Source organism: Rhipicephalus sanguineus, chromosome 2 (genome assembly GCF_013339695.2).
Source record: "Rhipicephalus sanguineus isolate Rsan-2018 chromosome 2, BIME_Rsan_1.4, whole genome shotgun sequence".
Classification (NCBI taxonomy): domain Eukaryota; kingdom Metazoa; phylum Arthropoda; class Arachnida; order Ixodida; family Ixodidae; genus Rhipicephalus; species Rhipicephalus sanguineus.
The window spans coordinates 27,865,170-27,935,497 of record NC_051177.1 but is presented as its reverse complement, the minus strand read 5'-3'; the positions used below and the strand labels follow the sequence as shown (position 1 = coordinate 27,935,497).

The window sequence follows — 70,328 nt, the reverse complement described above, 5'->3', positions numbered from 1 at the left end:
AGTTGTTTTTGAATGCTTGAGTTCTATCTTATTGATTCATGAAAAAGTCCAACCAATTTACACTTGGGTATATCCTTATTATACGTATATGAGCCTCCTGCAAAAATCCCCGCTTGGATTGGCAATATGTCTGAAAAAATAAAAGTAACGCATTCGCGCCGTCATTACTGGTGTTGCCGCCGAAGTCAACACATCACGTGCACTTGGGTTTTCTTTCATGCCATTGCTATATATGTGAACTATCCTGCACGTAAGGCGTGCCTTACGTGCAGGATAGTTACTAAAAAGCTGAATTCTCGATATTCTGATAAAACGCTCCAATATACATGTGGTAGTAATTGCGATTTACACAGTTATCCGTTAGGTTTAAAGGGTCACACTTCTATAATATACAGAGGTGAAATTCACATTTTTCGTGGAGCCCGTGTCCCCGAAACCTTTGTCCAACAGAGCACAAATATATGGGCACCACAAGCGTCAAACTCACATGCCGTCATTCCAATTACCACTCCCACGTATAACGCGAGAACGGCCGCCGAAGTTCCAAACGCCACTGCAGAGAACTTCCTCATCAACCTGCGAAAAGGGGAAGGGGACCGTCGTCAGGTTGTTCAGCACAATCAGCTTGGCAATGATGTCGCGATTTACTTACGATTTCGCTGTGGGTAAAGAATGAAAGAGAACAGAATCCCACCTTCTGAAGTATTACGAAAGCAACTATAGCGTATACTTACATCTTTCAGTGTTCCGTTCAATTGTCTCTAAAAAAAAGCGATGTATAGGATAAATGAATTTATCATATTGTAGTCAACCAAGTGTCATACATTGTTCCAGCCTCTTCGATTGACTTGTTCGCACAAGGGTGCTATCGATTACCCCGAAATGAAATGTCAAAGAAATACTCGATCTCTCTTGCTTAATGGTGAATTCCATTCGCGGAGGCTCTCTGTGCGTGCGTGTGCGCGCGTGAGTGTGTGCGTTCATGGAGGCAAGCGTTCACGATTTTTCAAGCGAAGCTTGTGTTGCCTCACAAATGTCGTTAGCGTTGTAGGTATGACCGACAAAAAAAAATACTGGCGCCCGCAAACGTATACACAGAGAACATCTACCATAACGGGGGTGTACACAAATGCGGCCCTCGAAGGAGCGCCGGTCACTTGCGCATTTGTATGCGCCGTTTTCCATTAACTGATGCTCTCTCGATCGTGGGCTTGTCGGAGATCAGCCGTTTATGATACGGCAATCTGATCTTTTATCGAGGTTGTCGAGGTGACTTGTGATTTATAGTTGCCACGTTTAACTGTTGCCAGGATACAAACGCATGACCGTTGTTGTTGCCTGCAGCAACTGAAGTGTTGCGATGCTAAACAAGCGGATGAGGTTCCGATTCCCGGCATGGAGGAAGGAAACAGTTAGGAGGGAGCATTGTGCAATGCAATGCAATGGAAAGAAAGAAAGAAAGGCAGAAAGAAGTACGTCATGATCAGGCATTCACACGCCAAGGCCCCCAATTTACCGATGATGGAAGGGCTCCTGAAGTTCTTTTTTTTTTTCTATAGTTGCATACAGCGTATACTGCTACGTGTACATACATAGGTAACCTTCCTTATGTGAATATTCAACGCTCACCTGGATACACTGTCTCAGTACTTCGCAGATGCTCTTCACCTGAAACAATAACAGGAATAATTGATTTGGTTAGAAGTGGCAGCGGTGACCTATCTTGTATCCTTTGCAATAAGTGCTTCGAAGTTGCACGTACATTGAACGTATACGACGTGCTAATTAACGAATACGAATATTCACCTTGAACAAAAATTTTAATGTATATAGTGTACTTGGGAGGAATTAGGGACAAAATAACTAAGTAATTATTCTCAAGCTACCCGCCACGGTGGTCTAGTGGTAATGGTGCTCCACTGCTGATCCAAAGGTCGCGGGATCGAATCCCAGCCGCGGCGGCCGCATTTCGATGGAGGTGAAATGCTTGAGGCCCATGTACTTAGATTTAGGTGTACATTAAAGAACACCAGATGGTCAAAATTTCCGAAGCCCATCACTATGTGGCGTCCCTCATAATTATATGTGGTTTTGGGACGTAACACCCCAACAATTATTATAATTATTCGCAAGCTGAAGGTTATTCGAAGCAAATACGTGGGCATGTATATTATCATATAAAGTATGTGGAACGTTGTTGGTAAATAAGCATCTGTGCATACCTTCACGACCGATTGACGAACGTCTGCCTGTGGAGGTAAAAGACTCGAAAAATGAAGACGCTTATTTCAACGCGAGTCGTCGTGACAGATTGTACTACTATTGTATTAATTAAGTATGGTGCTACGAAACGTATTCAGTTTTAATCCCATGATATATCAACGATGCTGCATTTTGTAAGCAGTAGCGAACAATATCCACTGCCACTTTCAAGTCTATTGAAACTGGCCTTGTTCAGCCAGAAAAGTCTGGCTGTCCAAGCTATAGACACAGCGTGCTCTGCTATGTTATATTTGGTATGTTTAAACCGCACTCTAACTATAAATTCTTACACCGTGGTTTAAACCCGATATGTTTCATGTTTCAGCGTGCGCAGTTGACGACGTAGTATCCGAAAAGTATTCGAGAAATAATCGGACTGAAGCGTTTTCTAATAGTGACCACTCTGTTGGAGAACGTGTGTGTAATCTAATAGCGATTAATTCATTCGAGGAGGGCTGAATCGAATAGGGCAATATTTGATTCAACAATCGAATACTTCGAATATTCGAGCACCCTTACGCTAACGCTATATAGTGAACTAGAATATCCTAGTTCACTGTAACACGCACATTTACCGCACCATGCAGTGCTATATACCGCCGCTTTGAGACACCGTCAGCAGTGCGTAGAAACCACACAAATGACGCTAATGTTCTTTTTTTTGTTGAAGACTGTACCTAAATACATTGTGGTTCTTACATAATTACTTTGATAAAGAATGCTAAAATGTTCAAAATAATTATACTTCTTACCTGAGGTGGTCTGCATGGCGACGCCTAACTTTCTCTTGCTTCTTAATTCCTTCTCTTCCTTGCTTGCTCGCTTGCTTCTTGTTACAGGCGCCTACCCACTAAGGGGGATTGGCCAAGAAGCCGGCGGGTAATGTAAGTGTAAACACTAAGTCATAAAGGCAAGGTAAGGGGGAAAATTCACATTTTTAGAAATAGAACAGCGAAATTTTAGTCATACGGGACTAAAAGTTACGCGTCTACTTATTTACGCGTAACAAAATTACTAAAAGAAATTCGACTGTTTTATTCTCACCATTCCATAGTGAAAACAAAATCGCCAGGTATCTTCATTATGGTGACGATATTTTTTTTAGTTTGCTTTTTTTATCTCCCTCCGACTACTATCGCTTAATTAATGGCGGCCATTCCGCGGAGTAGGTTCCCTGGTTCCAGTGACATTAGGTTGAACCACCCCACAAGCTGGTGGGCCGGAACGACCAACGAGCTGGTGCACTGCAGTGAAGTTGAACAACTGGTGGAAGTGGCAATGACCAAAATTTCTTGGCCTGCAAAACCTATTTTTACCGCGTATGCTGCCACCTACAGGACGTGGGTCATCGCATCGTGTAGCTCGCCAGTCGTCCTCGCTATTGCCACGGATATTTTGATATTGGAGAATGAAAGCGATTTCTAGAAGTATACATTCACGTCTCTAATTAAAATACATTCATGGTCGACCAGATCCCCTATAAACTGTCGTAGAGTGAAAAAGAATATAATAAATGACAGAAAAGGCAATTTCGTGTGTTAGCCAAATCGCAACGCCCTCCATGTAGTCCAACAAAATTACGTCATGATTACGGATGTCAGATCACCCTTTTTAATCGAAGGACGCGCAGTCTCTTGCAATCGATTCGCACTTCGATGCACAGCTCGCATGATTTAGTGGCAAGGTTCGTCACGAGTTCCTCCCGAGTCAAGCCCCGATGTTGCTACCCAGAGTCTGAAAAAGAGACACTGTAGCATCGCAGCAACCTGCTTCATTTTCATATTAACTGCGAAGCCACTGTCCGGAATGACCGCATTATGTACGCCCACCATGCAAATAAAAACATTATGCGTTCAATACAGTCACGAATGGTACCCTTGAAGTTAATTTCACTATTATGCAGGAAGAAAAGTGATTGGTTCGTTTTCTGAAGTCAACACACGTGGATCTCGACTGTTCAGTCGCGAAGGGAGCTGCCCCACAGATATGGGCAGCGTTTCATGAAGGAACGGAAATTATCGATCTCTAGAGAAGGCGATGAACAAACCAATAAATGGCGTTCACAAATCCATCACTGATAATCTGAAGAATAGCCGCTCAGAATACCCTTTCAGACAACGCTCTTTTTTATTTATAAGGGCCAGCGCGGTTGAGTTATTAATGACGGGTATTTTTGATAGCCAAACGAGAGAAGCTTACCCGAACAGAGTAAAATGTTTTGCTCCGTGCAAATATCGTAAGTGAACTCGCTGTTCAGCGTTTGTTTTGTTTACGGGGAGCTAGTCGTAAACTGACAAATTTTGCACAAAAACAACCGGGGCCATGGCACCGTATACACTGTTGTCTTTTTGCGCTAAAGCTGAGATGAGACTCGTAATAAATACAAAAAAAATCAAAAGCTAGCTATCTTCCCCAGAAACAAAATTGAAAATATATGAAGAGAAAGCAAGTGGGACAATCTATCGCTTGCTCCGCGCGTTCGTGTTCAAACGGCATGTGGAACTTCGAAGTTCTGTAAGATTTGTGTTTAGATATCGGGGCTTAAGGAATCGGAGTGCCGCGCATCATTTGATTGATATGTCCCATTTTGCAGAAGACAACCTCTTTATGCTAACGATCAGTGCGCACGTCTGTGTCACGGAAGAACAACGACGTGAGCGTATAGTTATATGAGGAACGATATAAAAACGGCGATTTTGCCGCCCCGTACACGTATCGGCGGCCCCAAGGAAATCATTGTGCACAACAAACGTTCATGTTCAAACTCATGATGAATCGCTCGGACGTGTTCCTGAACAGCAGAAATCAATTACGTCACAGAGCCTGCGAGATACAAAAGCCGGGGATATAGCTTCACTCGTGACATTTCAGTTATAGGACTTGAAACTCGTTCTGCTTTCACTTTACGCGGTAAGTATTCTCGATGTGGACGGCACAACTAAGTGCAATGATTTTTCATTTTAAGATTTAGTATACACCAGAGCACGCCTGTCTCGCACCCAGGCTGCTGGCGAGCCGAGCGGATACTCTCGCACCCAGACGCCGGGCTGACCGGGGCTGCCAAGGCGCGCGCGGGCTGCACCAAGTAAACAGGGCAAGCTGCAGTTCTGAGGCTTTAAAGTGCGAAAAAGTACCCGTTCACGCCGCTTCAGCGTATAAGAGCTCGTGCGGGCACTACTGCGTCGTCTTTGGATGCCAAAGCAAGCTGCGCAACAAGAGGATATTAGCGTTTTCTGCGACGATTACGACGCGCCACGGAAAAAGTGCCGGTGCGGTGTTTTCAGCTTCGCCGTGAGTGGATAACTGTGATTCAAGCAAAAAAAACTAGGAGCCGAGCAAAATGCGCGAGTAAGTACACTATCAGCGTGTATTCTGCAGTGTGATGCCCCCTATTTCATTTTGCGAACCTAATTTGCGTGGCACGCAGCTGGGTTGAAGGCAGGCGTGAGCTTTGTGTGGGGGTGCACTTCATACCTTTGAGCGTTTCCTATGACGAAAATCTGGTGCAAGGTAGTGCTTTCAAGCACAAGCAATCAGCATGCTTTGCCACTTTCAACGTAGTATAAAGCTTTAGTGTTTTTTATGGCATCCGCGCCTTCGAGATTTCGTCTTCAAAACGTAATAAATGGCACGGTGCTCCTCAACAGCTGGCCAGAATTTCGTGCTTTCATTTCAGTGTTTGATGTCCCCAAACTTATTTGGACATGCGGCATCCAGCTGCACATAATACATATATTGGCACGTAAGTAAACAGTACTCGCGCCAGTGTCCTTTACGTCGCAGGCGTAGCTAACCGGCTTAACTAAGAGGAGCACAGTTTCGCTTGTAAAGCACCATCGTTACAAGAATAAAATAGCGCAGGTAGCTTCCAAAAGGGATCGCTGAACGATACTTCAGGTTATACTCTCTGATAGCACGGTTTTGTGAGCAAGACGCATTAGTGTAAGAGCGCCCGTGAAACAAAAATTACGTTCCGCGAAACTACCCGTAAAGCGTACTCTAATTATTACGTGATGCATGCTGAAATGATGAGCTTTCACAAAACTTTGTGCACAACTTGTAATATGGGGCAAAAAAACATCGTTTCACTCTTTCGCGAGCTGCACTGCAATTACGATTCACGCGTACTACAGCGAGAATGTTTTTTTAACAAATGTAACAGCGTACGTATCTGACGAGGTTGCTTCCGCAGCCCACTCAGTACGTACAGACGGAATCAGACTTGTCTAGAGCAGTCGAGCGGCCGGCTGCGGACTGCACAAGCGCCGCGTACCGGCAGTCGCTGAGTTCGAGATATGTTGGATACAAGCGCCAAAAGCCCGCATGTGGCATGTATACTTGCGGCCTAAATGCGATGTCAGCCTGTAACTTGTGACATAAGAGATAGTCAGTTATCTGGGTTACTTTCTATTCCTTTTTTTTTGCGTGCTGTCACTTGTGGAACCACCGCGGTTCGTGATAAGCGTGGATGCGCACCGGAATGCCTGCGCTGGCTTTGACAACCGCGCGTGATTGAACATAAAAAATGGCAATGATTTATCGGCGTTGCGGTGAGCGGTGACGTCAACGCCTATTAGCACATGAAGTGGCAGACGCAAACGACGACTGACGCAAAGAATGACGCTTTTTTTGCAATGGCTCCACGGCTAACTAAGGGAGAGCGGCGAGCGATCGCCATAATGGAACGCACAATGGCCCATAGAGTTATTTGTGATGCTTTTGAGTTTTGTGTTATGTTAAGCATCTTGCTGCATCATTACACACATCTTTGTTTCCAAAAATGCGCATTTTAGAGCATCTCAAGAGGACAAACTTTACTGAAACAATGAATAGCCTATTTGAAATTGTTGCAGAGCTTAGTAGTATTATCCCAAAGTTATATTCTGAAATTAGTGTTGTAATTCAGAAGTCCGTACTGTAAAATATCATTCGCTTTGTCTGTGTCCATAGATACTATAATTCTAAAAAAAGAAAAAAAGCTGCATGCTTTATTGTTGACATCTGCTTTCTAACTTATGGATCTTACATTTTAATCCACAAAACCGTATGAACATCGGAATGGTAAACACCACATAAACAGTTTCAGGCTTTTAATCTGCGTCCCCGAAAGTTATGCTTACCTTACTGATTCTGGCGTTTCATATTTTGGTCGATATGTTGCGTTAAGCGTCGTCAAGTTGCTGTGCTCTTTTGGTATGCCAGAAAGCAAGAAAAAAAATAATGACTTGAACGCTACCAATCGTTCGACTTCAATCAGATAGAAATGCATGAGGGGAAGCGTGCTTCATTTATCAGCTGCGGCGGCGGCTACACACACCGAAGCAGGCAAAGAATAAGCGCCGTTTCCGTCCACCTTCGCTCGTTAAAAATCGACAGGCCGATAACAGAAATGGTTCCGAGCACCGGTGCCGCATGCGGGCTTTTGGCGCTTGTATCCAACATATCTCGAACTCAGCGACTGCCGGTACGCAGCGCTTGTGCAGTCCGGAGCCGGCCGCTCGACTGCTCTAGACAAGTCTGATTCCCTCTGTACTGTATACATTGTGGACTTGCATGAGGAAGATGTTCTTGATGTTCCAATAAAATCATCGAAAATGTCCAGGCTAGAAAAGACTCGAAACACGCTCTCCGACGGGCTGAGTTTCGGAAGTTTCACGTTTGCTCTGTGTAGCGTCTGCTGGCGTGGCAGCCCGCGCGTGTTGTTTCGTCGTGTGTGCGATAGATGGCGCGACGCGTGATGCAAATATGGCGATGCGCATGGAATTCGCTGTGTTCTGGTCTATAGGGGCCTTCACTAGTACGTTTCTTGTCAGATCGTCAGATCAAACTATCATCTCGGATGAACATACGTAGTAATACGCTAAAATGAAGTAAGACAGTAATTAGCCACCATGTTAATTAGGTATGTTCAAGAGTCGGTGCTAAAAATTTCGCTACGTACTATGAAAATTGAAAAAAAAAATGGAGATGTGTAGTCACACGCTACGTTTCATTTCAACTGACCCTTTTCAAATTCAGTTGAAAATCGGCGCTTGTCTCGGTTCCTATTTGTATGCTGCGCTTTTTCTCGTGGTTTATGAGCCAACTTCATGTTAAATTGAGAGGTGCAAGATAGCCCGTCTTTCTTGTTTGAAGTGTGAAATTGCTAGCAGTGCATGGTGTTCTCATTAAAACGAAAGCCTTAGATGTCTAATGTGAACGTGGCGACGAACGAAAAGCCGTCTTGAATGCATAAAGGATCCTTTGCGTTTGACACTCACGGCTATAACATAAAATCTTGGCACATTATTTGCTGCCGTCAGTTCAGTGTTTGCACATATCTCTTTGCCTGTATTTGTATTTTATTTCTGGAGAGCGAGACTATGGCCTCACAGAAGGCATAGGATTATAGTCGCATGTCTTCCGTGATATTTCATTAAGGGCATAAACCAAACTCTCGGACGAACGAGCAATGGCCAACTCTCAATTCAGCGTACAGTCCGCAATAACTATAAAGCTGCCAGAGCTAGAGAAAATGAGTCGACAAAAACTGCGCATTCTTCTGTCATTTCCGGCAGAAACGTACATCTATAAAGCATAGCGAAGACAAAATTATTGGTACAATATTTTTCACGCGATCTCGTTTCCTTGCGATTGCTTGCCGCAGATGAACACAACTCAAACTGTGCTGAAAGTCTCGTTCATACCGGTGAGTGTATAAAGAAGTCTATATACAAAAAACTCTCTGCATTCCTGCGCAGCATGTTGCGCTGTTTTGAGGATATGGGCGAGCCAGAATAATGCATGCACATTTTGAGTTCAGAACGTGTATTGGTGTTGCCTTTTGCTTTTGTTGCTCACGCTTTTCAGCGATGCAACTAACAAAACAGGCCATCGCGAGTATTAAATATTAAACACGCTCCGAACCACCGGTATTTTACGCTCAGGTATGAAACTGAAGCCTTACAATCGATTACTTTCAACCTCATTTGCCAACCGCAACGGTTACTTACTGGTCTAGACTTTCTAGTATTCCACAGTAAATTAGAGCTAACCAGAGCCATACCATACGATGACTCTCACAAATCGTCGACATGTGTTACTGTCGCCGGCCGTGCACATCCTTCCTTCATTATCTAAATGAGTGCCCCATGACTGAATACCTCGTCTCGGGCATTGGGGGTAACCCCCATGGCCTCCCATACGAAGAGTCCCATTTCCCGATGCTCTTGTCAAATAAAAGAACTAGAGCCATACTGATACGCATCGAGCGCTTAATCAGCAGAGCGCTACCAGATTTTGCCCGACCAATACAGAACCCGGATGCCGACTGAGCCCAGTCTATCGTGCGGGCGCCCCCATGACTTTATCCCCACTCTGCCTTACCATTGCACAACCCTTGTGTCTGGCTTCTTTCTTATGTGCACGACTCCGTGTGTTACTCCACAGGGGCATGCCGCCACGTGGCCTTATGCATGAGCTGCATGGGCATTATTTGCCCGGAGCAAACTGCTATGCTGCCGTTGGGCGCCGTGGCTGGCGCGATCCCAGCGTCTGGGGAGGCCTGGTACCCCTACAGTGGGTAACTCAATGGCGTGCACCGCGTAGCGGTGCCGCTTTCCCGGCTGAAAGCCGTGGCTGGCTTTGGCTCCAGCGGCAAGGAGCGCGGCAGATCGAGTGTCTTCACAGGCACTTAGCATGCATCTTCTGGCATGCCTATCTAATTACTACTTTTCAGCTCATTAACTGCTCAGGCTGGCTCTAATCCTCCCAACACCGCAAACGGTGAATGCATCTCGTAAACCTCCTTGCGAGTCTCAAGAGCCACCCCAAGCTTCAGCATGCCTTGGGACGAATCATAACTCCTCTGATGACATCATTAATAACCGCACGCACATTGCATGTAACGCACATCGCGAGTATTAAATATTAAACACGCTCCGAACCACCGGTATTTTACGCTCAGGTATGAAACTGAAGCCTTACAATCGATTACTTTCAACCTAATTTGCCAACCGCAACGGTTACTTACTGGTCTAGACTTTCTAGTATTCCACAGTACATTAGAGCTAACCAGAGCCATACCATACGATGACTCTCACAAATCGTCAATGAGGCACTAAATTATCATCCGATCAATGAAATCAACCTATTTGTTAAAGAAGGCTATCGCGGCACCCATCTATCTACTTGTGCCACAACCAGAACTGATGATATTGCAGACAATGCTACTATTTCGAACTGGTTTAAAGAATCTTACGGTGCCGCAGTAATCAGAATGGTTGCACTTGCTATGCAGAGAACAGACGCATGCGCAGTGGTCATGTAAAGAAGAGATGTGAGGATGACTGTGAACGCAGTGGCCTCCGTATTTGACCGTCGCCTACCGCGGCGACAAGCTGGCAGTGGGCGGACCCATGGGTCAAGTGCTGGACGCCCTCACTAACAGCCTGAATATGACGTGAGTTGAGTTATTTCAATTCCTACCAATTGTCTCTATTTTTCTTTTAGCCAGCGAAAGCTGGTGAACCGGACCCAGACCGTAGAATGGGCAATAGATCCCTGCGTTTAGGCGGCCAAGGTTGGAGACAACACACCCGCTGTTGAAACTTTCCTACTCCTTCTTCCCTTCTCCCAGAATAAAACTTCCCAGCAAAGGTTATGAGAAATCGTTGAACAGGGAATGTCGCTTCGTAGAACGCTTCTACAAGAGGTCTTTCCTTTGTCGGGGGCAAGAGGGTTCGTATTCGTCAAGGCCTGACGAAGTCGTCTTGCCGAAACGCTGGCTCCAGCGACTCTCCAAGGAATTAAGTAAGGGGGAAAAGACACAAGCTCCCTTCTAATGCGTGCCTTCTTGTGTGACAGAAATGATGCTTCGATATAGACAGTATGACGTTATTCATGTACTGTTTAAGCAGATGACTATGTAGAGTCACATATTTTTGTGAAGTCCGAAAATAATCAGCAACACGGAAATGGCTGCAATTGAGCAAAAAATCAAATGTTTCACGCTTTTCAGCCGTGTGGAGTCACTGTTTAATCGCAAGCCATTTGCATGTGAGCGACAGCGTAAATGACACGTCCTTCATTCGGAGCAGGTTTGAAGCAACACTTCCGTCTGATGGCCAGGTAGGAATCCGGCTCCCAAACGGCTCTTGGACAGGAGCCGTCGGCAACGTTCAGAGAAGGGTAAGTCTGGGACAGCAGCTTGGACTCTTTCATGTCATCAGACGAAGTTTGTAATGAGCAGTTGACATTGCTCTCTCCGCACAGAATTAAAGAAAGAAGGTAAAATGAATGAGCCGGTGCACTATACGCCATATCGAAAATGTCCACTAGAAAGGCGAGACTATTACTTGATCCATTGTGCCACATTGTTACTTCAGATGTCGAATGTGAGACGAAATAAAAATCTGAGGTTTCAGGTGTTAGAACCACAATATAATATAATTATGAGGCACGTCGTAGAGAGGAACTCCGTAGTAATTTTGACGATACCCGGGGTTCCTTAACGTGCATTTGCATACACGCGCGTATTCGCATTCCAACTCCCTCAAAGTGAGACTGCCATTGCCGGGATTCGAGCCCGCGTCTTCGAGCTTAGCACCGCAACTCCTTAACCGCTAAGCTACCACGGCGAATACAGACGAAATACGACACATAGCTAAATAACTCCCAAATAATCACGAGATTATCTAGGAAGGAATTATTCACAGTTTGAAGCATCCCAACGCCTTCTTAAATGTGAGACGCAGGAGAGTTTACTAGTATACTGAAAGAAAGAGATATATATGTGAAGAAAGGCCGAATCGCCCTCCGAAATTAACTTTAAAACTTTTGAATAATAAATGCGATCTTTTTCAAGAATTCAAGGCAAGCTATTGCCTGTTAAAATTTGATACTTCTTTCACGGGACCGTACACGTGTAGTCAACCTCAACAGTGACGCGTTAGAGAAAACACCGTAGTGACGTCATTGAGAGCTGAACAGGACGATATCGCAAGTGTATAGAACACGTTCGGGTTGATAAGAGGCCAGCTGATAAATTTATCCCCATACTACCACAACGCCAAAACGGTATTCAACGGAGCTAGTTGGTTCATATAGCTAACACAAGAAGTTGACAGCGACGTCCTTGTCACGCCTCATATCTCTTCCAATCTAATCACACTTTCAGTGAGCAAGCTCAATAAATATAACCTTGATTACTTTCTATTCAAACAAACCAGTCATTTTCCTCGCGATAACTAGTAAATATAACTGGTATCATGTTTGCAATAAATAAAAGCTCAATTTTACACGAGGTGCATACTAAGTACGGCAAACACAAGGACGTCGCTTATTGGAATACCATGCATGAATTTCAGAAACAACTTAATGAATTTCTTTTACCTTGATGCTTAGTTCACTGTTGAGTAATAAACCACTTAAATCGCTTCTCCATGTACAGGAAGTGGACATGACCATCGTGGCCATGATCCAGTCTCACAGTCGCATGGCGGTCGGCCAGTACGGTCCTCCCATCATGTACGTGCAGTTGGGCATTCTCTCGGGCACCGGAGTGAGCACGTCCAACGTATTCGGATACATACTCACGTTCGACTGGAAGGTGAGCACTGGGGCCACTCACACACGTTCGCGAAGCTCCGAATTGTGAGTTTTTCCGCAAACCTGTAAACCATTTTGTTTCACGTTTGTCCACGCCGCTCACAGGAAGGCATTCATATGGACTATATTTCGTTATCACGGTATCATTTTTATTACCTTCATTCTTAGCTTTTAAAAGTTATTGCATTACTATCTTTTTTGCGCCTGTGCTCGTCTGTTCTTTTCTGTTGTCCTGTCTAGTTGCGCTGTTTACGGCGATGTTTATGTCCAAACACCAACGCGCCCAACATCCAACTCTTTTAAAATTGCTCTATTTCTTGCTGTACGGAGGACGTGCTATATGTCTCAACCTGCCCACAGCAACAGCTATAAAGCAAAACAAATGAAATAGCCTGTCGCGAAGTGTATACATGCATATTTAAACCAAAGCTTCTAAATTGCAGCGTTACGAAATTGCACAAAAAGCAAAGTTACTCAACAACGTTATGTGGCTGAGTAATCAGCGGCTATCTCAATTGTCCACGTTTACACGCCAGCCCTGTGTCGACCTCCGCCGTGCAAGCGCGAAGAACGCATGGTTCATTGGCAGCGAAACAAAAGAACCAGATGTGGCCGAGGAAATGAGCATTCAGACAAGATGGACACTCGCCTTAGCTCCCAAAATCGTTCGCAGTTAACACTGTGACTCTACACGAAATAAAGTGCTGGAATAACATGCTCAAAAAAAGTAACATGTGAGGTGCATGAGAACAAAGAGGTAACGCTTCACTAGCTGGGAAAAATGGCTAGGGAGATATAATGGAAAGTGGTGCATATGGCTTTGCCGTTCATTTTTTAAGCTGACTCGTCGTTTTCTCAACTTTCTTCCCAGCGCTTTATCGGCTCTTAACATAAACTTAACCACAGTGGTATCTTCTCTCCTACTTAACAACGCGTTTTCAGCGTACGCAGGTTTTACGATTGCGCTACCTGAAATTTCCCATTGTACATTGTAGAGAGAGAAAGCGAGAGGGGGGTATGAAATAAAGAAAAGGAAAGGTAGCGACTATAAGAAATATCCGGTCTGATACCCTACAATTGAAGAGGGTACCTGAAGGTAATCTTACTTAAATGTCAGCCGCCGTTTCTAGAGCTTTCGCCTTCTTTACTAGTAACGGTGAATCGTCCTCCGATGCAGGTTTGGGCTCTGCTTCTCAGCGCCGTGCACGGAGCAAGAATTCTTGAGGAGGCGAAACTGCGCTCGCTCGGGCGCCCTAATAAAGTCACGAAATCGGGCACAGCGCTCCCGCGCCCTCTGTCGTGAGAGTCCGCCAGCGGAGAAGGAAAAATGCGCGCGTCCCTCTCACCGCGCTCTCCGACGAAGCTCGTCGGTTAAGGCCATTCGTCAGCGATTCGCCGTTCGCGCCCGAATGGATGTGTTTTAACGCGACAGCGTTAACGAGCCCGTTTCACAGAAATACCGGTGTCGGCGTTGGTGTCGGCGAGGCTAGCAATTGAGAAGGCGATGCGCACAGGGCCCGATTACGCTATCGCGTTTCTACTCTCAAAGGCGAAGCTCAAGCGCACTCCAAGTTTTTGCGGTAAATTAACGAGAAAAATGGCGTCACATACAGGAAAATTACCAGCGTGATATATTTTGTACAACCTGAAATCTATAATTTTTGATAACGTCAACTCAATGAGTTAGGTATAATTTATTTCAACGAATGATGGGACTTACCCTATATGCCATCAATTCAGATTTAGGTTGTTGCGGCGGCCGCATTTAGATGGAGGCGAAATGCTAAAGGCCCGTGTGCTTACATTTAGGTGCACGTTACAAAACCCCAGGTGGTTGAAATTTCACATTGTCTATTTTTTTTTAGAACAGCAGACAAGTACCTGGGACAGCGCGCGGAAAGATTGAGTGCACGGCGTCTCGAAACAACACTGGCCGTTTCGGTTTGTCAAGGAGAACTTCGCCACCAAGTTCTCCATAATAGCGCCGCCTGTCTATGTCACTGTGCGAGACGTGCTTCTCACAAACGTAGTCACGAGGCGTCAGCTGTCGGTCATTTCTTGGTATGGCGCGAGCCCACGCTTCCAACCTCACAGGGTCTCTAGGAACTTTGAAGGTAATTACCTTCTCCTTGCAGGACGCGTACCCACTGCTGCAGTTCGGCACGACACATTTCCGCCCCATCCTGAAGTAGCACTGGTCGAAATCTGCAAAGCACTCTCCTTTTTCGCGGCGTGAAAAGCGCGCGCAAACATCGAGGAGTCGGCTCCGCCGGCGCAACGCGCGGAAGCCACTGAGAGCGCTAAAGAGAAAAAAAAAAACAGCAAATCGCCAAGGGAACTTTCCCTCCCAAGGCCACCTACGCATGCGCGCGCAGAACATACGAGCGAGGAGCGAGGGGCGCGTGCATGCGGCGGCAGACGTCGTCTGCTCATGGGCCGCTACTAGCAGTTCGTTTCAAGCGCTGTACGGCCTATAATTCTGGCAATATCGATTAGTAACTGCAGCTAAAGTATCTGTCATATCTACCTATTGATGTTACAGACAGAAATCTTAGAAATTTTATAATGTATGAGGCGCTATCACGATTTTTATGCGTCGCGCCCATAGAAGAGCATGTAAAAGATGGCAACAGGCCGAAAGCGTCATCTGTCGTGCTTCGGCGTAACCGCATTCCGCCGTGACGCTATCGCGCCGCCCTCGCGCGCTGCCGCGGCCGAGAGATTCTCCTCCTCAAATACTTCTTTCTCCGTGGCGCCGTGCCCGTGCTCGCACTGCTAATAAGCCTGTCTGAGATCATCGTCCACAATACCTCATGGAGAAAGATACCACACAGAGTGCACGAATGGGGTTGGGAACTCTTCAGGAACCTGCTCTACGAAAGTGCGTAAAGACATTTCTTTCGTTCTGGCACAACTCGCGAACACATTGCACATGTTCACGGGACAAAACATTTAATTACCTAAATTACATAAAAGGCGCTCCGTGTATTTGTAACACTCTCCCTCTGTCTGGTGTCGTCGCGCCTTACACTTCAATATTTAATTACCGTTACAGCAGGCAAGGAACACATAAGCACCAGTGTACAAGTAGATGTAATAATCGCGTGAAGGTTACCTTACTGCATTTACTTTGATGGTATAAAAATATTAGCAACCGTATATCTGCTTCAGCACACATGTCGCTTGGGAGGTATAAAGCAGTGCTGCCAAAGCTACTGATTTATTAATAGGTATACTGTTATTTTATTCTATTCTGTAGTTAGTTCATCATATTGTGCTATTGCATCACATACTCCACATAGACATGATAAGAAGAGAGAGACTCTTTCTTTTAAAAACTGGCTTTCGCCAGCGTCTCTATAATCGCTGGCATGCTACTTTGTATAGGCATGAGTAATTAGATTTATAAACAATAGACAGATTCATAAAGTGGAATTCGCCATCACTAGGTTCTTGTTTGGACTATTGAACGATACATGTCGACAAGTGTATCGGTGAAAAAGAGACATTGGACACGTTTCCAGTTACAAAAGACGAGAGGCAACGCGCGCCCGGAGGCATCTGTAAAATGTGTCGCATACATATATGAGAGACGCACTGCAGCTGTCCTCTACAAAGGCATGTACCTGAACGAGTCACATCCCGCCCTCCTTTCCAGGTTCCCCGCGCATCCCGACACAGACGTCTGCACGCATAGCGCTGACCGCTTGGCTACTGGCGGTGCTAGTGATCGCCAACTCGTTCGCGGGCCACTTGAAGTCCAGCATGGCCATCAAAAACGAACCTGCTCAGCTGGACACCATCCACGACGTGGTAGCCCAGCGCGACCTAAGGCCCATCGTCTGGAAAGGATCACACTACGAGGATTTCTTATCGGTCAGTCCTAAATATGCTAATGCACGCTGATGCGCATGCTCTCAACATGTCACTTTATGCGAATGGCCTGAGCTCGTGTTCAATATAACGTAAGAAATCTCCGCCTAGTTTACATAAAATTGTAGAGGACACCCGCTCATGAAAGGAATAAGTTGTCAACCACTTATTTTAAATATAGCACCAAGCAATATGCAAAGAAAATCCGTACTCCCCCCCCCCCCCCCCCCCCCAGAACGTCAGCTTCGCACCTGAGGAAACAAGTTATCCTGGTCTTGCCTTCGTCCCGGACCATTTTTCATTCAACTGCGGAGCTTACGGGCTGAGAAACCTACATTTACTTTGTAGCTTCGTGCTACACTCAAAACGGGTGCATGAAAATATTTCCCTTTCATGAAACTTCATCCATTTTACAGGCTCCCGCAGAACTGATCTGCTAAATGTACCGGCTTTTTCAGTTACTCTAAATAACTGCCATTCTACGCAGAAATCAGGCCATAGTCTGAAGCGATATTTTTAAACTGTGTAACCTACATTTGATTCAGTGAATGTTTTTTTTTTTTACTGCGTAATACAACAAACGCAGTGCATTGGCTACTTGGGCTGGTTGGTACTGCATTCTAAAAGGAAAAATACGCTCTTTGTGCGCAAGACGTTTCAGAAAAGAAGACAGATAGGACAGAGCGCACTCCTATCCAAGACAGATAGGAGTGCGCTCTGTCCTATCTGTCTTTTTTTCTGAAACGTTTTGCGCACAAAGAGCGTATTTTTCCTTTTAGAACAACAAATGCACCCGAATTTGACAAGCTTTAAAAATATTTCTAGATGTTTACGCGCCTTAATGATGCACGCCGTAGTTCGGGACTCCTAATTAATCCTGACCACTTGAGGTTATTTTACGTGCACCTAAAGTACGGTCGTTTCTGCCTTTCGCATCCACCAAAGTGCGACTGCCGTGACCGGAAAATGTCAAATCAAATCAAATCAAATCAAATCAAATCAAATCAAATCAAATCAAATCAGTTTTATTTACATCCTGGAGATGTGGGCAAGCTTGGGCAAAAAGCGATACAATTCGCTTGAGGAAAGCCCAAGCCCCCATATACAGGGCATACAGTAGGGACACACAAGGATGTCAAAATGCAATCAAAGAACAAACTAGCGCGTTACATACACGAAAAAACACTATCACAAAATCAAACCAACGCGTTACATGAGAGAAAAAAAAGAAAAAGGACGAAAAAGTGGTTAACGTGACACTTTAAACCTTGTTTCTACGATATTTACGACTACAAAGATAGAGAGTATGTGTCAATGTGTATATGTACAGATCGTCAACAGCTAAAGATAATTATTTAACACAATAATTAATCCAAAACAACAGGCAAACATCAAACAAACAAAAAACAATGAAAATACATCTCTCTTCATACAGTACAGCAATTTTTTTTTTTACGGGGATTAGTTACAGGAAGTGTTTTTTAATGTCACTTATACTACGTTTCTCTCATTCTATTTCGCTACTGAGGAGTGTGTTTAGTAAGTGAGGCAAACAATACTGCAACATCTGTCGTCCGTATTCTGTTCGGCAAAAGGGGATGTTCCAGAAGTCTTGTTTGCGGAGAGAATAGAAAGGAGCATTTCCTCTCAGGTTAGCGAGATTTAGAAGGTCGTGTTGATTTTTATAAACTGACTTTTTATATTTGATAGCTAGTTTCCAATGTATATCCCGCGTACTAGTTCTTAGTAACGCAAGGCCATAAATGCCAGGCTATACGCGTGCCGCACGATGCTGTCGGCGAAGCCTATACTACATAACAACGCGACGCTGTGTTAATGGCGATATTACTATTTCGCCATCGCCTGCTCTGCGTCATGTGAGCGCACCTTCGTCGGAGGTGCTCACCGACGACACGATGCACGCGATAGTAAAGTAACCACGCCGCAAAATAAACCGCACATTTCCAGTTTATTTTGCGGCGTATGCGCGGTAAATAACAATTTCTGCGGTTTTACTTGCCAAAACCACGATATGATTAGGAGGTGAGTGTGCAGAGCTTGTTGTTGGGAGCACCATGTGACCCGTGCTGCCGTGTCCACGCTAAGCGTGTTCACGACTGTACACCGAGAATGCGCATTCACTGAAGAGATCGGTCGCGGATGTGTGAACGTTCTAACGGGACCAAAGCTCGGGGATGGACCCTTAAAGGGGCCCTGCAACACCTTTCTTTGTTATATTGGAATAGTCCCATTATTGACGTATGACTCTTCACCAGCCATATGCCGCAAAAATTTTTCGAATCCGTCAAGTCTAAGTGGTGTTACCAAATTATAGAGATCACGTTCCGCGGCTTTCTCTCTCAACTCAACGCAGCGAGCGCGCGGAAAGCTGCGCGCGGCGTGAGGGGAGGGAGGGAGGGCGGAGGTGCGAGGAGGCGACGTCAGCGCCGGCGGCATTTTTTTCATTTTTTTCTCTCTGGCGTCTCGGCGCAACCACGTGGTCTGTGCCGCCACTTCCGGTCGGCTTGCGTCGTTCTCGTCGAGCGGAGGCGATCGCGCTGTGTATCGCGCGTGCTTGAAAACTGCGCCAACTGCGCGTCGGTTTGGTAATGTTGGGTGTGCACCTCGAACGCCGTAGTGTTTTCATCGCTCTGCCAACCATGGAAGCAAACGTGCGCGCTCGTTTGGAACGAATGACAGCTGAGATCGGTTTCGGCCCATACTCCGATACACCGCCTCGTAAGACGGCACTGGCAGACGACCCCGAAGCGCCGCCATTACCGGACGCCAGCATTGTTATCGGAGACACGCTGCGCCCGTGCCTCGGTCGGTCGTGAGAACGTGCCGACGATGCAGTTCTCAGCTGACGAGGCAACACTCGAACGGCTGCCACTCTCAACGGCAACCGGCGATGGTCAAAAGCACAGAAATATTCACGTTTTCGGCACTGCGCATGGCGAAGAAAACGGAACCACGCAACTACGAGCAGACGAGCTGTCGGTGAGACCGGAAGTGCTAATATTAATGTTTGTTCGGTGTTTTTAACGCGATAACATAATATAAACATACATATTATCTGCTTATTGAACTCAAAATTAACAACGAAAGTAATAATGAGGGTTTTATCGTGATTATAACATCAGCCAATGGTGGAACTGCCGACAATCGCGTCATATTTTGCGGACTAATACATCATTTGTCGAGAGAAGAGGGAGCGATTTTCAGCTGACTTTGAGAATTTATTGTAAATTCCAGGCCGTGCGCATCGCTATAATATTTGGCTCGCGTGTTCTCGGGAGCCTCGACTACCGATCGGCAGCGCTTTTTGAGCATGCTCGAAAAGTGTTGCAGGGCCCCTTTAAGCTCATCCTTTACGTCGACTGGTACGCGAAGAGAGCGTCGCTTTTAAAACTAGAGCCGTAAAGTGTTCTTATACCATGCGCAGACTGCCCGGTCTCCGGTCCTGCGTTCGTTGTGGCAAATGGTGACACGCACCAACGGGTCTCAGCTAGGGCGTGACATGTTCTCCGACGAGCACATGCGCCAGGTGGTGCAACGACGCGCCGTGCTCCTGGTGGACCACATCTCGCTCCAGTGGCGCACGGCCGCCTACTGCCGTCGCACACTGAAGTCCAGCTTCCACTTCGCACGCGAGCACATTGACGAAAACCCAGTCTCCTTCCTCATGTCGCCGACCATGCGCAGAGATCTACATCAACGCATTTACGCTAGGTACTGCACATCAAAGAATGTAAACGCATACATGCGAATATATACGTGAAAATGAACTTGTCTTGTGCTTGATATTTTGCCTCACCGACTGCGCTCATCTACGCATAACGTCTCAGTGAAGCAGCGTGAATTACAATAAATGTTCCTCGCGCCAGCTGGCCTGGATTACTTGAACTGTGTAACTACTAATCACGCAAACAGATGGCTTGCATTGACGTTATAGTGGTGCCGCAGACTCAGCGTACAATCATATCGAGAAAATGCGTAAGCAATTAACGTGACAGCATGACAGGCGCGTCTTATAGATCGAGAGACACATCTACAACCGTGATGATCCGCTGTATAACTGGCACCGTCAAGCACAAATCGATTCACGCGTTATTATACTGTGTACTCACGCCATCGTGACCGCCGTATTTGGGTATTAGCACGATGAGAAGCTGCTTCCATGACGTCACGTGGTTTGTGCAGGATCATGTGGATGTGCGAGAGCGGCCTGATGAGCAAGTGGATGGCCGATAGCCTGGGCGACTGGCAACGCTGTGTGCGACAGACGGGAGGTCACGTCGCGGAGGATCTCACCGTTTCCGACACCCTGGCCAGCTTCGTGCTCTGGGCACTGGCCATGACGGTGGCCTTGGCGGCCTTTCTCGTGGAAGTGCTGCACCCTCACGCATCATCACAGCTCACGCTGACGCACCAGTTGACTGGGCACGCCAAGGCGACCCGTGTCCAGCTGAAGAGGTCACGCATACCGCGCCCTAAAGTGCGCCTACTAGCTCGCTAGGCGATTGACATTTTCCAAGCTGTGACGATCGCGTATACATATACGTTTGTGCTGCACCGCTTAGCACTCGTTGGGGTATAGCCCGAACTTATCGTTTCTGCAACAATGGATTTACATTTAGAAGAGCACATGCGAAATTACGCTTTCAATGCTTACGTAAACCACAGCTATTAAAAGGAGGAAGTGGGGCGATCGTGAAGCGACAGTTATGGCGTTTCACCATACAAGTCCTACCAATAAAGATGGTTGTGCAAGTGTCGATGTAGCGCTCTGGGCTTCGTCTTCACATGTTAAGCTTAACAGAGCGTACATGGCGTGACTCTGTAGTGACCTCACTTCATTTCTTTTCATTTCGTGATGTCGCTGGCGCGACATTGCTCACAAGTGCAATGAGGACATGCAAACGTCTTATAAGCTGCGAACATCGCACTGACTAGTCGATATCCTAGGGGTGTGTTCGCCAGTGGTGATGCGAGGTACCGAAGAGCGAGCGCGAATGGCCACTTCTACTGGCTACACTTACTGGTTTAAGATTAATCAGAAAACTCGGTCGAAGGACGCGTTTCCCTATCATTCCCATTCCCATTCGTTTCCCTATCAGCAGTTATAGAAAATGAAACTTGGGCTATCTACTCGTCCTTGCGAAATTGCAATAAATTTGACTTTAAAATGGTGAGCAAAAAAATTACCTCAGTCTGCAAAAATCTGTGGTTCTCCTGCGTTTTCCTTGTGATTTTTTGTGATTTTCTGTGACGTTTTGTGATTTTGTGAGGGTGTCTGTGATTACGTTATTTGCAGAGTAAAGGTGCGCGGGCAAGGACGTGTGGCTACCCCTGCCACACGCACCTCTGCTACAGTGATTTCAGGCCCTATATTCACGCTCGAACCGCCCCTTCCTCGTTTCACTGTGTGGCTACCGCTTTGTCTGCGACCGAATTTACTGTATATGCTAGTAACCCTACTGCGACCGAGGCAGTTACGCCACCTATGGGTGTATCTTACTTACTATATATACTTAGCGGAGCGGGACATGCGACGCGGACACTCACCAGAAGAGCTCCACTGTTGAAGAATTTGCATCACCATTTGAGAGAGAGAGAGGTTCAATGACACAAAGGCAGAGAGGTCGGCCTGAGCGATAGTTTGCTCTAGTCCTGCTACTCTACACGGGGGGGGGGGGGGGGGGGGGGGGGGGTAAGGGGGGAAAAGGAGTGATGAATGACGATGGTGAGTTAGGTGAGTATATATACAGCCCCGTCAAGTGTGGCCTAGAGGTGGTCCACGTAAGTATGATGGATGTCGTTTGGTAATACTACTGTATTTTGAGAATAAACAATGTGAGTTGCCATGGGGCGCTATGAGAACGTACACATCTCAAAAGTATAGTTTTAAGGCGAAAGTCCTAGATGCCTCATGAAGAGCGAAATTTGGCCGTCAACGTCATAGTCAACATACGACGCGAGGGACGATGCTATCACCCTCGGACTTTATGCGAAACCTCACGGCGACGACGACGAAAAAATGCGTATGGGGAGTCATTACAAGTGCTGTCGCCAATAAAACATTATGCGTTAAATATAGTCGCAAATGGTGCCTAATGGCACATCCTTGTAAGCCGCGTACTCCCGAATTTAATTCAACGATCATGCAGGATGGTGGTAATCGGCTCGTTTTCTGAAGTCAATGACCCTTAACCTTCGAAGAATTGTATCGACTGCTCATTCGGGAAAACAGACGCTCCATATGTGGACAACGTTTCATGGAGGAAATAAACCTATTGAACTGTAAAGAAGGCAACGAGTAGATCAATAAATGGCAGTCGCGAAGCGTTCGTTGATAATGTAAATAGAAGCGCTGTATGTCCTTTCAGACAATGCTTTCTTTTTACGTCGTGAAGCTGAGCATGGTTGACGTTATTAATGACGGTTTTCCGGGAGGGCGAAATGACAGAAGTACCCGAGCCGAGTAAAGCTTTCACTCCGTGTAAATATCCTAAGTGATATCTGTGCTCAGCGTTTGACTTGTTCAGGAAGAGTCGTAAGCGGATCAAAATTTTAGTGGCGCAAGCACCACCGTGGAAACGACATCGTACGCACTGTCGTCATTTAGTGCTACAGCTGAAACTCGTGATAGACAATAGATAAACTCCCCGCCACGGGGGTCTAGTGGTTATGGCGCTCGGCTGTTGACCCGAAGGTCGCGGTATCGAATCCCGGCCGCGGCGGCTGCATTTTCGATGTTGGCGAAAATGTTTGAGGCCCGTGTACTTAGATTTAGGTGCACTTAAAGAACCCCAGGTGGTCGAAATTTCCGGAGCCCTCCTCTACGGCGTCTCTCATAACCATATCGTGGTTTTGAGACGTTAAACCCCAGATATTAATTATTAAAGATCAAGAACTACCTTTCGTAAAACCAGTCGGTCGTATAAAGGAATAAAACGACGACAAAGCAAACGGAAGGATTACTCGTCCTTAAATGCGAACGGCATAAAGCAGTTCGAACTACTCTCGTCCCTTCCTAATCGTTCTATGCGCCGTTAACATTTTGAAATGAATCCACACCAACTTGCCCAAGCGTCGACCCTTGCATACTCTGATAAGGAAGGAGGAAGGAGAAGGAGAGAAAGGAAAGGCAGGGATGTTAACCAGTCTAGAAGGACCGGTATGCTACCCTACACTGGGGGAAGGGATGGGGGAGATATAAAGGTAGAGAGAGAGAAGGAGAGCACGCACGCACAATGAGTCACATACATCTCACGGTCATCATAACGACGTTAGTCTATAACCGACGGTGCAGGTCTGATGCCTTCAAGAAGTTGAGCACTGCCTTCGTCGCCTTCACCCGCGATGACCTATCAGGACGACATTCCAGAATGGTTCCTGCCGTCATCGGTCTGGGATCTATGCGAGCAAGAGCGACTGCGAGGGATTTTCTCTGCGCATTGTAGCGAGGACAGTCGCAGAAGATGTGCTGTAGTGTCTCCTCGCTACCACAGTTGTCACAAAACGGGTTGTCAGCCATTTGGATTCGAAAGGAGAATGACTTTGTGAAAGCCACTCTTAGCCATAAACGGCAAAGCAGAGTGGCATCATATACTCTGAATACTCTGATAAGGTTCACATTTAGATATGAAGGTTCAGGAATCGAAGTGCCACGCGACATTTGATCGGTGCGTCCCGTTTCACGTAAAACAAACAACCGATTTCTGCAAACGATCAATGCGCATATCTCTGCCATGCAAAAAAAAAAAGAAAAAAAAATTCATATGAGCATATATTTACACGACCACAGATACAAACGGCGCTTTTGCCATCATACATATGCATACCAGCGGCTCCGAAGAAATCATTACACGCGACCGTTCGTGTTCAAGCTCATGACGAAGTGCCCGGACATGTGCCCCAGCAGGAACAGCAAAAACCAATTAGGTCACAGCGCCTGTGAGATACAAAAGCCATGGATATAGGTTCACTCGCGACATTTCAGCACAGGACTTGAAACTCGGTCTGCATTCACTTTGTGCGGTACGTATTCTCGAATTGGGTGGCGGAACAATGAAGTGCATTAATTTTCTAAGTGAGCATTTAGGATTTAGTGCACAGCTCGCTAGCATTCACAAATACACTTCTTATCAAATCAAACTCTTTTTCGGGTGAGCATAAGAGCTTGTTGTGAGCTTGTGAGCTTGCTGTGTAACTCGGAAGACAAACTGCAAAACATGGTTACTGAATTGGACAGGCAAAGCAGAATGCCTGGTCTAAATGATATGCTGAAATCTAACGTAATGTTCAACAGCCTCGGAAGAGAACAGCGGTTTGCGACGGGTAACGAGCCACTGGAAGTGGTCAGAGAATACGCCTATATAGGGCAGGTAGTAACCGCAGATCCGAACCATGAGACTGAATTATCTAGAAGAATAAGGATAAAGTGTCGTGACTTTGTCAGGTACTCTGGGATCCTGAATGGCGGTTTACCGGGATATCTCACGACAAAAGTGCATTACAGCTGCATCTTAACGGTACTTACATACGGGGAAGAAATTCTGGAGGCATATGAAAAGGCTTCAACTTAAATTGAGGACGATGCATTGAGCCACGGAACGGGAAATTATAGGTGTTACGCTAACGGACAAGAAGAGAGCTGAATTGGTTAGGGAACAAACGGGTATTAAGAACATCTTACTCGAAATCAAGAAGAAAAAAACGGGCATGGACAGGGCATGTGGCGCGTAGGCAAGAGTAACAGACTGGATTCCAAGAAGAGGCAGAAAGTTAGGTGGGCAGATGAGAATTAAGAAGATTGCGGAGATAACGGGGCCACAGCAAGCACAGGACAGGGTTAGCTGGAGAGACATGGGAGAGGCCTTCGCCCTGCAATGGGCGGTCGTGCTGCTGCTGCTGCTGCTGCTGCTGCTGCTGCTGCTGCTGCTGCTGCTGCTGCTGCTGCTGCTGCCGCCGCCGCCGCCGCCGCCACCATCGTTACGCTCACGGATATTCTGTACAGTCATGACATATATGTTCACTGTTGTCATATCTCTTTCCTTGGCTTCACGTCTTATTTTTAGTGATCGTGATTATAGCTTCACTGAAGGCTTGCGATTATACTCGCATGTCTTCAGTGAAATTTTATTAAGGACATATACCAAACACTGGGACGAAAGAGCACTGAGCAAATCGCAATTCAGCGTAGTCCTTAATATGTGTACTGCTGCCAGAGAAAGACAGTGATTTGAAGAAAAAAGACTAACTGTGCAAGCTTCTGTCATTTCTGCCACAAACATACCGTACATCTATGAAGTGCAGCGAAAGAACGAGTATCGTTCCACTATTATTAACGCGGTCTCACCTCGTTGTGATTTCTTGCCGCAGATGAACATTACTCAAAAGCTGCTGAAAGTCTCGTTCATACCGGTGAGTATACACAAAGCAGTCTTCGTGAGTATAATATTGCAAGAGACTCTCTGCATGTTGCGCTGTTTTGATATAAAGGGGCGAGCTGCAAAAGTGCTTGTATACATTTTTTGTTCAGAACATACATTGCTCTTGCCTTTTTGCTTTCGTTGCCTACGCTTTCCATGGATGCAACTGACAAAGCAAGTACTCGCAATAATTAAATATTAAATACGCTCTGAACAGCCGGCATATATTAAGTCTAGTTACGACATTCAAGCCGACAATCTACTCCTCTCAACCTCATTTGCCAACCGAAACACTTTCACTTGCTGCTGGTTGGAAGTGTTTTATCCCCAAACACAATTCGAAATAAGCAAAAGAAAAATTATAAGTTTACGTGCACAGCAAATAAGAAATAACCAGGACCCATTTTCACAAAAACGTCTTACGCTAAAAATTTTCGTCAGAGAATATTTCAGCCAATCACGGCGCGGGACATATCATTAGCGAAGCTGGATGAGCAATGAGAAAACACGCTTACGAAAGAGAACTTTTGGGAATTCGGTCCCAGAGCCGTGCCATATGGTTGCGCTCACAATTCATCACTGAGAGAATAAACTGTCTTCAGCTGATCGATGAAATCAACCTCATTCGGTGAAGATGGCTGTCGCGGCACCCATTTGCATGTACTTATATCGCAACCCCAACTAATGATACAGTGCATAACGGTACTATTTCGAACTGGCTTAATGAAAATTACGGTTCGCAGTCATCAGGATGGCTGCACTCATTGCGCTTAGAGCGCAGAGAAAGGATCCACGCATGCGCAGTGCTCATGTACTGATGCCAAATGAGAATGACCGTGCATGCAGTGGCCCCGTATTTGACCGTCGCCTACCGCGGCGACAAGCTGACAGTAGGCGGGCCCATGGGTCAAGTGCTGGACGCCCTCACGAACAGCCTGAATATGACGTGAGTTCAATTATATTGGTTCCTATGATGTGTTTTTTTTCTTCTTCTTCTTTTACTAGCGAAAGCTGGTGAACCAGGCTCATGGCTACAGAAAGGGCAATGGATACATTGAATGAAGTGGCCTCTTGTCAATGTTGGAGAGAACACAAGCGGCTCTTGAAACAACTTTTTGTGCAAAACTAACTGTTGCAGTTAGAGTGCGGCACTTAAGAGAATGCCCAAATGACTTACGATAGGCTGTGACAACATCTTAGCGAACTTTTGTGCTATGTGTGGACATTTCATATGTGTAAATACTTGTGCTTTGTAAACTTTTGTGTTGAGTTGACGCTTCCCTGCATTGAAGAACTGGGACTGAGTGCGTGACTATAGGTGCCTTTTTTATAGTTTTGTGTTTGTTCTCTGCTTTGCGATGACAACTATTATGCAAGAGAGGAGGATTAGCCAAGAGTGGCACCGCGCATTGGCGCCAGCCTCTCCTTATATACATTCAATAAAAAAAAACGTTTATCTCCTTTCTTTCTTTCTTTCTTTCTTTCTTTCTTTCTTTCTTTCTTTCTTTCTTTCTTTCTTTCTTTCTTTCTTTCTTTCTTTCTTTCTTTCTTTCTTTCTTTCTTTCTTTCTTTCTTTCTTTCTGAGAAGAAAACTTCCAAGCAATACAGAAGTTCACGGGATAATAATAATTTCTGCGGTATTACGTTCCAAAGCCACGATATAATTGAGGGACGCCGTTCTGGAGGGTTCCGGAAATTTTGACCATCTGTTATTCTCTAACGTGCACCTAAATCTAAGTACACAGGCCTCCAGCAGTTTCGCCTCCACAGAAATGCGACCGCCGCGACCGGGACCGAACCCGCGACCTTTGAGTCAGCAGCCGAGCACCGTAACCACCGATCCACCGTGACGGACGGAAAGTTGACGAGAAGATGCCTGAACTGACGAAAAAAGTCATTGAACATGCAGTGAATGTCGCCGGAGCCGATTTTCCCACAAGAGGTCCTGCCTTCGTCAGTGGAACTGCCTTTTTAGTTGTCGCCCTGACAAATAAACGTACTCTTGTCTAATTGTTGGCTCCAACGACATTCATTATTCGACGATTTCTCAGCCATGGCGGCTTTGATTTGCAGTTCACTTATATCCCGGTTGGAAGAGCTGCTTAGCACTGCCATGTCTGCAAAATATTGCCATTTTGTGCACCTTTCTTTACGCATAGCCAGCGATGCACAAGAGAATTAAATAAGGGAAAGAAATACAAGCCTCCCTCCAGTGCACGCCTTCTTGTGAGGCAAAAAATGACCCTATACACTCTAAGAAAATAAAAAAAAAGAGTATGTGTTACTCTTTCCGGTGAGTCATTGCATGCCACGTATATGACTCTCTTTAAAGAGACACGTTAGCTCTCTTTTGAATCACCTGACTCTCCGACAAGAATAGAATGATCTCCAGGAAAAGTTCACGTGTCTCCTTAAAAAGTCATAGCCGTGGCAAGTCAGGACTCACGCAAAACAGTCAAATTAGTCCTTTTTCTTAGAGTGTACGCAGCAAACCTGATGACGTTAGTCCTGTTCTGTTTAGGCAGATAACTATAGTCATAAATTTTTTAGAAGTTCGGAAATCTGCAACGCGGAAATGGCTGCCATTGAATGAAAAACTAAGGCGTTAAGGGGACATAGAATCATGATGCTTCATGTTTTGTAGCGGTGTGGAGTTTCTGTTTAATCGCAAGCAATTTGCCTGCGAGCGACAACGTAAATGACACGTCTTTCATTCGGAGCAGGTTTGAAGCAACACTTCCGTCTGATGGCCAAATGGGAATCCGACTCCCAAATGGCTCCTGGACAGGAGCCGTCGGCAACGTTCAGAGAAGGGTAAGCTGGTAAATTTTGCCCATATAACCACAGCGCATCATATCTCTTACAATACTTTCGCATTCACTCAGTTATTAAGCTCGTCAAATATAATAACCTTTCCAACTTTCTAATCACGCAAAGCAATGATTCCTGACGCGATAACTTGACACCATGATCTGTTTTCGGTATATGACTGTTACCAAGTTTGCATCAAATAAAAACTTGGTTCTACCGGAACTAATCATGCCGCAAAAGTCTCCATTTTTCGTCCATCGCTTTTTGGAACGCACTAGCACTTCGGTCTCAAAACATGTGAAATGCGTAAATTTAAGAAACAACTATCTTTCGCTGATGAAAATGGCGGCTTTTCTGGCCTAATCACCGTGGACGCAACTCTATCTATCTGCAACGTTGTGCCTAGCGTTCGTCATCATTCACAGATTTTACAGGCAGCCAATCCAATTGCGTATACACTTACATCGGTTCTCCACGCACAGGAAGTGGACATGACCATCGTGCCTATGATCCAATCTCACAGCCGCATGACGGTCGGCCAGTACGGTCCTCCCATCATGTACGTGCAGTTTGGTATTCTCTCGGCCACCGGAGTGAGCACGTCCAACGTATTCGCATACATACTCACCTTCGACTGGAAGGTGAGCACTGGGGCCACTCACACACGTTCGCGAAGCTCCGAATTGTGAGTTTTTCCGTAAACCTGTAAACCATTTTTTTCGACGTTTGTCCATGCCGCTGACAGAATGGCATGTGTTGGGCAGTCTGTTTCGTTAACGAGCTTTTATCTTTACTATCTTCATTTTTAATTTTTATTTCTAAGTTTATTTCATAATAATTTTCCTATTTCTTGCTGTATGGAGTAACCGGTGCGTTGTGCCTCCATTTCCCCGCAGTAAAGGCAATATTACAAAACAGAACATAACAGGACACCAGTCGTGGACCAGAAATTTAAACGAAAGTTTCCACCTCGAAGACGATTAATAACTAAACTGTGGGTTTTAGTAATAAAGCAAGAAACATCACAGTGACTTATGGGGGACTCCGTTCTGGGAAGGCCTAGCTCTTTAATGACCTTGCACGGGGTTTTTTAGCTTAAACTTGACACGTACAATTTACATAAACGTAGTTGCACTTAGGCTCATTCGAAATGTGGCTGTGAGGGCGGGGTATCGAGCCCGTGACATAGAAGCGGTAATAAAGATGTTTAACTGCTTTGCAACAAGTAATTAGTGGGGAGCAGAAGCCAAGGTGTTAATTTTACCGATGTCAAAAAGGCAACGTTGAACATTTCAACAATCTGCCGCTTACTCAATGGTCCACATGTGCACGTCTGCACATCATCGACCTGCACAGGACATCGCCTCTGCTGCCAATATCATACGCCATTAACATTGTGACCCCACACGAAATAAAACAGAACCGCGAGAGAGAGAGAGAGAAACGAAGGGGAAAGGCAGGGAGGTTAACCAAGCTTTGGCTCGGTTGGCTACCCTACACTTGCGATGGGTGAAAGGGGGCATAATGGATAAGATTCAGAAGAGAGAACAAGAGTAAGAAAAAGAGGAAACGCTCAGTTAGTGTGAACGCACAGAACACGAACTCGCGCTTGTAGTTCACAGACGCTCGTGAAATTCGGTCGTCTTCAAGTAGAACCATGCATGGATTCGTAATCAACATGGGCGCTATAAGCTGCTCGAATCACGTGCTTATAAGAAAAAGTAACATGTCAAGTGCGTGAGAAACAGGAGTCCACGCCTCACAAGTGGGGAAAAGGCAATAAAGATATATGATAGAAAAAGTGGTATATGGCTTTATCGTAAACTTTTTAGCTGACTCACTTTTCTCCACGCACGTATCTTCCCGGGAAGGAAAGGTAGGAAGATTAACCATAAGAAATATCCGGTCTGCTGCCATAAAATGGGGGGCTGGGGAGGGGACTTCAAAGCCACCTAATGCTTCAGCGGCTGTATCTGGAACGTCCGCCATACTCGCCAATAAGTGCGAATCGCGTCCGCGAATGCAGGTTTGGGCTCTGCTTCTCAGCGCCATCCCCGTGCTCGCACTGCTAATAAGCCTGTCTGAGACCATCGTCCACAATACCTCATGGAGGAAGATACCACACAGAGTGCATGAATGGGGTTGGGAACTCTTCGGGAGCCTGCTCTACGAAAGTGCGTAAACACGTTCTTTCATTTTTGGCATCACTCGCGAACACATCGCACATGTTCACGTCACAAAGGACTTGCTACTAGTAAAGCAGGCACGGATCGCTGAAGCGTCGGTGTATAAATATATATAATCATCGCGTGCGTTATAACTGTTACATTATTGCACTTGCTTTGATAGTATAGACCAGGACATAAACAACTATACATCTTGACAACGCACGTATTTTGAGGGACGTGATGCAGTGATCATGAACTGCTTGCCAAAGCTACTGATATATCAGGAGGTCCGTGGTTACTTTTTTCCTATATTGCTATAGTTCACTGTAAAGCGTTACTATTCGCAGATGTACAGACGGGTCCGCTTTTAAAGGGAACACTTGCGTTCAGGACATATCCAGATTTCTCTTCTTTCATAAGCATATTGGCTTGGATTTGAATAAGACTACTAGTGGTTGAACGTTCTGAGTAATTTCTTCAGACTAGTACCGTGCACGAGCAGTGTTTCCACATCCACTTGCCAGCAATATGAAAGGTGCCCATTCGTATGTTCTCTTTAACAGATGATCGTACCGTACATAGTAGAACTAACTCTAAACTGATCTATGCAAGCAATAAGTATATCTAAGTTGATATGGAGACTTGAATTCCTTAACAACAGGTTCATCGTTAGACTACCGAATGATATATGTCGACAAGTAGATTGGTGAAAAGGAGATATCGGGCACGCTTCCAATTACAAAAGCCGAGAGACGAGACATGCCAAAAGGCGACTGTTGAACGCTTAGCATCCGCGAAAGGCGCACTGTATATAGTCCTCCTTCACGAGGACATGCGCTTATTTAACAAGTCACATCCACGGCATCCGCCCTCCCTTCCAGGTTCACCGCGCATCACAGACGTCTGCTCGCGTCGCGCTGATGGCTTGGCTGCTGGCGGTGCTGGTGATCGCCAACTCGTTCGCAGGACATTTGAAGTCCAGCATGGCCGTCAAGAACGAACCTGCTCAACTGGACAGCATCCGGGACGTGGTAGCTCGGCGCAACCTCAGGCCCATAGTCTGGAAAGGATCACACTACGAGGCTTTCCTGTCGGTCAGTCCCTAATATGATAATACACGCAGATGCGCATGCTCCATCGATGTGACATTATGCAAATGGCCTGAGCACGTGTAACCTAATATATCTCCGCGTGGTGGTAAAACTTTATTTCCGAAAGGGTCTGAACAATCCTGACCACCTGGGGTTCTTTTGTATGCCCCTAAATCATGGTTGTTCCTGCGTTTCGCACCCATATTAAAATGCAACCGCCGTAACCGGAAATCAAAACCCCGTCCGTGTTCTTAGCGGCGTAGTGCCATTGCCGCAAGCGACGGGTAACTCGCAATTGAATGGGCAGAGATATGTACTAAATTGCAGAGCGCAAATTCAGTACGGGACAGAGAAGAGGACACACATCAAAGGACAAGCGCTGACTCGCAACTATCTTTATTGTGAAAAAAAAAAAAATTCCTACACATATATACTGCATAGCCAGCACCCGCATAACCACAAAAAATAGATATCGCCAGAATGTAGATTAGAACCACCGAATTCCCACTCTTGCCCGAAATTCGAATACTATGAGCATTGGCTCACAGGTTCTACAGCGCAGAGGTACATGAACTGATGCAAACCGAGTGCTCGTGTTCCTGTGCTCAGTCGATGACGCATCTACCTGCTCTGAAGTTTAGCATTATGGCCCAACTAACCCAGCAACTAATTCTCTTCGGAGATATGCATGCCGCCGAGATTGCGCATTCACTGAGGACAGGGGCGTAGCCAGAAATTTTTTTCGGGGGGGGGGGGCGAGTTCAACCATACTTTATGTATGATCGTGCGTGTGTTTGTATGTGTGCGTGTATATATGCGCAAGCAAAACTGAAAATTTTCGGGGGGGGGGGGGGGTCACCCCCCCCCCCCCTGGCTACGCCCCTGACTGAGGAGATTGGTCGCGGACGTGTAAATGTTCTAACGGCACCACGGCTCGGTGACGGAACCTTGAGCTCACACGTGATTTGATAGGCAAAGAGAGCGTGGCTTTTTAATTCTGAATCGAGTTTTTAAACCATGCGCAGACAGCCCGGTCCCCGGTGCTGAGTTCGCTGTGGCGAATGGTGACCCGCACCAACGGGTCTCAGCTGGGCCGGGACATGTTCAGCGACGAGCACATGCGCCAGGTGGTGGAACGACGCGCCGTTCTGATGGTGGATCACATCTCGCTCCAATGGCGCACGGCGGCCTACTGCCGCCGAACACTGGTGCCCGGCTTCCACTTCGCGCGAGAGCACGTCGACGAAAACCCGCTTTCCTTTCTCATGTCGCCGACCATGCGCAGGGATCTACATCAACGCATTTACACTAGGTACTGCACATTAAAGTATGTAACAGCTTAAGGCTTTGGTGCAGGGCTTGTGTACAATGGCTAAAGAGTACGGATGCGCCATTTTTTTTTTTTCGCATCTGCGTAAATCGTTTATACAGTAGACTTCCTCTTACCTAGCCAATCGTTCTCGTTACTGACGCTTGAATGTCTAAAGCGGTGGCGTTCCGCTGGCGTGCATCAATAGTCGAAAGTGTACAACGTACTACGTTCAAGTGTTTTCCTCTTTTTTTTTAATACAAGTTGTTAGTTATGGGAATTTGTAATAATTGTTTTGTTCCCGGGACGACATGAAGTATGTAGTCGTGGCATGGCTGATTCACACCGAGGGCGGGGCGGCAAAGCGGAAAGTGGGGAAAACCTCCTCTCCAGGCGGTGAAAACGAAGCAGCAAAAAGTCGGTCCGTGAGGGATTGGACTAGCCGCCTCGTTTTCCGCCCACTTTCGCCACCCGGAGAGGAGGTTTTCCCCGCTTTCCGCTTTGCCACCTTGGCCGCCGCGCCTTCGGTGTTGATTGTGGAGGAACCTTCCACTTACGTCAGATTCGTAGTCAGATGACCCGCCACTGTTAACCACCAACTACGGCGTATCCTGGCAAAACGCGAAAGCAACAGGCGCGACGGCAGGCCTCAGTGGCAGCATATATCGTCAGATGCAAGTAAGCCAGACAACAGACAGGACACTTTGATCAAATAGAAAAAATGGTGTATTAGCGAGCGAATTTACATAACTGTTATGAAGAACGCCGGAAACAGTAGATAGTTATAAATCTATTTTGATAGCCCCGAGATTGAAAGCCCGCTACTTAAGTACATGGCCCTCTGCCGCCGGTAGCAGCACCAGTGCAACCCATGCATGCTCTGCAGCAAAGCGGCAGATAAGAGCATTTGCTGCGCACTGAAAAACTATGTAGCATTTAATGAAATCACGCTTTGTCGCAGACAATTAGTGCGGTGCAGCAAATTCTTGGCATCAGTATAGTATGCGATGATATTACAGGTTGGGCCGTGTGGAAAGCAGTATACATTCAAATAACCAAAAATCGATGTACTGCAGCCAAGGCGCCGCTAGGCAGTGCTGTAAAGTTATTCCTTCGAAAGATATACGAGTACGTACAGTAAAACTTATACAATGATATACACGTGGAATCGTACTTATCTTGCGCTTGATCTCGAGCCTCGCCGACTGAGCTCATCCACGCTTGACGCCAGAGTGAAACTGCGCGAATTACAATAAATGTTCCTTGTGCCAGCTGGCCTGCATTACTTGAACTGTGTAACCACTAACTAGGCGTGTGGATAGATTGCATTGATGCCATCCTGGGGCCGCCATGTCAGCGTACTAAAGCTGATGTACTAAAGGTAATGTACTAAAACTGATGCACTAAAACTAAAGCTGATGTACTAAAGCTGCGTACTAAAGCAGCGTACTAAGCTTTAGCGTACTAAAGTTCCTCGACGTACTAAAGGACGTCGAGAAACTGCGCAAACAAGAAACTTAGCTGCATGACAGGCGCGTCTTAGACGCCGATTGACAAACCGACAACAATGATAATCCGCTGCATAAATGGCACCGTCAAGCACAAAGTGATGCACGCGTTGTTATTATACTGTGTACTCACGTCACCGTGACCGCCGTGTTTGGGTATTAGCACGATGAGAAGCTGCTTACGTGACGTCACGTATGTTGTGCAGGATCATGTGGATGTGCGAGAACGGCCTGGTGAGCAAGTGGATGGCCGATAGCCTGGGCGACTGGCAACGCTGTGTGCGACAGACGGGAGGTCATGCCGCGGACGACCTCACCGTCTCCGACACCCTGGCCAGCTTCGTGCTCTGGGCACTGGTCATGACGGTGGCCGTGGTGGCCTTTCTCGTGGAAGTGCTGCACCCGCACTCATCGTCACAGCAGTCGACTGGGCACGCAAAGGCGGCCCGTTTCCAGCTGAAGAGGTCACGCATACCCCGCCGTAAGCTGCGCACAACAGGGTTCTCAAACACGCGGCCCGCGGCAATTTAGTTAAGGGACTGGGCATTTAGTTAAGGGACTGGCCCACACATATGCCTTTGTCCTATATTCTTTTTTGTTAACCCTTTGACACGCTATGTACACAATTGTGTACACCACTTGTTTTAGCTGGTTGTATCGACTAGTGGCTAAGAAAGAGCCAGATGTATTGAACTGAACCTCCTGCACAATAAATTTGTCTTCATTTAACTTCAATTTTGCAGAGTACTGTTGCATACGATTACTTTGCTGAAGGCACTGCCACGTTCGACGAGTCGTTCGACGTGCCGCTTCCCGCGAGCCAAGTCTAAAGTATAATTGTTCTTTGCTTAAAATTGACATAACCGAAAACGAATTCGCACTACATTTCTAGCCTGCGATTCGATTCTATTTATACAAAAACAAGGCATGAATGACTTCAGAATAAATAGATATTTAATTACACTTTAATTGGAAAATAATTACTATAACTCACATAAATTAGCCTATTATGACACTATTTTTGTTGCAATAGAATATAGAGTGGCTTGAAATAACGTTGTGTCGATTTGATGCATTTACAGAAAGTTCTTCAACGTGGCGTCTGAAAGGGTAAAGTATGTTCTTGAGCCCTCATCCCCCAATGGACAGCTGTCCGCACCAGAATGGAACTTGGCGGGCGAGGCCGACGGATGGGTTTCTCTTCGAATGTTTTGGGCTCAAGCAGTGATTTCGTAGTGGCCTTAGACCTTCTTCTCCGATATACGGCATTTGCCCTCCCTCCCACTTCGAGAGAAAAAGGAGAGAATGCCCGGTATCAATATGCTCCTCGAATCCTGACGCCAAGTCTCCTTTCAGAAATGATCCATATGAGAGGTATGAGAGAGGCCTTATTTCGAGCGACAACGTTAGCTAACATTGTGTTCAAACTCTGTATACATTTTGCTCGAATACTATACATTATTATACATAGTTAGTTTCCACGAACTTTATGTTTGGCTGAAGCGCCTCCTACCATCGGATTAAGCATACGATGCACATTTATTCATGACAGCAATGATGAAACCGACAGAGGTAATAAAAGATTAAATTTGATAAGTCACCGCAATCTGTGCTGCTTCACACAACTGTACATCCAACGTTATTCTTGTGAAGTGTGTTCCTTGTACTTTAATGCGATTACGATGATGGCAAAATAGTAACGAACACTTACTGTTTAATTTCCCTTTTTAAAAATAACTGTTACGTCATGCTGTATTCACAGTACTACGCTGTAAATTATTACTTAGATAGGCCGTAGGTAAGACACTATAATCGATTGCAGCCCAGGAATAAATACAACCTCCACCCACAAATCCAAGGCGCGCTTGTCAATCACCTACGCAAGAGATCCGTGCATGCCGGTTTCCTTACGAACCGTGAGTAATTTTTTGTGTTAATGTAAATACCACGCATGTCGAAAACTAAAGGCTCATCGTTCCTACCTAAAATATGACATTTGGTTAAGCAGTGATGTCAGAATCTCTGATGAAATTTGCCAGGACGTTCGAGATTTCGACTTAAAACCAGCGACACGAACATTTGTCAGCATGAAAACGTCAATTATCTGATACACGTGAAAAGTGTTTGACGTCACGGAAATGAGCAAATGTGATTGGATGGAACGTCTATGCAAATTTTCTCTGGGTGGGGCAGGGATGGTTGTGGGTGGAGCTTGTATTTATTCTTAGGTTACAACAGTAAGCAATACAACTGTGAAAGCATATCAATGAATTGTGCATTGAAGCAGCCGTGCAAGTGTAAATGAAGGTAGGGATAAGCAAATTACGCACTCAGAGCATGTAGCCATTACTGCACTCAAAAATGAACCTTGACTCAAGAAATGCTTCTTGGTTAATTGCACGCAAAAAATACAAATGTGTGCATGATTTGCGCTTGTCAGATGACTACTGCGACATGACTACACGCTTTTAAAGGCGCTTTGAGTAGGCTGAGCCGCGAATTGTGATTGTATTAATAACATTGCGCAATAGCATGCTGCGTGGTGAAACATGACGGTGTTGGTAGGTACACGAAAGCGTGGTCATAACTGACTAGTGGCCGTTCTGAGAACAATAAAGTGAAAAAGCGAAGCCTCACTTTTCTTGCATGTGGTGTAGAAGAAAGACGTTTTGAGCACAAGTTGCTCCGGCATGAACTGTTTACTCTGCCGGTGCTGTGTTTACCGATAACCATGGCTCAAAACAACACCGACAAAGATCACATCCAGGGTGAACTTCAAAGATAGGTCATTCACAGCAAACAATGAGTACTATCGCGATGAAGACAAACGCGAACAGCGGAAAGCGTGGCTTTCGGCCCAGTCCAACTCGGACAGCGGTCGCCAGGCGTTAACGCGATAGCGTTAAAGAGGTCGTTTCGCAGAAATTCAGCTGTCGGTATCGGTGTCGGCATCATTGGTTGTGAGCGAAAAATCATCATCTTGTCCGTGAAATAAAAATCGAGGAAGATGCAAATAAAATAAAGAATAAAAAGCTTAGCTTCGAGTGAGAATCGAACCCAGGCCGTCTGTGTGGCAAGCAGGTGCACATGTTCTACCACAAAGCCACGCTATTGCTTTTTTTTTCTTTCATGGTATTTATTACAAATGTGCGTAATTAGCATACATCACGAACAAAATACTCATGGCGGCCACAGAAGAAGCTTTACACAGAAGAAGTATAAAATAATTGTCTGTCCTAAAAGGGTATTAAAGCAGTACATTTCATGAAGAGTGAATACCAGTCCGGTTGAAACTGTAATTGTTAATAAAAGTATTTTAGCTAAGAGCCATTTGAATGAAATGCAACCACGATGATACCATGGGTTCCGCATGCCTGTCTAACATGCGAGTTTTCCATTAACTGTGCATACTAGTGATGCAAAACTATCGGTAAATTGACTATTGATAGCTTCGATAGTTCTTTCGAAACAACCAATAGTCTAAAGAAACAATCGCTACCATTGGTAGTATTATAAATGCCGCTAATATTATCGATGGTGCTGTGAAAAATTATGCTGTTGTTGGCGGGCGACATAGCCAAAACATTTGCGATAGCGTACTACTAGCAAGACTCAGTTCGTTTAATTTATGAGCGATTTTTTGGCCGAAGAACTAAATTATTTTTGCAGTGAAAATGCCGGAATATGTGCATCAAATAGATTCATATTCAAACTTAACCAGTTACACCTTACAATTAGCAAACTTCGTTCTTGATATTTTTATTTTGAAATCATGAAATGCAATATAAACTTGGAGCCGCGCAGTTGCACCGCATGTAACAGCTTCTTTTCAACTTCAAGTGAACAGTTCAACTTGATTATCATGTGTCAGCCAAGCGTTCTGGTGATGGAACACAAACCTGTCGATTTCCTTGCCCTTAAGCCTGCATGCTCTTCCTAATGGGAAACCCAGCTCATGCTGCAATGAATTCGCGCGGTTGATTTTGTACTGTCGACAGTACTATGGAATTTACAATCGATAGCGCTATCGATAGGTTTTTTTATCCATCGATAGTTCGACAGTGACTCAACTATCGATAGTATCGATAGTGCTATCGATAGTTCTGCATCACTAGTGCATACGGATTAGTAAGAGCATGTCAAAAGGCATAGAATTGCTTTTGGGTGGCACGAGATAACGTATGCTATAAGAATTTAAATCTCGTCCATGTTTTACCAAGTTTAGTGGTGTCTGCTAATTGTGCCAGAGCCACGATTATTGCTTCAAACTGCTCCGGGAAAAAACATTATATGAATGTCATGTAGTGGGAGGAGTTCATTTAACGCATGTAATATTGCGTGGCAAAAGCGTAGAATCGCGCCAGGCGTCAAAACATGTGAATTGCGCAACGAGTGGGTGTTTATAAGCCCACGCCTTACAAAGCGCTCAGACATATTTGATCATCACCAGCTGCAAAAGCATCACCAAAGTGAACGGTTGTGTAAGTCCCCGTGTTGCTTTACGGACTCGTGGGCCCTTCGCTGGTTCGAAAAAGGATGAATTATGGCGTAGTGGGCACTTAACTGTACTTGCAGTAGGCATTCTAGGATAGTTTAAAACGGCCAATGTTACGAGCACAGTCGTTCGTTTCCTTACGGCACGGTTCAGGCATGCGCACGGGACCCGATTACGCTATCGCGTTCTACTCTTGAAGGCGAAGCTCAAGCGTCCTTTCAGTTTTTACAGATGGGCTTCGGTGCCGCCATATTGGACTGTTTACCTTGCCGTTTTGTATCTTGAACAACTAAGCGAACAGAGCTACGGTGGACGTATACGCATGAAAACGGTTGGGTTGGTGCATTCGACGTTTCCTGACCTATACTGATCGCTGTTAGCGTTTCTTTTCATCGCGACAGTACGTCCGCTGAAACGACAGCTGACAGATTCCCCGCTGTGAACGCTTTTCGAAATGGGGAATTCCCGACTTACCGACTGTGGATGGGCCTCTCGCTGTGAATGATGCAGCCAGCGGACGTTTGATCGTGTTTCGAGTAGCCGGAAATGGCTGCGTAGATTCCGGGTGCCAAATTTCCCGAGGGGTAAAATTTTTAAGCAGACGCGGGCAAACACCGCAGTCATTTTCGATCATCCTTAGTCAGCGGCGGACGCAGTCGGGTTACTGAACCAAATAAGCGTTTGGCTTTATCAGCAAAATCCATCTTTACACGCCGACTGGGGTTCCTGCTTTGCAGTGGAATATCCTCGTTGCCTTGCCTGAGCGAGACAACTACGTTGTTCGCACCAGACAGGGTTCGGCGCAGTGCCTTGCAAACACTACGTTCGTTCAAAGTACGAAGCAGAGGCAGCTGCTGTTGCACCTTTTGCTACAAGACACCAACGATAGGAACACAGACAGCTAGGGCTCGAGTTCATAGAGTACTGTAAGAAACAGCGGAACACAACCTGCCTGTGCTGTCATCTTACCATCGTGGACGGTCGTTACAAATGCACACCAAAAAGAAAAAAAAAGAAAGAAATCGTGCAGAAGGGTAATCACGCTTTCAACGCTTGTGCACAGGGGTCGACCACATCCAAGGTGAACACGTCGTTAGTATTCAAGCCTGTAAAACTAAAACGTTTGTTCTAATTCACGAGGAAAATGCCCGTTATATGACGTCTAATCATGGTGTCAATAAAAACAATAATAATTTTACGAATTGTGTATTAAAAATAAGCTTCTATGAGGTATTTAATACTAATGAGGTGTTAACTTTAGATGCGGGCGATCCGGCTTATTAAATGAAGAAAGTGAGGCAATCGTGAAGCGAGATGTAGCGTTTCACTCCACACTGCGAATAAAGATGACTGCGCAGTGACGTTGTAGCGGTGTATCTCTTCGCTTCCGACTTCACAGAGCGTAGATCATGGTAGGCTGTGTGGTGACGGGGTATCGAACCTCTTCTGGTAGCGGGTAGTCACGACGGCGCAGCGGAGCCTGGGCACGTTTGCGCTGGCGGTTCCTCATGTAGCGGCTCCATACGCCCGACAGCGACGAGTAGGCACCGTCGACGAGCACGTCGAGGACGTGGAAGATCTGCAGCGACGAGTAGCCCAGGTAGACGCCCATCAGGCCGCCGATGTTGCGGAACAGGTTCGATAGCTGCGCAACAACAATTGCATGTAAGGTTTTTTTTTCTTTCTTTTTTTCTTTTTTGGGGTGGGGAACGGGGTGCTGCTATGAAGAATCTAGCTTATTAAGCTTTTTCCTGTAAGTTAGTTCCTACTGCGGCATAAGATGACGTAGGCAAAGAAAGCAAAATACCGTATCAAAGGTGAAAGAGAATTCCTAACTCTGGAGAGAAGGCGGCAGGGTGGCGATGGCGTGGGCCATGCCCTTTCCGATACGCCAGGTTATCATTTATATATACGATGTATTCTTCCGCGCACACCTCACCAACGCTCAACATCTCGTGGTTGGATGGCCAGCGACATAGAAATTACAGCCCGGATATGCTTCCTCAAAAAAGAGCAGGAGTTCCCTGTTGACAAGGCACATTAAACACGTTACTTATGTTGGCATCAGTTATGTCATCTAGCTTGTTTAAATCACTTCGGTACGCTTGTACCAGAGCGAGCGCCCCGTGCCGATAAGTGTTTGGTCACAAACGTAGGGTTTATTTTAGGGCAATGTGCTATTACCTAGTTATGTCGACAACTTGTAAGGCCAGAGGATGAAAAACACAACTCAAGGAACTTCGCTACGCTTCCGTCAGCCGAATGCAGGATCAGACGTATTCTCTGTAAAACGACGTTTATTGACCAGTTCTTACGGGCACATAGCTCGTACGACAAAGACTGCAGCTAGCAAGCGGTACTCGGCTTTTAGCCATTGGCGGCACATGCGCATCTTGCAGAGCGGTTCTACCAGTGGTGTGCCATTAGACGCAACAGAAATGTAGAAGACAAGAACTCAACACGGTACTTCTGTGCTTCCCTCATATCCAAAAAATGACAGATAAAGGCCAGCGTGCACTCAAGTACGACTTAATGTTAGGCCAGTGACTTCATTTCTTTTCTTTTAAGGCGAAAGCCTTAGATGCCTCATTAAAAGCAAAAATTGACCGTCGGCGTTGGCGTCAATACGAGTGATGCAAAGAGTACCATCACGTGATGACCTCACCATATGACGTCATCATGACGTCACAAGTCGACAAAATTTATGCCATCATCATGACGTAACAGAGACGATACATAGAGTGGCGTCGCATGGTGACGTCATACATGACATCGTCGCTTGGTCAAAGGTGAGCCGATCACGGAGGCAGCGCAAAAGCAGATGAGGTGCAGAAAGCTTGCAATGCCTACGATCCTGGATCTCGGAGGAGGGCGAATCACTACATCTACTGCGAAGAAAAATAACATGGCTTTTGCCTTCGAGTCGTCTTATGCGAATGCATAAGGGACCCTTGTGAATTTTCGCAATGTCGTTTGCGGGAAGTCGCGTACAAGTAAAATGAGGCATAGTACAGACAGCGGTACGAAATAGCAGTGGTGCCGTATGACAAGCAGTGTTTGTACAGATAACTCCCCAAGAGGCTTGTGACGATGAAAGCATCTAGGCATTGTGAACCCGAGTAGAGTGCCTGCTTTTTGCTTTCCTCTCTCTCTTTTTCCTTCCCCACTTCAGTTAAAAGTGGGAACTTGTTCTGGTTGATCTTGGTCTCTCTGTTTCTGTCTATTTCACTGTAATAAAATTTGTATGAATGCTCTTCGGATCCACAGTCAAGTATATATTTTGCATAAATCCTATTCTAACGATGAAGTTTGTGCAGAAAGCGTTTTGACTAGAAAAACAAGACCAGACGATGAGATTTTTAATTTAAAACAGCAGCCCCTTGGTACGGTAGAAATATGGGTATAAAAAGGTTGTCAGGGAAAAACGAAGACAACCGCTACAGAGGAAAAGGGATTTCGGCAGAAATTTGTACGTGCGAAAAGCCACTTGCACGAATGTGTGATTTGTCGTTCTGTACTTACCGTTAATTTCGGCTCCTTACTTTTGTAGAGGACCTTCGTGCTTCTCATGAAAACCACCACCCTCACGTGAATCCTGCGGGAGGTTGTATTCGTTCATCGCGAGCGTAGAACCAGCATGAGAAGATTTTCGACCAGCAAGGCGTTGCTTCGGGCTAGTTGGTAATCCATAATTACAAGATTCATAGCGCGGAACTTCTACACAAGGGACCGAGAAACACGGCCGGCATATCGCTTGTGCTTGTCGTATTTCTCTGTCCCTTCTGTAGTAATTCCGCGCTATAAATCTTGTAATTATGTTCGACCAGTTAAGCAAAATTAAATCCTCAGTTTTCCACTAAGGGGGTCATTTGGACCCTACGGTGAAACTGCTATAGTTAACATTGATTCGAGCAGTGGAACTGAAAACGAGAGTCAGAGAGGACAAACAAATACGTCGCTGTACTAACAACAGTTAGTACAGTTGTTAGTAAGTTGGTAGTACAACACAGCGAATTCCTTGTCTGTCCTCTCTTTGTCACTTGTTTTCAGTTCCACTGCTCGATGGAATGTTAGCTGTGAACATACTAGCTCCGTTGAATGTCGTTTTGTTATAGTTATCAACTTATCATAAGGGTTTATTATTAGCAAACTCTCCACCTCACTTACCCTTTTCCCTCCCTTGGCGGCAAAGACAGTTCGCTGCCTTCAGGATTCATCTGTGGGGGAGAAGTATAGTGGAAAGGGAAAACGTAGGATGAGAGAGGGTGAATTAGAGGACCCAGGGGCCAGTGCTCTTTAAGGCGTTCATCAGAGAGAAGCGAGGGCTGCGAAAATTGCGTAGCCTGATACATGTGTCTGCTGTGCAGTGAAGCTTTGACTCGCAGATGAATGATCGGTCAAGAAATTTGCCTACGGTGTCTACCTGTTACCATCACTAAAGCGATAGAAGAGTGTGCGCCCAAAGTAAGAATTGCCGGCATGCGTATCCGAAACACGTTCGGCATTCGGCAAGTCTTTTATCCTTTCGATAACAGTCATTTTTAGGGGCGAAGCTCCTTAAAGCGGCACCCGTTCGTCCCTCGTAGTCGTAGTGCGTAACCAGTCGTAACGCTAGTACCAAATCTTGACCTCCAAGGTGGTGCCGGTGGGAGATTTTTCCTGTGCGTTGTTGAACAATAAAAAATTCGCAGCGTGCGCGTTAACTAAAAGCCGAATTCTTCTGTCTCTCATTCCCCATTAGCAGCCATTGGCATGTTCCAGTAGGAAACGTTAGTAGAAGTAGAAGTGTAAGTGTTAGCTAAAAGCCGACTTCTTCTGTCTCTCATTCCCATTAGCAGCCATTGTTTACCTCCAAGGTAGTGCCTGGTGAGATTTCTCCTGTGCGTGATTAAACAATAAAAATTTTGTTCAAAACGCCGTTGATTGATGAAATAAACCAACGAAAGACGCCAGATGTTTTCTAAAAGCAAAACGAAAGAACGCCAGATGTTTCTAAAGCAAAGCGAAAAGACGCCAGCTGCTTAACGAAAGACGCCAGATGTTTTCTAAAGCAATGGTTTTCTAAACAATGAAAATTCACAGCGTACATGTAAAATTAAATTGAGCTGCAAGTCGCCATAACTCATCGAACCTTTAGTATAAACGCGCCCGATCTCACGTCGGTGATGATGTACTGGGCAGAATTCACGGAAGATTCACGGTTTACCGTTGAACCTCCGCAGCTTCGCCCACTCATCATCATTCACTCCGTGGATATGCTGTGATTTTTTCTTCAGCTTCACCTCAATACAAACTGTGCTACGCGGTGAAACATACGCATTGTATTGCAGCGAAACACATACGCCATGCACTGAAGCATGTCAACAGGGGAAGCTGAGCACCTCAGGATTGGACGTGCAGGCGTTTTATAAGCTGCGAACTTCACGTTGACCTGCAGACATCTTTGCGGTGCGTTCGCCGGCTTTTATGCGAATTGCCGAACAGGGGGGACGCCAGGATTTTTTATTTGCGGGGAGGGGTAGGGGCAAGGGGGGGGGGGGGCATCTATGCGAGTTGCTTCGGAGGGGAACTTCTGCGTTGTGTTTTTACTGTTTGCTCTTGGTAGGAATAAAGGGGGAGGGGGGAGGCAGGCAAAGATATTGAGAGAGGGGGCGGTCGCCCACCAGTGGACCGAGCTGGGGAGCATGAATGACCATTTGTACTGGCTACACTTACTGGTAGCCTTTATGTTTAATACAATAGGAAAATTCGGATGAAGGCACGTCCATGCGTTTCTAATATCGACAATTATAGTAAGTGAAAATTTGCCCCAACAGCACGTTTTTGGAAATTTGCAATCAATTATGCTCAAAGGAAGGTGGAGAAAAATAGTTACTTTACTTACTACTTTGCTGGTCCACGTAAGTGCGCTGGATGTCGTCTGATAATACTGCACCCTGCAAATAATTAAAGAAGTAGCCGCGGGCTGCTCTGAAAGTGTACGCATCTAAAAAAATCAATTATGTAGCGTAGTCACGAAGCCACCATTACAACGTGAAGAGTAATCCACTTACTCACAAGCCGTCAGACATTTGCACGTGATTATTTTCCGGTCTATTTTCGCTTCGACAGATCTTTCGCAGTCCCCTGAAAAGCAAAGGCAACGTGACTTCGCTTGGACAATTTTTTTATGCGGTGTCTGTCACCGGTGAAACTTGCATGCGATATCTCACAGTCATATGCGATATCTCGCGCGAAAGAAATTCAGTAGCGCGAGATATTATATACATGACTGCGTGCAATTACAGCATACGATAACAAGTTCGAGCACGCGAGACGCAAGGTGTGTATAAGCACTTCCGTTGTGCAAGCTTAGAGGGGCTCATGCGAGAATTTTATGTCTTAAACCAGATAAGAAATTAGCGTTCATATGCGCAAGACGGTCGAATATAGAGCAGCAATTACAAAAAAAGACTGGGTTTAAAGTAAGCGTGTTCGTGGATTATAGGAACTTCGCGCATTGAGCTGCCTCGTGGTACACTTGTCAATTTCAACACGAAAGAAGTACAACAGTTAACGTTCTTGAATGCTAATGAGCGCGCGATCTTATATCAGACCGCCTTGGCGACAAAGCATGCATTACTCGCGCGACTTATACTCAATGCAAGATTTGATTAATATATCCAAGCATTTTGCAACGATTATAAAAACCCACAGGCGGCGTTGTAAAATACTTAATTCCCCAAATCAGTAAAGTCATGTAGCTTGTCACGAAAACTTGATTCTCATAGGAACTTCTCATGTCACATTATAAAAGCACGGGCAGTAGCCGTTAACATAAGTCTAGAGCTAACTGACCTCGCAGGATGTCCACACAGACCGGCGACTCCATAAGTATCGGAGCGAACACCCTGATGTGGTTGAAGGAGCGGCATCCGCATTTCTCGAAGATGTGCACTTGATAGCAGTACTCGTCGCAAGCCTGCACAACGAATACACGAAACTACGAGCTCAATCGATAAGTTGTTGTTACTCGGTCAATCGATATGTCATCGTCAATGCAGGAGGTCATATGTGCGTCAATATTACTTCGCAATCTAAACGAAATGAAAACCTCTGAAAACACTTCCCTCAAAGCAAATTTCAAAGCATCCTATAGCTGAGGCTAATTACTTATGCAGCAGTTACATTGTTTTGCACATGCATACGCACCCGCTTTGTGTACACTATGCCTTTGACAACATATTTTTCCAACTCCGGAGGCCAGTGATCCTGGCAGGGATTCTTGTACGGTTCCTTGAGATTTTTGGAAATCGTCTGAAAAACAGAGAGCATCCGTTTATACAGAGCTAGCCAGCTAAGTACAGTCGCCGTCAAAATGCATAAGTGGTATGTCACAAAAAAAGAATTTTAATCTCTTGTATGTAATCTATCGGTCGGTCACGTTTGTAAGTGCTAACGAATCGAATACGCAGGTCATCGTGTGCTATAAACCGACGACCCATGTAACCCTCAGCATGTAAAAATTCGGAGGGCCCAAACATCCAAAATTTTCTCAATTTTGAGTGTGTGTATATATACACGCACACATACAAACACACGCACGTATATGGAGAAAACTTCTTGCTACACCCCTGCAAGCAGATGCCAATACTGTATGGACGTGATTGGCAGAGAGTTTGCTCACATCAAGCACATCTACGTCTATAATCAGCCTCGTTGGATCTCTTCACTTTAAGTACACCTTGTAAAGTTGTGAGCAATACGAAATGGAACACTTCGTTCGTGTTTAAGCAATGATTACTCGCGATTTGCGGTTACTAATCTGAATATCACGCATTAAATGGCAAGAGGTACCTTTAAACTTAAACATTTAGTTTTATGAACGCTTTCGTGCTTGGCACCTACGTTGAACCACTATGGCCTCCTGGAGGTAATTTCAGTTTTTCCTTTCATATCGATCGCGACTGGACCTCCTTCCTTACGTTTAATTACACTTACATTTCACTGCCCGACTGCGAGACCGGAATGAAGCGAGTTATAGGAAGTGTTTTACGCACTGAGAACGCGTAAGCTTGCGAGATTGTACGAGTTACAACCTTAGAGGCACCATCGGCTTCTCACCTTCGATACTCCGATGTAAGTTGTTGCGCCAGGCGGAGCGTACACGGCATTGTCAAAGACCTCCTCCTGAGCCCCGGCTTGGTGGACCATGATGTAGAAGCCAGCGTCCACAGTAAGAGGAAGGAACTCCTCCGGTTCCATGTTCAGAGACATGCGCAGACCTTTCAAAATGTGGGCAGAAAACGAGTTCATATTGCTTAAAGGGACGACGAACGCGTGAAGGACGAACTATAACTTGAACTGCTTTCGTCAGGGACCCCTAATACATATCTGTCTGCGAAACGTAAAGTGCACGAAGACACTGCGATGGAAGCGAAACTGGTACTTGCCATTTTCGGGATCCGACATCTGCATCGCCTGCCAGCTGAAGCGACTGCTGTTGCAGCCGAGGCAGTAGCAGTTGCCATAACGGGGAACCATTCGTATCTCTAGGATCCTGTGATGGAAAAAAGGAAGGAAGCAGAAACGTGAAGGCAGGGAGGTTAACCAGAAAAACTTCTGGTTGGCTACCCTACACTGGGGGATCGGGGAAGGGGAATAAAAAGATGAAAAACAGAGAGGAAGGAAGGGAAGGAGAGCAAAAAAAAATAAGAAGAGCGGCAGAGAATTCACCGCAGCGTGCGGGATTGCACCACTAGTCAGAGGATCCTGTGATAATGCTTAAGAAAAGTCGTTATGAAAACGAGGCGTTCAGACTGAGGCGTCACCCGCCACGGTGGTTTAGTGGTTATGGTGCTCGACTGCTGACCCGAAAAGGACGCGGGATCGAATACCGGCCGCGGTGGCCGCATTTCGATGGAGGCGAAAACGTTGGAAGCCTGTGCACTTAGATTTAGGTGCACATTAGAGAACAGCAGACGGTCAAAATTTCCGGAACCTTCCAAACGGTGTCCCTCCAAATTATATCGTGGTTTTGGAACGTAAAACCCCAATAATTATTATCAGTGTAAAGCGTCGTCGCTATACGATCCAAGCGATGTGCACGTGCCAGATCAGTGCACGATTAGCTATCTGCGATGGAGCAAGCGAGAAGAGATAGTGTTGCCCTACAGGTGAGATATATACACGTCGTTGATATCTTCGTCCGCGGCTCAGCACACAACATAGTCATTATAACATCTGGGGTTTTACCCACCAAAACCGCGATATGATTATGAGGCACGCCGTAGTGGAGGACTCCAGAAATGTCGACCATCTGGTGTCCTGGGGTTCTTAACTTGCACTCCAATGTAAGCACACGGGTCATTATAGCATTTCACCTTGATTGAAATGCGGCCGCGATCAGACCCGCGACTTTCGGGTCAGCAGCAACCACTGTATACCACCGTGGTGGCTCACACCATACAGCAAAATACGATGACAGCGAATATATATATACGATCTAAGCCGAGCTAATCATAACCGACATGTTTTAACGCATTCATTGCCCATTCGAAGCGGTGACTACTCACTTGGTGCTTAGACAGTCCCCTTCGTGGACGCGGCACACCTGGATCATGTCCTCCAGCTGGTGTCCCAGTTTCTCGGCGCGGCTCAGATTTCGACGTTGCTCCTCCGAAATCCATTGCTTCAGCCGGTTGGACAGTGAGATGTCCTCATCGGTCAGCTTCACAAGACGCAGGGAGAAAATGTTAGTTGAAAACTTTTCGACTCATTAACAACTAAAGTGACGTGAAAGTTTTGCGGAAACAGGGAGTTTCTTACAGTGACGTTCCTGTTGGGCATCGAGCAGAGCTTGGCTTGCAGCCCCTTCTCGGACTTCCCCTGGAAGCTTTCCTCGCTGCACAGCACCGACTTCCTCCACGGGTTCATGTTGCACACAGTGATCGCTGGAAACTGGACTTGTTTTTGCTGCGATCACAAAGAGAGGGGCAACATTTAAGTCACAGGGCTGCAAAGCAAGACGGACGGATCAATGGATAATGGACGCTGAAGAAGAGAAGCGCGCGTTAACGCGAGAATCCCTTCGTGGTTCTTGCGTTGTTGCAGGAGGTTAATGTCAATGGTTATTTGCAGTGCCGTGACGAAGGCAGCAAGCATCCTTGACGAAACGTAATGCGACCTCAGAAGTCGCGACTTGGTGTGTTCGCCCACTGTTTTTCAATGCAAGAAAATGACAATAACAAAAATAACAGTATGCGCAATGCCGCGAAAAAAATGGCACCTGTTTTTCTTTTTTTTTTTGCTACTTAACCGATATGATCCAGTTTGTCGTCAACTTCATGCATACGATTTCATAAAGGTCGTATATATCCAATACCTTGGCATGCGGTAGCAATATATCAGCTCAAGGCAAAGCTCGCTCGATTATACTTTGCTCGATTATAGCCCATTAATGTGAAGCTACCATAGCAAATGCACAAATAAATTTTACCGTATACATAACACGCGCCCCACAACGTAAATGCACATAGTAAAACAAGGAATACGTATATTTACTGGCAAAGTAAAGTTGAAAAAATAAGAAAACCAGTCATAAAACCAATCCGGAGGCACCGTACATGCTCCGAGCCGAGGTCTAGCCTCGTTCGTGCCACACATGCGAAGCAAAAATGAGCATCGGTAAACAAAACAACCACAGGTGCATATGCGTACGCGGTGTTCCCCATTAAAGGGGGCAAAATTTCTGCGCAGCGCCCCCCTCCCCCCCCCCCCCCGCCTCATTGGCTGAGTCCAAAAAAACGTGTTTCACAATGGATAAAAAAAAAATGAAAATGAAGTGATAGCATGCTTCTCACAATGGCCTGCATTTGACCTGCCTCTTCAAAGCACGAAGGGACAGGCGCGACATAGTAAAAGTATGGAGCAAAACTTTGTGCCCCCCCCTCCCCTCCGCATCCTAGCCTAGGGATACGTCCCCGCACCCCGTGAGCACGCCTATGCACAACTGTACAGTGCGACAGGCAAACAACTATAATGCGTTCATAGCGTGCCTCCAGGATCTCCTGGTTGACGCGGTCGTCGTAGGCGTAGTACTCGGTGAGCAGCTTGTGCGTGTCCCGCATGGTGAGCACGAAGAGCACGGCGTACACGGCCAGCCAGGCGAGCCTCCTCAGTGGGTGCCGAAAGCCCAGCACGAAGCGTAGTCCCGGAAGGCCGGACTCGTCGAACAGGAGACGGTACGTGGTCACCGCGTCCTTCAGTTGCGCCCACACTCCCGTCAACCGGCCGCTGGTCTGCACACCAGGGTCAGTCGAGCGCGTGCTTAGCCATCCTGCGTTTGAACAATGCTCATTGATCGCCCTCGAATGCCGTCGATTGGCTCATCGATAATAAAGGTGTGGTGCTGTGCGCAAGGACATGGAAAACAAACAAAATTGACACGGCACAGAACGACAATAGGTTTAGCTAGTTGATAGAGATTCACCGTACGAGATAAGGCGTGCAGACACAAACACTATATAAGAAGCAACACAAACGATGTTAGTGTTGTCTCTCTTTTCTTGTGTCCGTGTCTGGCCACCTAAACCTTCTCCTCTAATGAAGGACATGCAGCACGGCGCGGACTCCTATTTACTGAAAATAAATAGATAAAACGAATTTATTTATTTATTTATTTATTTATTTATTTATTTATTTATTTATTTATTTATTTATTTATTTATTTATTTGCATTCCGTCTAAAAGCAACACGGCTGAAAAATACGCAGTGAATGGCTTTGGTTTACGGGGAGGTGTTCCTAAGGCATGCTTTTTCACTGCTAACAAAGCTAATTTGATGAAATTTTTGCAGAATATAGAGCATAATGACATGTCTAACAATGCGCGTCGCAAATTAATAGTCAATTGCTAATTTTTAGTTAATTAAGTTATAGTTAGCCTGATTTTAACTTTCTGGGCGTCCGCCTCGCTTAACATGAATAACCTTTTTCTTTTTTTTCCTTGGAAGCCATGTTGTGTAATAATGTTTTAAAGTGTTACAAGGAACACGATATACATTCTTAAATTTCAGCCATTCCTTTACAGCACTGTTCCTATAGGATTATTGGATTGGGGAAGTTGGGTGATTAAGAAGGGGGTTGGCATGACAACAGCAAACGTGGAAAGAAGAGAAGGATGTTGAAGGCCAGGCTGCGAGAAGAGATATAGCCAGCGTAAGACATAACATCTTCTTAGAAAGAGATGCCAATATTGTTTGTCTCACAACTATGGCATAATAGTGCGTTAGCCTTGCAACCTAATTTCATGCTCTCAAGAATAAGGAATAGAGCTAAAGGTTGTGTTACACTTGATTAGGTGGGAGATCAGGCGGGAAAACAAAAACGCTTGCTTCCTGCTACCTTTTAAATGCGAAGCATTTCTTAGCGAACTTCTGCGAGTTTGAGCATATCTATCTATCTATCTATCTATCTATCTATCTATCTATCTATCTATCTATCTATCTATCTATCTATCTATCTATCTATCTATCTATCTATCTATCTATCTATCTATCTATCTATCTATCTATCTATCTATCTATCTATCTATCTATCTATCTATCTATCTATCTAGCCGCCTACGACTTTGTGCTCTCCTGGCCGTTTCGTTAATCGTATGTATACCAAAATTGGTATGGAATAACATGACCGTATTACGAACATAAATGACAGGTCATAACACGAAAATCATGACATGCATGTCATGAACAGCATGATTTGCATTCCACGGCCTTGGGGCTCTTGCGGCCGTTCCGTTAACTTCATATATACCATAACTGGTGTGACGTGACAAGAGTTCATGGCGAACATAATGACAGGTCCTCACGTGCAAATCATGACACACGTCATGTGCGGCAAGATTTACATGACATGGTCTCGGGGCGCTCGCGGCCGTTTAAATGAATGGATATATATGAAAACTGGTATGACGAGACGTTTCGACATGACGAACATAATTGACACGTGGTAACATGAAAATCATGACACGCGTGCCATGCGCGTCATGATTTACATGCCACGCTCATGACGCACTCGCGGCCGTTTCGCTAGGTTGATATACACCAAAATTGGTATTGTGCAAAGTGACTGTCTGAAGAACGTAAATTAGAGGTCGTAACATGAAAACCATGACATGCATGTCATGTATGTCATGATTTCCATGCCACGCTCATGGTGCATTCGCGGCCGTTTCGCTGGCTTGATATACACCAAAATTGGTATTGCGCGATGTGACTGTATGAAGAACATGAATAACAGGTGGTAACATGAAAGCCATGACATGCATGTCATGTATGTCATGATTTACATGCCACGCTCATGACGCACTCGCGGCCGTTTCGCTAGGTTGATATACACCAAAATTGGTATTGCGCGGCGCGACTGTATGACGAACGTAAATTAGAGGTGGTAACATGAAAATCATGACACGCGTGTCATGCACGACATAATTTACATGCCACGCTCATGACGCAATCGCGGCCGTTTCGCTAGGTTGATATACACCAAAATTAGTATTGCGCGATGTGATTGTATCAAGAACATGAATAACAGGTGGTAACATGAAAACCATGACATGCATGTCATGATTTACATGCCACGCTCATGGTGCATTCGCGGACGTTTCGCGGGCTTGATATACACCAAAATTGGTATTGCACGACGCGACTGTATGTCGAACGTAAATTAGAGGTGGTAACATGAAAACCATGACATGCATGTCATGTATGTCATGACTTACATGCCACGCTACGCTCATGGTGCATTCGCGGCCGTTTCGCTTGGCTTGATATACACCAAAATTAGTATTGCGCGACGCGACTGTATGACGAACATAAATTAGAGGTGGTAACACGAAAATCATAACACGCGTGTCATGCACGTCATGATTTACATGCCACGCTCATGACGCACTCGCGGCCGTTTCGCTAGGTTGATATACACTAAAATTGGTATTGCGCGATGTGACTCTATGAAGAACATGAATAACAGGTGGTAACATGAAAACCACGACATGCATGTCATGTATGTCATGATTTACATGCCACGCTCATGACGCTTTCGCGGCCGTTTCGCGGGCTCGATATACACCAAAATTGGTATTGCACGACGCGACTGTATGACGAACGTAAATTAGAGGTGGTAACATGAAAATCATGGCATGCGTGTCATGTACGACATGATTTACATGGAACGCTCATGGTGCGCTCGCGGCCGTTTCGCTAGATTGATATGCACCAAAATTGGTATTGCGCGATGTGACTGTATCAAGAACATGAATAACAGGTGGTAACATGAAAACCATGATATGCATGTCATGATTTACATGCCACGCTCATGGTGCATTCGCGGACGTTTCACTAGCTTGATATACACCAAAATTGGCGTTGCGTGACGCGAATGTATGCCGAACGTAAATGACAGGTGGTAACATGAAAACCATGACATGCATGTCATGTATGGCATGATTTACACGCCACGCTCATGGTGGACTCGCGGCCATTTCGCTCGTTTGATATACACCAAAATGGTATTGTGCGATCTGACTGTATGACGAACATAAATGACAGGTCCTAACATGCGAATTGTGTTGTGTATGTCATGTATGGTATGATTTACATGACACTGTTATGGTGCGCTTCCGGCCGTTTAGATAAATGGATATATACCAAAATTGGTATTGCATGACAGGAGTGCGTAATGAACATAAATCACCGGTCATGCAGTGTATATGCCAGAATATGCGTTTCATTGGCATGGTATATACCACATTGTGCATGCACGCGTGCATGGCAAACATGCGATATATGATGAACTACATGCCATGGCATGAATGATTTCATTCGGTTCAAAAATAAACAAAGCGATGTATGCAGCTCTTTGCTGGCTGCTTCGCATTACATCGATTCCCACAGTGCGTGGGATCTGCCGGATTTTTTATTTTTTCTCTGGTTTAAGGTGTTCTGGTTGACGGAAAACACTGCGGATGCTGACGTATATGTAAAAGAAACGTTTTTTTTTTTCAACTACATTTACACCTTCTCGGCAAAACTGTTTTCATGGAGCATATTGTGAAACTTTTTCACTATGTGTGCGTCTGCGTTAGATACCAGCTTAGGAAAGCACTTGGCCTCAGTTCCTGTGCATGGCGTTGCAGATGTAGTACATTTCGTAAACTGAATTCTACGTATGCCACAAGGAAGAAGTTAAACAGCTTGTGCAAGGGAGCCTTTTGTTTTGTTTTTATTTTGTGATGGGCGCCAAGCAGGGCCGTAGGCAGAAGTTTTTTCGGTGGGGAGGGGGGGGCACCTCCTTGATCTGTAGTGGGGGCCGGGCAGGCAGATGTGGTCGAGCGTCATTTTCTGCTCTGTATGCTATGGCAAAAAAAAAAAACTCGGGGGGGGGGGGGGGGCACGGGCCCGGTGTGCCCCCCCCCCTCCCCCTGGCTACGCAACTGGCACCAAGGTGTAGAGAAGGGTGGTGGATCCCGTCAGGATGTAGTCCCCCCTCTTAATGCGGGGCCCTGCGCAAGCCCACGTATGTTCGAAATAGGGTAACTGCGAGCTCATGTTCGGTGCAGGCTAGGAGTGGCGCTTAAGCAGGAAATGACACACAGAATATAATGTCCTTCTTCAATGTTCGGCAAAACTTGCACAAAACCCACCTTTCGCAGGCGCGCTGGTTTCCTTCTCCAAAAGAGCGCCATGACTTGTCACACGAATTCGACGATCCATGGAAAGGAGTGTGGACGCCCAAGCAAGATGAACGGGGTTGCCGATAGATATTGCGAACTTAGATCTCTAATAAGGCGACGACAGGCATTTTAGGTCAACTGTATTGGTGCTTCGGAATGCAGGGTCTCATGGCAACACCGAATATCTGCACAGAGGCTATGCGCGCGTGAGTCAAAGAAAGCAGTAGCAATCAGAAGGTGCCCAATGCCTTCATTGTCCCGCGAGGACTGCTTAGAAGTATAGCTAAAGGCCAATCGAAGAATCAGAGATCGATACTTCAGTTTTTATTCAGGACACGGGCTGGATTTCAGACTGCAAAATCGACCTCTGCCAAAGGAACGACTACCACACGCCTACCGTAAAAGCACCGCGGTCACATGTCAATAACGAAAAAAGAAAAAGAAAAGAAGTCAGCGTTATTTTTCTGCGACGCATGTTGCTCGGATGCTGTTAAAATGGCGTTGCGTTCAAAGGCACGACATCGCCAACGCGTATTTGCATTACCAACGCGGCTACGAGCAACGGCATTCACTAAACCGCGTTTCACAGCTCTTATAGAGCCCTCCGTAGTAGGTTAGCAGGTAAAGGATCACGCTGCTAAGTTCAAGGGCGTGGGTTCGATTCCCGGCCACCGCGCCCGTATTTCAATAGGGGCGAAATGCAAGAACACCCGTGTACTTTGATTCATGTGCACGTTAACTTGGAGCCCCGGGTGGTCAAAATTAAGCCGGAGTCCCCACTACGGCTTATCTCATAATGATATCATCGTTTTCGCCGGTAAAAAAACATAAATTACTTTCTTCATTTAACAGTTATTAGACTCGGTGTACGTGATCATAAGTCGCTATTACTTGACGTCATATTTTTAATGTAACAACAAATCGCACTTTAGTTGACAAATACATTGTTTGAGATATCAGTTGGGTATCCGCATGCAGTGTACAAATAAAAAAAGATGCAGGCGATTTGCAACTTGGTACAAAAGTACGGGATACCCGTAATGATAACTACCGTTCTTTGAATTGCCATGTGCGTGTATGTCGCATCAGCCATGTACGAGTATACTTGGTGTCAAAAATGGATACCGCTAAGGTCAGCCGGTGAAAAAAATTCGCGAAGCTTGCACTAAGTCGCGCAACTTTGAAACAGCGAAACTGGACGATTCTGAAGACTAATCTATCTGGTTGCTTCTAAGTTGTTTCAAGGCCTTAGCTATGTGATGCAGGTTGTTTATAGGTTGCCTCTATAGGTCGCTGCTATGCTTCAGCTATGTGATGCTAGGTTGTTTCTACGTTGATTCTCAGCGCAGAGAGGTTCGAGTTAAACCACGGACAGTCACAGACACAACACGTATGACCAAACTCCAGAGACAGAAACTCTCGCTGAAACCAAGCGTTCGCACCTCTCATAGATCTACGGGCACGTCGTTGTTGGCGTAGGCTTTCCATCGCTTCGAGGTATTCTCGCAGCCGCCGTTGCCTTTCCCGTTAGTATTCTCTCGCTGTACGTACTCCGGGTCTTCGGCTCGCCGGCGTCGCTTCGCAGCCATTTGTTGTTTTGGTAACTGTTGCCTTCTTAATTTTTAGTAGACCAGTGGTGAGTAGTGGGATTTACCCAATACCCGTTTATGATGGTGATAGTTTTTCGGTTCGCAGGACAAGGAACGATTTGCTAAACAGCTCCGCTGTTAAGAGAGAGGAAGTGTTGGCAATGGGAAGTGGTGAGATTTATGAATCCGCAGTAGCGCACGCATCGTACAGACCAAACCACACAGGCTGACCGAAACAGAGGCATAAAAGTGCAATAGAGCGTCATACATTTATTTAAAAACCTTTACAAAGCATTGATTGATTGATTGATTGATTGATTGATTGATTGATTGATTGATTGATTGATTGATTGATTGATTGATTGATTGATTGATTGATTGATTGATTGATTGATTGTGGCTTTTCAGAGGCTGCACGAGCAAAGGAGCCTTATAACCCATTTCAAAGAGAGCTTTCAGGAGGATTGGCATCGGCTGCACACATGCGCAAAACTGTAAGGAGATGCGTTAACGAAGACTGTGCCTCTATATTTACTCCCTAACGGACCCGGACGGGGGTCCGCATTAAACACAGTTGTTTTTTCTCTCTCTCTCTCTCAGTCCCGAGTTACTTCCTAAGCACTATAGTATTACAGTAAGTCTGAAGCCAAGCGCATCAGCTTTTGCACGCATGAACACCTGGCTGTCTCTGTTACTTTCGAGCTTAAGAAATTCTGTTCGTTACCTTACAGTTAATATATATACGCTGAAAGTGAAAGCGATGTCCCTGAAAGAGATCGACAGCGTGAACACGGTCCCAGGGGCAGGACACAGAACGCCGCGGTCTTAGCTTGCGCGGGTCAAAAAATAATAACTTCCTGTTCTTTCGAAAATTCACGAAATGACTGACAGCGGGGGTTTTCTCTCGTGACTAATTCTCTCCAGGAATTTGTGGCGAAAGTGTGTGCAACGTTGGCGCCACTCCTTCGTCGAGACCCACTGAATAAGCGCCGTCACCAGGGCATCCGCCAGGTTGAGTAATAGGAGCATGGAAACGCCCAGGTACATGCCCATTAGGCCGCCGGCACGGCTGAGCACGGTGGCGAACTGCGTATCAAATAGAGGCTCGCAATTCAGGGCACTCATCTATCTGTGTTCTTACGCACCTTTTACTCAATAGTTCATGGAATATTTTAATAGTTAATATATATACTCAACAGTTCATGGAAACAAGAACAATAAAATTTATCAGGTACATATTATATTCATATCGTAATTTGTATACCGATTAATGGCCATGAACAAGACAGACATTGTCTTATATGCCTCTTCAAACGTGAAAATTGACCGTCGGCTTTGGCGCCAACATGAGTGGTGCAAATAAATCATCACTACGTGATGACGTCGCCATACGACGTCATCATTACATTACAGATCGTCAAAATATTGTGACGTCACTACGATGTCACATAACGTGGCATCACATGACGACGTCATAAAATGACATCCATGAAGATTGAGTAAGTGCGACTAGACAGGGACGAAGAAAGAAAACAGACGTCCCTGTCTAGTCGCGCTTACTCACTCTTCGTGGATGCTAACCAACTAGCCCGCCAACGTGTTTTAGCCAAGTTCAAAATGACATCGCCGTTTGGACGATCATGGAGGCAGTGCAAAAACAGGCGAGGTGCAGAAAGCTGGCAATGCCTTCGATTCTGGAGGCAGGACTGCAAAGCCACGTTAGGTGCAGAAGGCTTTCGGTGGGGGTCGGAGGAGGATCAATACATCGCACGAGAAAAAGAAGAAGATTGCTTTCGCCTTCGAGTCGTCTTAGGCGAATGTATAAGGAACCCTTCTTTTTTTCGTTTTTTTTTTTTTCAGTCATTCTTACCTGCACTTTAGGGGCCCTTGCTCTGACGCGTGTCTGAGGAGACTGCCGGTAAACAGTGACCACTGCTTCGTGTCTGCCAGAAATGTCAATAGCCGCAGCATTTGCAACATATGTTCATTGAACATTAGACGTATTCCACATAAATCAGGAGGCCGACACATAGTTTCGCTACTGCACATACCTGTCATCGCCGCTTGAGGTATTCGTCACCTGCGGTTGAAGCCCAAAAGCACGAATCGTACTTCATCTGAGAGGAGGAGATAGTACAAAAGCGCGGCCTTACCTTCCCTGTGCGCAAAGCAGTGGTGCTAGTTGAAGTGTAGTACTCGATGTCCCTGTGTGTATGCAAAGATAACATACAGTGCAGTTTTATAAAGCTGTATATACAAAGAAAATCAGTCTTCGACGCGACAAGGCTAGACGTTTTGTTTTCTCTTGATACACTCAAGTTGATTCATATAAAAAAGTGATGCACGAATCGGAACATTCAAAGGAACTATTATGCGTAATGCTTGAATAAGACAACAGCTGTTTAAAAAAATCTATACAGCACGTTCTCTCAATTATTATTCTCAGTACAAAGATGTTTACTTAGAGAAGAGCACTATTCCATGCGTACTATGGGAGACAGGTAAGCTGTCCTGAAGACATACATACTTGTGTAGACTTGATAAAGAAAGGTAGGGGCAAGTATTACAGGAAAAAAAAGACAAAATTTTACGCTTTTTGTTCAATTTCACAGGTAGCTGTAGGCTCAGTAAATTCATATATCTTAATTGATAATATTATTTCGCACTTATACTGCTTCTCTATAATTTTCCTTCTGTGATTACGGAATTTCTTTACAGCAACGGTGCTTTGACGCTTACAACGCCGGGAGACTCACAGGCAAGGTTGGGAGCATTCGCAGCTGACGCCTTCGCGACTGATTTCCATCTCCGCCTCTTGCGCGCACGTGACCGGGCCTGCGGTCGAAATGTTCATGTTTGATCTGGTTTAAATTATGGTAATTGCGAATTCGTCAGCAACTGCAGACACTGCAAGCATCAGCGACGACAAAACAGCAGCAAGAACAGGAGCAAAATGCTGCGAATGTGACGCGAAATAACGATAACGGACTTGATGGTTCTTACCAGCAGTGTTTTCGGTTGGACAGATGGGAGCGTCGTTAATGGAGCCTCTGCCCGGGCGCATGTAATGCGGAGAAACGCAACCGCAAGCTTCGAAGATATGTACTTGGTAGCAGTAGTCACGGCATTCCTGTTCATAGAAAAAATTTACAGTATATCCGTAAAAGTATTCACAGCATATCCGTGAACGCATTGGCCTATTCGTACTCGCCGAGTAACTACCGCAGTCAATATATACTTCCGAAGTAAAATGGTACACTTGAAGCTGTTTGTTATATGCGTTTCACAGCCAGAAAGAAATCATTAAACGACACGCGACAATCTGTAAGCAACGTTGTTCCTTCGCGTGCCGTAATTGTTGGCATGCCACTGCTTTGCAGAAAATGTCACTTGGAAAAATTATGTCCGAGCAATTCCTTGAAGCTCATGTCGGTTTTGGCTGACCCGTCGCTTCAACCTAATAATAACTGTCGGGGTTTAACGTCCCAAAACTACTATATGATTATGAGGGACGCCGTAGTGGAGGGCTCCGGAAATTTCGACCACCTGGGGTTCTTTAACGTGCATCTAATCTGTGTACATGGGCATTTAGCATTACGCTTCTATAGAAGTAAAAACGACAATGTGAACGTAAAACGCCGATCTAAAACGACAACGTTTATGTTGCGAATGTCCTTATGAGCAACGCGTTGCTTGGGGGTCCCTAATGCCCAATCCACAAAGGCCATGACTGACCGTGATTCCACTGGAAATAAAATATCTGTTGTTTGAGACGACTAATCTACCAGCATAGTCAAACATAGGTTTCCTCTTCGGTTTCCATTGGTTTGCTCACATGCACATGTGGTAAATTAGGATGATCGCGAACCCCGTATACGTCTCGCCATTTTTCATCACTTGTACTCACATGCGCCGTGTAGTGCTTCTCGCTGTCGACGTATTCGCTTATCTCGGGCGGCCACTGACCGCGACACGGGTTTTGATAGGGGTGGCCCAGCCTCCGAAACTCAGCCTGCACGACGGCAGAACGTGCACACAACCGACAGTGACGGTAATGCACTCCAAGAAAGCATGCGCCTCTTAACCCCATTATTCATTTCAGTTCAAATCGGGTAAACCTTATTCGGCATTTTTCCTATACAGAACACAGCAAAAGACCTACTTCGAAAGCGTCGTCTATCCTGTCACATAAGCTGTACAGTATAAACCAAGCTATACTAAAGCATGCGTTGTTTCCATCCTATTCTCGGCTGATTGACGCTTGTCGATAGCACATTAGACTATCTGTAATAAACGTGTGTGAGTGGCACAGCTATAGAGCGCAAGCACGCAGAGAAGTCAGCTTTTACGCACTTATCGGGATCGGAAAAGTGAACCACGCAAAAATGAGCTCATAAAAGCCACTTTATTGTATTCTTTGCAAGCATGCTGTGACACATTTTCATGCGACTCATGACATGAAACAAATGTCTGGCTTTGCGTAAATAAACGCAATTGTTCAGCTATTTAATGACACCTCCAAAAATTCGGCAGATCCCACGTACCGTGGGAGTCGATGTTATGCGAAGCATGCGGCGGGTAGGTGACTGTGGCGTAACTTTTTTTTACTGAGCGACACGTTACAAAATGACGCTAAAGGTTTGTATAAATTTTATACGCACACATATATATGTTGAAGAGCCGCATATGTGTTACATAACCAGCTGTTTACGGTTGGGTAACGCTGCCGATGGCAACGTGGGTATTGCCAACACCAGAAGCGGTAAGTTGATATGTAGTGGTTATACGTGTCCCGAGAACGCATGCATGTTTCACAAACCCGTGTGCATGTGTGCAAGAAGTTCTTGACAGTTCTTGAACAAGGGCACCATCACCGTGATCAGTGAGCACCAGCAGCTGGTCATGACTTCTTATAGGATCCGGTCGTGATCGTGGTGACGAGGGGTCCATGTGTAGCGAAGTATGTCGTATAGTAGAGCTGTTGGAATTCGTGGATGCCTCGGCCATTTCGTCGATAAATTGTCTGTCGACAGAACCGGCGAGATGTCGGAATCTGAAGTCACCCTTCGCGTTGGTGAGGTATAGGCCGTCGAGGCTGGTAGACCTGGATAGTGCTACATAGACCAACATCAGTGGATGGTGTTTGTCGTATTCGTAGACTACCTGGGCGTATGTAGCCTACGTAGCCTAGTCTACAAAGCGGCTGTCAATCAATCTGGCATCATTCTCGGTTAGCGTGAGGCCATCGCTCAGCCTCGTAAGAAATGAAGAGGACACTGCGTCGTTCTGGTGGACGAAGTGCAGTTTACGGTGCGGTGATGTGGATATCATATGTAACCTAACATTCGTTAATGTATTCCTCCGGGGTCGAGCAATGCTTCAATATAGCTTGCTGAATCATAGGAATACAAACGAATGTTTATTAGACTGCTATAAAAGCGGAGTCACCACTGGAACTACAGACGTTAATTTCATATGACGCCTGTATCGTAGGAGTACACATCGTAGCAGTATCATGTAGTGCTTATTGCTTTCTTGTAAAATTACATAGCCAGCACCACAACCACAATTGACGTTGCACCGATATTACGCCTGCGTAGGCTGTTTTTCCAAACCAGTTTATAGACCTGACGTGGCTCAGTGGTAGAATACCTGATTGCCACGCAGAATGCTTGGGTTCGATTCCTGCTGGGATCCTAATTTTCATTCTTTCCATTCGTTGAGTCAACGCTGCCGATGTTGGTTTTCCTTAACGCCTAACATTTAAGTTACCAATGTCTGTTCTCGCCGTTCTTGGGTAGATATAAACTGTCGATCACCTGTGGCGCATGCCCGTACACCGCGGCCCGTGGTAAACGGGTATGTGCCATACGTGTCTAGTGGAAAGGGTTTGACGACGTACGCGACAAGAATTTAACGTTATTCATGTCACGACCTGCCAATCATATTCGTCAAATCCTCTTACCCTCCCATGCAAATTTTGGTCTACACCAAGTTAAGGAGGCCATCATGAGAGCACCCAGACGTAGGCGGCTAGATAGATAGATAGATAGATAGATACGTAGATAGAAACGCTCAAAGTGCCAGAGGTTCGCTAAGAAATGCTTCGCATTTAAAAGCAGTCTGCGTAACTTAAGACGTACAGACTTTATGTAGTCGATCTCATTGGTCTGATATGCACCATCTTATTTTTAAATTTTGGTCCTCGACAACTACTTAGACACAATGTTTTTGTATGATTAAAAGCAAGATAATGAATAGAGGGACTGTTTCTTTTTTTTATGCCTGAAGCCTGGGAGTGCCATAACTTGTGACGCTTTTGACAATTTTTCGCTATAAACAAAGGTCTTTAGGTTGATGATTAAAAAGTAAACTGCCAAAATTTTGTTAATTGGTCTTTTGAAAGGGCTAACTATGTCGTCTTCGACGTATAGAATTAGTCTGCAACAACGACTAACTCTTTCTGTATAAAATCTGTATTGGCTAAAAAAAGAATGAACACCAGGTCAACATGGTAATTCTGTATATTGCCACGCCCACTTCTCGTCTTGTTTTGATGTATTCGGGTTTGACCGGCAGGGACGGTTATCAACGCTCGACGCTGTCCGCGAAGGAGTGTTCGAGAAGCTTCGCGACTGTAGTAGATCGTTTTGTTAAGATTGCGCCCCGCACGCGAATGTTCCAGCTTTGTCTAGAGATAACGCCGCCACCAGCGATATTGCTGGAAAGTTCGATAGCGCCTGTATAAAAGACGACGCGCTTGACCGCTTGTCAGTTGATCGACGGTCGCCGCTCTGTTCGCCGCTATCAGTGTATTGCTGTAGTTTGACTTTCAGTTTCTCGGCCACAAGTTCGGCCAAATAAACAGTTTCATCTCGGACGTGCTGACTGTTGTCTTCGTCGACGTCACGACCACGTGACAATATGTACACTCTGCCTATGCCCTCTGTGAGAAAGGATGACAGAGGCTGTGGCGCGCATGCCCGCGTGGTCACTAGTCTTTTAGCAAGTTACGGAAATACGGTACGCAAATACGGTAAGGCAGTACGGTAGCCCTCCTCCTTTCTCGTAGTGCTTAAGCCGCTCCCAGTTCCAGTGACAGTGCGCCCCCCGAACGACAGGTTCCTCGTTAACAATGCGTAGGCTGACAGGCAACAATGTGGTGTGACAACCCCACAGTAATTTTTGAAAAAAGCTTTTGTGGTGTTGGGGTACCTTCACCGGCAAAAGGACAACGAGCGGGAAAGGAGGATCGCTACCGTACTGCCTTACCGTACTTGCGTACCATATTTCCGTAACTTGCTAAAAGACTATTATACAGCAAGGTGATCGTAGCGAAGTGTTCGTGCGCGACTTACACGGTCGACGGTTATGTATGTAGAGAAGCCGGGTGCAACAAACGTGACATCCTTGGCGACGTCGATCTCGCGCCAAGGGTAGTGAACCATAATGGCGAATCCGGCTTCGACACTGAGCGGGAGGTATTCGTTCAGCTCCACGTCCAAGACCAGGCTCAGTCCTGCATGGTGGACACGGGAATTGAGTTACAAGGGTTCGTCGCGAGAAAACTGTCCGACGTTGGAAGGACAAATTTCGTATGTAGTCGCCGCCTAGTCTCACCACATCTACATTTTCAAAGGCCGCAGTCGAACATCAGCGCAGCTCTACTATGGCATTTTTCGGCTACGCTAATGATCGACTACGTTAATCTTTCCTCCTACCCCCTCGGTTACTGCTCACTGTTGCCCCCCATACAACAAAAACGTCGACGTTTCAGCCGGTGTACGGCCCTTCTCAAGCCATAATAAGAAGATGCACAGGGTGGCAGTGTTCTCTTACACCACATTTTCCTCAATTAGAAAACGGATAGAGAAGAAAAAGAGAAGGAAAACTAAAACAATAATAGCAAAATGTCGGCAAGATCAGTGATAAAAGTCAACGGCAGGTCCAGTTTTGTTCGACGAGCGCGCGGTGCCCGATGAAGGGCCATATTTTAAACATGAACACAGCTTCGTTTGAGTGGGACTCTGTATTCGTTGTTAAAACTTCGCACCAATAAAAATGACCGATAGCAGAAAAATTCGTTGCGAAGTTTTGCTAGACTTATCCGTTTTAACGAATGCTGTTCTCACCATGTCTGCATCCGTCATCCATGTCTCTGACGTACTGCGTGCCTGTGTTTGGATAGCAGCCCACGCAGACGCATTCTCCGTATGGGTTCACCGACTTCATACTGAGAACGCTGAGCGAAAATTCACAGAAACGTACGCATTTGCATTACACTCTAAAAAAAAAGGTAGTAGAAAAGGTAGTAACGGGACCCGTTACTACCTTTATGACCACATTACTACGTATTGCGGTCCTTTTACTACCTCAGAAGTACACACGAGGTCGTAAATATCAGAGGTAGTAAACGGTACTACCTGCCTAGGTGGCGTGTTAGTAAACGTTACTACTTGCGTACGCGCACACATACGTCCGCTTCTGACGTGTAAAGAAAGGGGGTACAGCCACATCTAGAGTAGCATGTCGTCAGTGGGTGAAATGGGATGTGAATTGGTTGAAGAGAGGTCTATCGACCATACACAATGCATTTTTATAAACATTTTTATTGCGCAACATTATTTTCAATGCGAGAGTGCAGCGTTTTTCTGACAAGTGACATGACACTGACAAGTGACATGACATTTTGCATGGTCTAAATAAAAATTTGCCGGGAAAGCCGCCCAGGAACCAGGGGCGTAGCCAGAAATTTTTTTCGGGGGGGGGGGGGGGTTCAACCATACTTTATGTATGTTCGTGCGTGCGTTTGTATGTGTGCGTGTAGATATACGCAAGCAAAATTGCTTGTAGATATACGCAAGCAAAGATATACGCAGCAAAATGGCTGCGCCCCTGCCAGGAACGTTTATGCACCAGAACCGAAACCAACAAAATACTCATGCACCTTGTTGTACGACAAGGTACTAAAAATCAATATACGTTCAAGTTTATCCACCGGATATAACGAAGCGCTCACTAATTGACTAACAAGCATAGTTAGTAACCCCGAACAGTTAAACAAAAGCGTCAGTTTTCCATTTGCCTGGAGGTTGGGGAATTGGATTAGCTGAACAGTGGTCATTGAGGAAAGGGCAGGAGATAAATATCTCATATCGTTGTTGTTTGACATAAGGGCAATCAATCATTGCATAAAAGTCTCGTGTGTAGACATCTGCACTAATTGTATAACATTAATTCACGACACACGAACGTTTTATGGCGATTAATAACATCGTTGTTCATGTGTTCAAAATTTTTTTTCAAATTTCGCGCGCTTAGACTCTCACTCATCTTTTTCCGAAGTCAAAACATTGTACGCTTAAACTATTTATGTACATTATATTTACATAAATATTTTTTTAGTATTCGCGAGCGTAAATTCAGATTTTTAGTTAGGAAGCGCGATGTGAAAATGCGGTGTACGTCTGCGCGGCTGATACCACGTGGTACCACTTTTTCTTGTTTTATGTTTGTTGCTCGTCGCCTCGCCGCCTCGCGAGAGTGAATTTTTCTCTTGTTTGAAGTGTATTTGGAAGTGTGCTTGCGCCTTGTGCTCGTTCTGTGTGTTCTGCCGGTGCTGTTTATTACGAGGATGCGCTATACTCAAGCGAAGACCGGCTGCTTCATATCGTGGAGCACTCACCAGGTATGTAGTACGTACCACGTTGCTGCTGTCAGCGCTTGGTTAACGCCGTTAACTACGTTTTTCTTAACCAGTAGACGATAAATGAGCTTTTGTTAACGTAGCGAGTCTGTTTTTGTGTATCATTTCGTCAGGATCAAGGCAAATTTGTGATTTTAAGCGCGGGCGAGCTTTTTCTTTTGTTTGACGCGTAAAGGAGAGTGCGCATGCGCGGCTGTGATTCGGCGGGGGATTTGAACAGAGTTGTGGCGGTGCCCTCCTCTGTCGGCAGTGGTGTTGGAGTGGGGGGCCCGGTCGCGGTAAACCACTATTTTGGCTTAATAGATGTTGGGCGAAGACGGCGTTTATTAGCTGTAAGCGTCGATCGTGCCTAAGGCGCGTATGCTTGGACCTGTTAGATATTCATGTTCACTTTTTTAGCGCACTGAACATTTCTAAGGCAGTTCCATATGCTGCGCGTACTCTTTTCAATCGCTACAGGATCGTTATAATAGCAATGTTTTGACTACTATCCGAGAGATGTGTTTTCCTCCTTGCGGGTGGTCAAACGTGTGCATGTGTATGCATCCGCGCTGGCACGTATCTTTAAACTGCCGTGATACTCGGGTTGATGCGTGTGCGTGATCTCGAAATAGCATGTTGCTTCGTCTTACGTACGGCTCGCGAAGCTTGAACTTACGCTTAGGTGTTCATACAGCCCGTTTCGTCAAATTCGGCCGATGTTTTCACCCGCGACATAGGTTGCCTGATGCGGCCGGCACCCGTGCATGTTAAGCCGTACGTTTAACTTGAACTGTATTCGAGCGAATCCTTCATGTCTATTTGGGGCAGAATTTTCGCACCTAAACAGTGCAAGCGCTAATTCGAGCATCAGTGCACGCGTTCAAGCACAACTTTTTTATTCTGCTTGTTTCTACCGTGTTTGGCTTTTGTTATTTTGCTCTGGATATTAAGAATTGTATGCGCCTCCCCCCCCCCCCCCCCCTTGGCGTTAAAACTTCACTAAACACTTACTTGTACGGGTACGAACATTATAAACAGCTTGTACCACCACCTCCAGTGACATTTTCTGATAGATGAAAAGCTTAACGGTCTATGGGATAAAGTAAATTCTCTAGGCATGCGCTACAGATGTTAAAAGGATCCGTGGTATGTGCAACATATGAATATCTTATTTATTGCTCACAACTCACAATAATGTTATACATACTTCACGGTATGCATAAGTCATGCATGTGTTGCTGTTCAAATGTAAAATTAGACAATGTATTGTATCTGAGAACACAACAAATCTAGACTGTGTTTTTTTTCACGTTGTTGGCATTGAAACAATTATACAACTTCAGAAATAAGTTTCATCGAATGTTTATTGTGTATTTGCTAAATTGTGGTCAATAGCTTGCAGGATTCTGGTTGCCGGAGATTGTTGCAGAAGCCTGCATGCTTTATTGGGATGGCATGTGGTTCAAGATTGGTGCCTTGTAAGTCTTAGCATTTCCACCGTTTTCTCCACGTGGCCATTAGACAGCCTGTGATGCATTAGTGAGGAGTATTGCCTTTTTAGCCAACCAGAATCACTGAAACTAATGACCACAATTTAGCAGCACACAATAGTAGAATGAAACCAATTTCTGACATATATAATCATCCCAATGTGAGCAGCCTGAAGAAAGCTACTTTCTGTTTGCAAGCAGACATAATTTAATTTTACATGTTACCTGCAATGGATACATAATGGATGTGCATACTGTCATGTATGTGCAGTGTTATTGTGCTTTTGTGCAATAAATAAAATATTCATATGGTGCATATTGCATTGCATTCCCTTTAAGGAACACATCATATAAGTATCATAGTATAGCTACAGGAATACAAATGTGCCTGTGAATGCGTACTCACACATAGGTTTGGCTAGCTGCAAGAACAGAATTTACCTATAGCAGCCAATGACAATGCTCATGCACAGAACTTTCAATTACACGTGGTTGACACATACAGCAAACAGGGGGCATCTTTTCCTAAGAGCTGTACCTTTGCGTTGGTACATGAGCAAGCTAAAATAGTAAGTAAGGTTCAGATCCTCGACATCAAAAGCATAAAAAGTTCTTCCACAACACACTTTTTATTGCATTTATTTTGCAGCATTCCCTTTATGTATTTCTCACTGAGTGGAGTCAGGTGCCACTGAATATGTTGGCCGTGCACTGCATTTATACCCACACAGAACAATTCCAGCATGACGGGAGCATACTGTATGTTAAGCTCTTGTGAAACATTTCGTCACTACTCCTTCTGTCTTTATTTTAGGCTTCAGGGTACGAATGTACTGTAGAGAAAGCACACCCTAGCGCACCCTGCATTATGGAGGAACAATATTCAAGCATATTTTTGACACATCTGCGATGTGGAAATTCCATATTATTTCATAAGGTTGCGACTGTGTTCACCAAGAATGCATCAAACAAGTTTTTCTTGTAACTTCTCTAGTTTGTGTACGTCCTGCTTGTTTTAAACTTATCTAAAACATATTGTTCCAGATAAGTTTAAAAAGAAATTCAGCATTGCTAACAGACACATGTGTCACTAAATTGGTGTTTTCTTGTTTCCATTGCAGCCTATACGTGCTCCTTGTACAAAGCGAGTGTGAAAGAAATCTGGACAAGCCTGTCATCAATGCTTGCTCATGGACAAGTTCGTTGCTGATGTACAGCAGCTGCGCATGGCTTCTGTATCCTGTACAACGGGAACTGTACTGAGAACAACGGAGTGGGCACTTCAGCCATCTGTTTGCTGTATTCAAGTAGCTCACATGTAGAGGGTGTTCAAAATTAAGCTTTTTGTTTTTCTTATAAAAAATTCCGCACTGTAAGTCACGTCAAAGCCATCTTTGCAGATAAGTTATTATCCAGGGGGACACAAAGTGGGACAATAATTATCGCTGTCAGCCATGCAGTTAACTAAGATTTAATAATGAACTTTTTTATTGACTGCAGCAAGCGGGCATGTATGTATTAAGAAGTTTGAGCCAGTCGCATTTCTACACGATTCCACTTGGAAGAATTCTTCTAGCATGTCTGGGCTGAGATATCCTGTTGCAAAGTTTAATTCCGGCTTGCATCATTATACATGCAGGACCTTGAGCACTGGCACAAAGCTCCTCCTTGATGTGCCACATTTAATGTGACAGCGGGTCGAAGGCATAGGCAAACATGATAACGGTTACCCTTTTCCTGCCGGCTGGTGATAGCGAGCAGTGACTGCTCGTCACACCAGGGAATAATATTTTGCTGATCCTCACTGCCTTGCATCATGCAAACCACAATTAAACTTTGCAGCAGGATATCTCGCAGCACAGACATGCTAGAATTCTTCCAAGGGGAACTGTGTAGAAACAACGACTGCCTCCAACTTTTCAATACAAAGATGCCCGCTTGCTGCACTCAATAATAAGTTCATTATTTGATCTTAGTTAATTGGGCGGCTGACAGCGGTAATGTTTACTTTGTGTCCCCATGGACACAAAACTAACCTGCAAAGTTGGTTTTCATGTTTTTCCCAGGGCTGAATTTTAATGCAACCATAAAGCACAATTCTGAATGTGTCAATGCTGCTTCCTTAGCTTTGTATTTTGTCTTTTCAAAATCGATTGAGTGAGCGGCTCTCTGTACTTGTGATTCATGTTTTAATTCATGTATTATGTGCAGTTAGTCATTTTTAAAATTGAACTTTCAGTTTTGTGATAAGGCAGTAGTGCATTAATTCACTATTTTATTTTCACTTTAATATTCACCGTACATTT

The 70,328-nt window shown here is 45.4% G+C and overlaps 7 protein-coding genes across 7 annotated transcripts in view; 4 read left to right on the top strand and 3 right to left on the bottom strand.

Annotated features, from left to right (window-relative positions):
* LOC125757120 (uncharacterized) overlaps window positions 1-573 on the bottom strand; it is a 2,289-nt gene extending 1,716 nt beyond the window's left edge. The window contains exon 1 of the mRNA XM_049412262.1: window positions 488-573. Within this exon, the coding sequence (XP_049268219.1) occupies window positions 488-572 (85 nt within the window). The 5' untranslated portion in view covers window position 573. The remainder of the gene's footprint in view (window positions 1-487) is intronic.
* An 8,339-nt stretch (window positions 574-8,912) lies between these two features.
* LOC119381104 (probable glutamate receptor) lies at window positions 8,913-14,224 on the top strand. Its single transcript, XM_049412167.1, has 6 exons — window positions 8,913-8,950; window positions 10,602-10,702; window positions 11,340-11,430; window positions 12,692-12,850; window positions 14,027-14,059; window positions 14,213-14,224. Exons 2-6 carry the CDS (start codon window positions 10,659-10,661, stop codon window positions 14,222-14,224), a joined length of 339 nt encoding a protein of 112 aa, XP_049268124.1. The 5' UTR covers window positions 8,913-8,950; window positions 10,602-10,658.
* Window positions 14,225-15,606: 1,382 nt separating this feature from the next.
* Window positions 15,607-21,489, top strand: LOC119382608 (uncharacterized). Its single transcript, XM_037650387.2, has 4 exons — window positions 15,607-15,730; window positions 16,508-16,725; window positions 20,168-20,454; window positions 20,926-21,489. Exons 2-4 carry the CDS (start codon window positions 16,615-16,617, stop codon window positions 21,239-21,241), a joined length of 714 nt encoding a protein of 237 aa, XP_037506315.1. The 5' UTR covers window positions 15,607-15,730; window positions 16,508-16,614; the 3' UTR covers window positions 21,242-21,489.
* Window positions 21,490-29,423: 7,934 nt separating this feature from the next.
* LOC125757066 (uncharacterized) lies at window positions 29,424-31,152 on the top strand. The gene is made up of 2 exons (XM_049412166.1): window positions 29,424-29,611; window positions 30,997-31,152. Exons 1-2 carry the CDS (start codon window positions 29,462-29,464, stop codon window positions 31,150-31,152), a joined length of 306 nt encoding a protein of 101 aa, XP_049268123.1. The 5' UTR covers window positions 29,424-29,461.
* Window positions 31,153-32,038: 886 nt separating this feature from the next.
* Window positions 32,039-35,577, top strand: LOC119381103 (uncharacterized). The gene is made up of 3 exons (XM_037649089.2): window positions 32,039-32,232; window positions 33,255-33,541; window positions 35,253-35,577. Exons 1-3 carry the CDS (start codon window positions 32,059-32,061, stop codon window positions 35,575-35,577), a joined length of 786 nt encoding a protein of 261 aa, XP_037505017.2. The 5' UTR covers window positions 32,039-32,058.
* Window positions 35,578-40,926: 5,349 nt separating this feature from the next.
* On the bottom strand, window positions 40,927-55,295 carry LOC119381131 (acid-sensing ion channel 2-like). Its single transcript, XM_049412165.1, has 13 exons — window positions 55,226-55,295; window positions 50,578-50,858; window positions 49,349-49,495; window positions 49,096-49,250; window positions 47,974-48,080; window positions 47,645-47,805; window positions 46,733-46,837; window positions 46,379-46,502; window positions 45,595-45,667; window positions 45,426-45,477; window positions 43,709-43,758; window positions 43,064-43,136; window positions 40,927-41,186 (listed from the first exon to the last, which is right to left on the bottom strand). The coding sequence occupies exons 1-13, from the start codon at window positions 55,293-55,295 to the stop codon at window positions 40,935-40,937; spliced, it is 1,650 nt and encodes a 549-aa protein (XP_049268122.1). The 3' UTR covers window positions 40,927-40,934.
* A 3,603-nt stretch (window positions 55,296-58,898) lies between these two features.
* On the bottom strand, window positions 58,899-65,082 carry LOC125757065 (amiloride-sensitive sodium channel subunit beta-2-like). Its single transcript, XM_049412164.1, has 5 exons — window positions 64,977-65,082; window positions 64,203-64,363; window positions 60,752-60,856; window positions 59,848-59,974; window positions 58,899-58,924 (listed from the first exon to the last, which is right to left on the bottom strand). The coding sequence occupies exons 1-5, from the start codon at window positions 65,074-65,076 to the stop codon at window positions 58,899-58,901; spliced, it is 519 nt and encodes a 172-aa protein (XP_049268121.1). The 5' UTR covers window positions 65,077-65,082.
* Window positions 65,083-70,328: the final 5,246 nt, after the last annotated feature.

Coding starts and splice junctions, on each gene's coding strand:
- LOC119381104 (XM_049412167.1), top strand. CDS start 10,659: ATGGGTCAAGTGCTGGACGCCCTCACTAACAGCCTGAATATGAC. Junction 10,703..11,339: donor ACTAACAGCCTGAATATGAC/GTGAGTTGAGTT, acceptor CATTCGGAGCAG/GTTTGAAGCAACACTTCCGT. Junction 11,431..12,691: donor TCGGCAACGTTCAGAGAAGG/GTAAGTCTGGGA, acceptor CTCCATGTACAG/GAAGTGGACATGACCATCGT.
- LOC119382608 (XM_037650387.2), top strand. CDS start 16,615: ATGGCCATCAAAAACGAACCTGCTCAGCTGGACACCATCCACGACGTG. Junction 16,726..20,167: donor ACTACGAGGATTTCTTATCG/GTCAGTCCTAAA, acceptor TACCATGCGCAG/ACTGCCCGGTCTCCGGTCCT. Junction 20,455..20,925: donor CATCAACGCATTTACGCTAG/GTACTGCACATC, acceptor TGGTTTGTGCAG/GATCATGTGGATGTGCGAGA.
- LOC125757066 (XM_049412166.1), top strand. CDS start 29,462: ATGACCATCGTGCCTATGATCCAATCTCACAGCCGCATGACGGTCGGC. Junction 29,612..30,996: donor TACTCACCTTCGACTGGAAG/GTGAGCACTGGG, acceptor CCGCGAATGCAG/GTTTGGGCTCTGCTTCTCAG.
- LOC119381103 (XM_037649089.2), top strand. CDS start 32,059: ATGGCTTGGCTGCTGGCGGTGCTGGTGATCGCCAACTCGTTCGCAGGA. Junction 32,233..33,254: donor ACTACGAGGCTTTCCTGTCG/GTCAGTCCCTAA, acceptor AACCATGCGCAG/ACAGCCCGGTCCCCGGTGCT. Junction 33,542..35,252: donor CATCAACGCATTTACACTAG/GTACTGCACATT, acceptor TATGTTGTGCAG/GATCATGTGGATGTGCGAGA.
- LOC119381131 (XM_049412165.1), bottom strand. CDS start 55,295: ATGGATCGTCGAATTCGTGTGACAAGTCATGGCGCTCTTTTGGAGAAG. Junction 49,496..50,577: donor TCAACCAGGAGATCCTGGAG/GCACGCTATGAA, acceptor TTGTGATCGCAG/CAAAAACAAGTCCAGTTTCC. Junction 46,838..47,644: donor CTTACATCGGAGTATCGAAG/GTGAGAAGCCGA, acceptor TCTGTTTTTCAG/ACGATTTCCAAAAATCTCAA.
- LOC125757065 (XM_049412164.1), bottom strand. CDS start 65,076: ATGAAGTCGGTGAACCCATACGGAGAATGCGTCTGCGTGGGCTGCTAT. Junction 60,857..64,202: donor CATACATAACCGTCGACCGT/GTAAGTCGCGCA, acceptor GCCGTCGTGCAG/GCTGAGTTTCGGAGGCTGGG. Junction 59,975..60,751: donor AGAAGCACTACACGGCGCAT/GTGAGTACAAGT, acceptor TTCTATGAACAG/GAATGCCGTGACTACTGCTA.